This window comes from Ostrea edulis, chromosome 8 (genome assembly GCF_947568905.1).
Source record: "Ostrea edulis chromosome 8, xbOstEdul1.1, whole genome shotgun sequence".
NCBI classification, from domain to species: Eukaryota; Metazoa; Mollusca; class Bivalvia; order Ostreida; family Ostreidae; genus Ostrea; species Ostrea edulis.
In genome coordinates, this window is record NC_079171.1 from 61,261,479 (window position 1) to 61,333,567 (window position 72,089).

General features: G+C 35.7%; 2 protein-coding genes and 1 long non-coding RNA gene across 4 annotated transcripts; 2 read left to right on the forward strand and 1 right to left on the reverse strand.

Moving 5' to 3' along the window:
- Nucleotides 1-1,901: 1,901 nt before the first annotated feature.
- On the forward strand, nt 1,902-25,138 carry LOC125662520 (sodium-coupled monocarboxylate transporter 1-like). The gene is given in 16 exon segments (XM_048894772.2): nt 1,902-2,312; nt 2,777-2,845; nt 3,250-3,301; nt 4,405-4,472; nt 5,969-6,049; nt 6,247-6,320; nt 7,557-7,691; nt 9,487-9,622; nt 10,273-10,358; nt 12,955-13,067; nt 13,376-13,446; nt 19,008-19,094; nt 21,019-21,194; nt 22,022-22,121; nt 23,289-23,412; nt 23,900-25,138. Coding segments are annotated over 14 exon segments (1,587 nt in total). The 5' UTR covers nt 1,902-1,967; the 3' UTR covers nt 22,116-22,121; nt 23,289-23,412; nt 23,900-25,138.
- LOC125662673 (uncharacterized) lies at nt 14,307-17,562 on the reverse strand. Of its 2 annotated transcripts, XR_008797869.1 has the most exons (4): nt 17,188-17,562; nt 15,776-15,944; nt 15,304-15,484; nt 14,307-15,008 (listed from the first exon to the last, which is right to left on the reverse strand). It is a non-coding gene; the product is annotated as an uncharacterized LOC125662673 (long non-coding RNA). The 2 variants fall into 2 exon arrangements; XR_008797868.1 differs by having other exon boundaries at nt 14,307-15,484; nt 17,188-17,558.
- Nucleotides 25,139-29,181: 4,043 nt separating the features above from the next.
- Nucleotides 29,182-59,443, forward strand: LOC125662524 (sodium-coupled monocarboxylate transporter 1-like). The gene is made up of 17 exons (XM_048894776.2): nt 29,182-29,390; nt 29,714-30,079; nt 33,295-33,363; nt 33,838-33,889; nt 38,153-38,220; nt 39,319-39,399; nt 39,874-39,947; nt 40,105-40,245; nt 43,578-43,713; nt 43,978-44,057; nt 49,239-49,351; nt 49,721-49,791; nt 50,010-50,096; nt 53,936-54,111; nt 54,559-54,659; nt 57,191-57,315; nt 58,455-59,443. The coding sequence occupies exons 2-17, from the start codon at nt 29,735-29,737 to the stop codon at nt 58,698-58,700; spliced, it is 1,965 nt and encodes a 654-aa protein (XP_048750733.2). The 5' UTR covers nt 29,182-29,390; nt 29,714-29,734; the 3' UTR covers nt 58,701-59,443.
- The last annotated feature ends 12,646 nt before the right edge of the window (nt 59,444-72,089 follow it).

The following is a 72,089-nucleotide window of genomic DNA, read 5'->3' on the forward strand; positions in this document are numbered from 1 at the left end:
TGATACTTTTCTCATACAATCACAAGCAATAGTAGCAAATATAAAAGTATCTGCACTATCTTATAGCTACTAAAAATTTTCCGTAAAGGACAATATCAATACTGATTTTTTTTTTATATGTGTTGTTATGCCAGAAATTTGCAAAGGAAACAGTATGCGTGCGTATGAAAAGTGAATATAACTAATAGTCACCAAACTCCTATAAGGAGTACAAAAGAGTTAAAAATAAAACATGGACCCTGGACATATCAGAAGTGGGATGAGGTGTCTAGAAGGAGTGAGCATCCAATGTCAACCGGTCACACCAACGGTGAGCTCTATGTCTCGATCAGGTAAATGTATTAATCGGTAGTCATAATCAGTGTGCCAAGAACGGCCTAACAGTCGGTATAAAACAAGTCAAACAGCAATGATATATTGCATTGGCAAACTAGATCATTCATCGGATTTACAAAATGTATACAACGTGATAATAATGCAGCTTGATACATGTCTAAATGTGAATGATCAAACAGTTTATAAACAGAACCAAGTACAACACTTCCTTTTACAGAAACGTGTTTTTGTCTCACAAGATCATAGTCATAGCAATGTTTAAATTTGTCGTCACTCTAACAACGCTGTGAAATTTAAACAGAAGAATTATAATTACTATTTCAATATCTCACGGAAATAGGTTTTCGTTATTTCCATAAGGATGACAGGGACAGATCTTCAAAGCATAGTTTTTTTTTGAATGCCTGAATAGTCTTTGTATTTTTATTCTATAAGATAACGCATCAGATTTGCATATAACCAAATCAGGAGAATCGTGTCTGGAACGAGATCCAAGGTCAGTTTCTGACTGGAATTCAACTAGTAAGATTAATTAATTAATTGATTGTTTGTCTGCTTGTTTTACGTTTCGTTACGAATGTTTTACTCATATTGAGCGGTTAGCACCTGTAGGTGAAGCACCACAAATTTAGACATATGATATAACACTCAGGGCCGTGACAGTGAAAGTTCGTTAACATGCAATCGCTTGTTGCGAAACGGGACTTCCGCTTAAAGGTCATATCCGAAAGACCCATTCTTCTTGATTCTAAATACTGAACGGTTGGCGAAGTAACAATCAATACGTATGCTCAGGTCTTAATTTTGACGCGGTCATGGTACGAGTGGGGCTCGAACTCACGAACGTCCTAGCTACGAAACGAACACTTTATTACTGACCTACTGCGACAGGTACAACAGGTACGAATTATCCATATAAAACTGTATATATGCATAATATTGCACAATTACATGTGCCAGTGCATATTGACGGAATTTTAATGGCTGTTTTATTCCTGTGGTTACATAATGTGCTGTGGGTCACACACTATGCTACCTTTTATAACATTTTTAACAACAAAACAAAATTGACGAATGTGTGATATTCACTTACTAAGTTTACATTTTGTGTGCTCAATGCAAAAATTGTAGTCAGTGCTTGGACACACAGTATAAACGCCGATGGTGGTTATATATGCTATGCAAGAATGATTTTACAAGTCATACATTACGGAAAATAAATATATAGAGGAAGGAAGTCCCAGTGAGTGGTGTAAAGGCAAAGAGGACTACAGTTCATCCGAATACAGGTAATACTCAAAACACCACTGGAAATATAATGAAAATAAGAAATAGTGCATTTTCTCTAAAGTACTAAAAGGTTTCTAACACGAAATCAAAACTGAGATTGAATTCCTTATTTTCAGAGTTTGTGTTTTATTGTACCAAATCTGCGTAAGAAAGGTTAGACTATCAGAACACCGGACTACGTATTTACTTAATTCATGATTCGTAGTATCGCTATTTATAAGTAACACGTGTAAATGATTAATTACATAGCCAGAAATTTGTGAATATCTAAAAGTTCATTCATTACAACGTTATTCTAGCCACGTTCTAAAGTATTGCAGTAGAACTGATTAACGGACAACATGGCACAGTCAAAATCAGAATTCGATGTTTGGGACTGGCTGCTTTTCGGGGCAATGCTGGTCATTTCGGCAGGCATAGGGATTTTCTATGCCTTCATTGGCGGACGACAGGAAACAACCACAGAGTTCCTAATGGGGGGCCGGAGTATGCAGCTGATACCCATCACTATTTCCATGCTAGTCTCTTTCATGTCAGCCATCTCGATTCTCGGAATCCCCGCGGAGATGTACAGTCATGGGACTCAATATTTCTTGGATCTGTTCGGCTTCATCTTGGCAGCCATACTTTCTTCCCAGCTGTTTGTGCCTTTGCTGTATCCTCTTCAGCTGACCAGCTCGTTTGAGGTTAGTAGTGATTATGAAACATCTAAGTTTAAGAGATAATTTAGCAATTACATTCCTTTCAAGATTAAACAAAATAACGTAGTCCAGGAATTAAAAACTCACAACTATGTCAAGGACAAGTGCTTACAATGATTTTCCAGTCATAACTGAGCGACCAAGAAACAATGTGAAATCCGTGGTATCGAGGTTTGACTTTTTTGAACACGTACATTCAATTTCATGGGGAAACTATCAACGCTTGAGCAAATTCAGCTTATCTAGGGTCATTTGATTTCGTTGTTTTCCCTGAGTTCAGTTTCCCAGCTTCGATAAATCAATGAATACTCCCTATCATGAATAGAACTAGAATTTTAATTACTAGTTTTAATTTATCTATTTATTATATATAAGGGTCAATATTACACCACAGATTTGGCAAACATATACACACCAGCAGTAAACCTATGTATTTGTGTTGAATGCAGTACCTAGAGCTACGGTTCAACTCCAAGGCGGCGAAGCTGACGGGGACGATCATGCTGATCCTACAACAGGTAACTCTAATAGTTTACAGGGTCCTATTCATGTATTTTCATTTAGAGGACCTCTGAACTTACAGAAATATTACAGCTGGATTATAGAATTGCAGCAATTTCCCTTTGCTTATTATTGTGAAGATTGTCGAACTAGTATAGTAAACATATCCAAAATCTGATTTCAAATTACGAAGAAAAGAAAAACATGCATCACTGAAACAGTGTGGTTTACACAGTTACCCTCGTTCCTGAAGGTTCAATTTTAAATTAATCCTAAATTTCAGTAAAGCTTTTGGGTACAGAGAGACTTTTCAATTTCATTACTGTCGGTAGAATCAGTAATTTATCAATGAATTGTTTGCTAATCGAAAACTTCCATTTGATGAAATAATTGTAAAAATATAATCGTGCCCTTTGGTCAGGTGATCTACATGGGCGTGGCTTCCTACGCACCTTCGACTGCACTGGAGGCCGGTGAGTATTGCTACATTGTATATTGTTTTAACTCTATTAATAGGCACATATTTTTCTCAGGAATTACAATTTTTAATCTTACACATTAACTAAGCAACAAGCACATACCTAGTTATTCTATAAGTAGACGATGAAGTACACACGATAATGATACAAGGGAAATGGAGACCAAAGCAAAGCACAGCGCCCACAATGAACTTTTCAATGAGCATATTTCACTTGTAAATAGACCTTCGCCAATATATTTGTTTTAACATGCGCACACCCAACAGTGGCATAATAGTCATAATTTTGACGGCGATCGCTTACTAATAGAAGTAGAATGATCAAAGAAGCGAACTAGGGTATTAGTAGATGTAATCTCTACCATTTCAATGTTTTCCAGTTTTATTGAGAAATACACGTCTGTCGAAGAATCTGTGCTTTTCATTGGTATAGCTCACCCTCCATGTCTGATATTGCTGTGTCGTGGGTTTAAGGAAAAATTACGGCTTACAATTTATCTATAAATCAAACTATGAAGAACAAGAATGTGTTTTTACACTTTGTGATCCAGGGTGTCTCACAATAGATATATTAGAACAGATCTGTGACGTGATTATCGTAGAATACATACAGGGACAGGGTAGCATCAAATAACAGATTACTTTGCAAATCCCAAGAGTAAACATCCTCGTAGTCTAAAAGTATATTTTCAATTTTCCTTCCAGCAAAATATAAGAAAAATCTGTGTTTTGTATATTGGACGAACCTGCATGTAAAACCTGTAAAATTGTTTGACTCTGTGGAGTGGAATTTTCGTGATTTGGGAGGAATTGAACAAGCTTGTTAGTGTCTTGCTGTGGAAATTGTTTTTTGTTTTTGTTTGTTTTTTGCTTTGCTTTTGCTTTGCTTCATTGATGTCCATCAGAAGAAAATCGCCTGGTGTGTATTGTTATTTGACTTGCATGAACTATAAATGACTTACATGTGAATTGAGTTATGTATACTGAGATTGATTTACAGGTACGTTGACTAACTTGTTGACATTTCGATTAACGTATTTGTACTGTGATTGAGTTTCTTGTACTGTGGAGATGTTGAAGTTTTTGTTTTCTCGACAGTCACCGGGTTCCCGACCTGGGCCACTATCATCACCGTGGGAGTCGTATCGACCTTCTACACCTTTCTGGTAAGTCGGTGTTGACATAACACACCCTCCTGGTAAGTAACTCTCTGTTGACATACTACACTCTCCTGTAAGTCGGTGTTGACATAACACACCCTCCTGATAAGTATGAGTATGTTAACAGTATCTCTGTTTGATATCAACTAATTAACTACATCGTTGTCGACGGTTCTTGTAAAATAAGGGTCGATATTCTGCATCTTTCTGGTAGAGGCATGCTGACACTTGTATGCAGATGTTCTAAAATGTTTTGAAAAGTAAGCGTCTGTGAATATCCATAGCTTTTTGTTAAGTATGTGACAGGTGAAGATAACGAACATTAATCAATCTCATAACTCCTATAATGTAAAACTTATACGGTACCAATTTTGAAATACCAGATGCGAATTTCGACAAATAATGTCTCTTCAGTGATCCTATAAACAATACAACATAGTCAGTTGGGCAAAGACGGACCCCTGGATATACAAGAGGTTGGATCAGGTGAATGGGAGGAGTAAGTATCCTCTGTCGACCGGTCACACCCACCATGAGCCCTATCTCTTCATCAGGTAAACGGGGTTATTCGTAGTGAAAATCATTGTACCAAGGGAGGTCTAACAATTGGTATAAAACACAGCAGGCATCATTTGACCCAATGGTAGGTTGTATTGACAAACTAAATCGTTATAACGACCATAATATTTGCGGAATGCTGACTTGTAACGAGACTGTTGAAACCCCTGTACCTGCATCTGTCGACTTCTTATAACGTTCTGTTAAATCCCCCTCTGTTGACTTTCTATTACTTTCTGTTAAGTCCCCCTCTGTTGACTTTCTATAAATTTCTGGTAAGCATGCATCTGCTGACGTTATTTAACTTTCTGGTGAGTACTTCTCCATCGACCTTTGCTTATTTTCTAGTAAGTGAATTTTCGTCGAACCTTTATAATTGTTTTGTATTCCTGGTTCAAATGTTGACAAATCCACAGAAAATGATCTTTGTCAACTTTCCATACGTTATAAGAAAGGTGAAGATAGTGGATACCGATCGTAACAGACATTTCAATTCTACTTTGAAACTCTGGAATGAACCACGTGTTAGCTTTGTTCAAGGACATGTTTAACCACATGTTTGTTCTGTTTTGCGACAGAATAAATCAGTATTCAATCTGCTGTGGGTTTGTTCTTTTATAAGATAGAACAAAGCACGTGCTCGCTCTGTTATAAGGTAAAATGAATCACGTGATCGCTCTGTTGTAAGGTAAAATGAATCACGTCCTCTCTCTATTTTAGTTTGAAAGGACTTGCGTGTTTTCTCTGTTTTAGGGTGAAATAAATCACGTGCCCTCTTTCTGTTGTAGGGTGACATGAATCACATGCTCTCTGTTGTGGGGTGAAATGAATCACGTGCCCTCTGTTGTGGGGTTAAATGAATCACGTGCTCTCTGTTGCGGGATGAAATGAATCACGTGCTCTGTCTGTTGTAGGGTAAATGAATCATGTGCTCTCTGTTGTAGGGTGGCATGAAGGCGGTGGTGTGGACGGATGTGTTCCAGTCTATAGTAATGGTGGCTGGATTGTTGGCAATCGTCATTCAGGTCGTAATTTACTTGTGTATAATGTAAACGAGATAGAAAGAAATGAGAAGAAGGAAGAGAAAGAATGAAAGAAAAAAGAAAGTTTGAGAATATTGGCTTAGTAGAATACATGTTATACACACCAGCATAAAATCTGTGAAGATTATTGGTGAAATCAGAATGTGTATCTTAGAATGGCGTTTGATTTCTTTTGACAGGGAACTCTATCTGTGGGCGGTATTGACACTGTGTGGCGGACCAATAAGGCGTGTAAGAGAATATAGTTTTAAAAGTAAAATATCTACTTATTGTCCCAATATTACCTTTAGTGAGAAAACCATTCAGATATTGTAGTGAATGTAAGAAAATAGGTTTCATTGATGTTTTGGTAGTAATCTTGCTTTCTCACTATATAGATGACTAATGTTAACCTATCGCTATATAAATGTGACAATTGATATTACTTAATCCCTCTATAAATGTACTGATATCAATGTAAGAATTGATATTATCTAATCACTATGCAATTGTAATAGCTAATGTCATTTCATAAATATATGAATGCAATACTCAATGTTACTATCTCGTTATATAAATGTAGTAGGTAATGTTAGTATACTTTCATGCAAACGACTCGAATATGAATAGTCAAGAAGCATTAGAAAAAAACCCAAGATATTTCCCTCCGTAAATAGGAAACACGCTCTTCGGGATGATAGTGATTGATCGAATGTCAACATACGTCTTATTTCTGTTTTGATGCCAAAGAGGGCCGAGTAACATTGAAAATATTCACACCTCGAAAAACCATTGTCATAAATGATTGTTACTCGGCCACGCCTCAGTTGACAATGGCTTTTTCGGATAGAAAACTTTCAATGTTACCCCTAACTACATGAAATATTGTTCATATTATTAATTGTATCTCCTTACATAAAAGCTCATGTTGATATATTACCTTATATGATTGATTAAATATTGTTTAACGCCCCTCTCACTTATATTGAGACGTCAGCATTGCTGGTGAAGAGCTGTAAAATTTAGGCCTGTGCTCGGCGTTTACAGGGAGGGGTCTTTATCGTGAAAGGTGAAGATAAAGAACAGTGATCAATCTCATATCTCCTATAAGCAATACAAAATAGATGGTTGGGCAAACACGGATCCCTGGACACACCAGAGGTGGGATCAGGTACCTAGGTCACACCTGCTGTGATACCGTATCTCAATTGTTGCGGTCTCATCCGAAGGACCGCCATATTTAGTCGCCTCTTACGACAAGCAAGAGGTACTGAGGAACTATTCTAACCCGGATCCGCACGGGATTATATTGCCTTATCAATGTAATAATTGTCATCATTTTTCATTATACAAATTGATATTGATTTATCGCTATATAAATGTAATAGCTAATATCAATGTACTAGTAGATATCCAATTATCAGTCATCTAACTTGAATTAACGTTTGTACAAACGGATCCACGTTCACATCAAAAGAAGAGGGACACCTAAAGAAAATTTCACTTTCAGTTTCAACCCTGACCCCACCCAGCGTCATCCGTTTTGGTCCATAATTGGTATGATGGGATGGACAGCAACGTATGCGGTCAACCAGGCTAGTGTCCAGCGGTACTGTGCCCTTCCCTCTCTAGGAAAAGCCAAAACGTAAGTATTACAACATACATGCACTTCACGAACATCTATACGTGCAAGTGGGTGTTACTAAAACGCTAATAAAAACGGTACGGAACTGGAAACGGAAAATAGGCATATATGGTGAAGTCAAAATCAATAGGTTAACCATGAACAAGGGAAGCATAATTTATATTTCTTGTGAATTATAGACAGAAGGAAATATTGTACTTCCGGTGTTAGCAGAGGTGTCAGTGAGCAGTAACAAACATTGATAGATGGGTTTTTTAAAGCAAAAGGCTGATCTAATCCACCGTGTCACAACTGTATTTCTGTGAATTATGTCCTTCTAATAGCCTGGAAAAGATACTAAAACGATAACCAATAGTGTCAATTCCGAAACTTTCAATTTAATTTGGCCCTATGGTGGAGTAATCAAATCTGAAAGGTACATGCCGATGAAGGAAAACGTAAAGATAGCAAACGATTAACAATTTCATAACTCATATAAAGAATGCTAAATGAAGAGTAGGACAAACACGAACCCCTGAATATACCAGAGGCGAAATCAGGTGTCTACGAGGAATAAATATCCCCTGAAGATCGGTCAGACCCGCCCGCCGTGAGCCCTATGTATTGATCGTGTTTTATTTGCAAAGGTTATCGGATCTCAGACATTTGGGAAGCACGGAATCATTCTATTCTATGATATACATTTGTAAAAGTTACAATATTAGTATTGACAGACGCAAAATGATTTTGTTAATAGTAGTCCTGTATTCTGAAATGTCAATGTAAAACTTATACGGTATCAATTTTAATGCACCAGATATGCATTTTGACAAAACTCAGTGATGCTCAAGCTAAAATTTTGAAAATTCGAAATAACAATAAACTTGTACGAGCTGAAAGGAATATTCGAGTGCCAAAAACGGAGCCAAATTCGTCCAAGGATAGAGCCATGCATGAGGGAGATAATCCTTAATTTTGAAATGAATTGCTAAATTTTATCCCAGGAATTAAATATACATCCGTATTTTCAATCTAGTAACGAAGTACTTAGCTACTGGACTGTAGAGACCCTCGGGGACTAACAGTCCACCAACAGAGGCCTCGACCCAGGGGTCATGATGTAAAACTTATATGGTACTAATTGTGATGAATCAGATACCAGAAATTGATTCATCATTGAGATAAGAACGCATTCACCTATTTTCCGACGTAGAAAGAAATGATGTTGTCATTAAAGCCCTGTCAAAACAAACGTTCTAGACCGAGGGAATTGTTCCTAAATATGTTCGTTGATACGGTAATCACGTGATTTCAGTAATACTCATACATTTCTTCCGTAGGAGACGGATAGCTATTATAGTTAAAGTGGATAGATTACAGATGTCATGCCTCCCTTTAATGACAATGCCAGAAGTGAGATGATATGAATAGTGATAAAAGTCTTATAATATGGTCAACCATTTAAATGATAACTCTATGTACGGGATTGGTTGGTCCTATATTGTTCAAATTCCCGCTCGAGAATTTTTCAATCATTTTGAAACGCCATCTTTGTCAGTAAAGGACTGCAAATTCTTGGACAATGTTTGGCGCTTATAACCCTTGAACAAGGGGGGGGGGGGTCATTGTGTTACACTTACTGTGATACGGGACCTTTCTTTTTGAGGTCTCATCCAAAACACCGTCCCAATTAGACGGTTCTGGTGACAAACAAATGATACCGGGGAAACACAATGATAACTTTGATGATATGGATAATGACTGAGTGGTAAATTAACATTTCGTTGCAATTAACCATATTAAGTTAATGTTTCAGTGCAGTTCACCTGAACATAGTCGGGGTCCTCCTCCTCCTGTGTGTCACATGTGTAGCCGGTATAGTGGTGTTCGCTTATTACGTACAGAAAGGATGTGACCCCTACACAAACGATGACGTCAGCAATACTAACCAGGTAATATAGAATATGTCAAGAATTCAAGCCCAAGAACATCGAGTTTGTTAGAAATTCAGACCGAGCAATATCGAATATATTAACAATCTAAACCGGGTAACATCGAATCTCTTAGAAGTCCATATCAGGTAACCTCAAATGAAAGGCGAAGATAGCGAACAGTAATGAGTCTCATAACTCATATAAGTAATACAAAATAGAGAGTTGGACAAACACGGGCCCCTGAATATACAAGAGGCGGTATCAGATGCGTAGGGTGAGTAAGCACCCCCGTCGTCCGGCACATCCGCTGTAAGCCCTAAACCAGGTATAATAAAAAAAATGTGTCAGAACTTCAAAACAGGCAACAGCAAAATCAGGTGATATCGAATGTCAAAAATTTATACCGAGTACCATAAAAAATGTCAGCACTTAGAACGTGGTAAATAGTAAATATATCGGCTGTCGAAACCGAGTATAGCAAAAATGCCACATAATTTATCTCAGCGGAATGAATTTTCAGAAACAAAATGTAAATTTTAATTCTAACAATCTACAATAATGCACTTCGTTTTCATTTCAAAAGACATTTCTAGAGAAACTATGAGTAATATATGCATCGTATGAATTATTCTGGTTTCTTTTTTACTTGATTGACATTGTATTTACAGATCATTCCATTCTTTGTGACGGAGACACTGGGATATCCAGGAATCCCCGGTCTGTTTGTGGCCTGTCTGTTCAGTGGCGCTCTCAGGTCTGTATTTTGTCTTACCTAATTCCAAGAAAAGGTGATGCTAACGAACAATGGTCAGTCTCACAACTTCCACAAGGACTACAAAATCAGCAGTTGGACAAATACGATCCCCGGGACATACCAAAGGTGGGATGGGGTAGTATGAATTATCCTCCCCTGTTATCATTCAGATAACAAAATTACACAATGCTTTTATTTTGAACGACTCCAAAATTTCTTCATCAATTTCCATCGTTTTTTAATAATTTGATGCACTCTACTGGAAATGAAAGCATTTGCATTAAGAAACACGAATTATTAAATGTCATACATGTATTTTGCCAAGATTTCATACGTGAAAAAGTGAGTATGACTCTGTGTTTGATCATTCTCTCTGTCATCCCTTGGTTTCAGATTAAATTTTTAGATGCTTTTAGAGTTTCACTGAAAGTGGTGCCATTGTCTACAGCATGGGAACTGCTTTAAAGTAATAAAACCTTCATAGTCAAGACCACTAAGAAACGGTTTCCGAATGGTGTGTCCAGTAATGTTTGACTTTCATTAAACATCCCCACGACTTAAGCTTTACTCTCTATCTGTTTTCAAGTTCGCAGGGTGAAATATCAGCGTCATTTTGTCTCAACTTGTAAGAAGTTGTTTCCAGACAAAGTTTAGAATATCACCTGCCTTTTAGCAAGGAACTATGGTCTATAGAGTATGCAGGACCTATGAATGTCCCAGTTATTTAAATGTTCGTAAACTGCATTTCTGAAGACATTGTATGTATGATTGATAGTGTCTTGTTTAACGTCCCTCTAGAGATTTTTTTCCACTTATATGGAGAGGTCATCAATACCGTTGAAGCGCATCAAATTTAGGCCTATGATCGGCGGTTACGATGGTTCTTTAGCATACCACAACTAATGTAACATGGGACATCCATTTAAGGTCATCACCTAGGAACCGTGACATTCACACCTGATGCCGAGCGTTTGGCAATGGAACTGTCTACTTAGGTATATCACGGCCGGGATTTGAACCCTGACCTTTTGCATACGGGGCCAACGCTCTACCTCTATACCACCGCGGCGGCGCTTTACATGAATGAGTATGCAAGGTGAAGATAACGAACAATGATCAATCTCATAACTCCTACAAGCAATACAAAATAGATAGTTGGGCAAACAAGGACCCCTGGACACACCAGAGGAGGGATCAGGTGCCTAGGAGGAGTAAGCATCCCCTGTTGACCGGTCACACCCGCCGTGAGCCCCATATCCTGATCAGGTAAACGTATCATTATAAATCAAGTACGTTAATAGCCTTAACAGTTAACCTTCAACGGATTGTATTCAAAAAGTTTTATTAAAAAACAACCTTGGTTGTTTAACAAATCAAGATAACCGAGAAAGAAATCTCCAGCTTTTCAGGTAGTGCTTCGTGAAAAGTGAAGCGTTGCAGGTTATTAGCTCATGAGTTTAAAGATTAAAAAAGATATTTACATTTTACTTTTTTCTGTCTGAATTCCCAGCCTTTAAAATTAACTTGCCGCCTTGTTTGCTTAACTATCTATTTTGTATTACTTATAAGTGTAACTTATAGGAGTAACGCGAATTGATAACTGTTCGTTATCTTCACCTTTCATTCATGCGTTGATTGTTCAAAATTGCATTCATAAGGAAATAACTATCGTTGTGATTTGTAGAAATATCAACAGGAAAAACATTGGAAATGTAGATGTTTCAAAGAGTCAAAACGTTAATTTCTTTGCGTCACATATCACGGTTGAGATCAAAAAGACAAAAATCAAGGCCCTGGCTATTTCAAGTAACACGTGGTATCTGGATAATATATCTGTGGTTGTGATTAAGCATGTGATCTGTTACCCTTTAAAGCACAAACCAGGGAGTTTGACATAAACTTTAGGATTGATATTACTCTTGATTACTTTATGTGTCCGAGGAGAAGACAAATATTTCAACTTGGGAGTAAATGAACAGTTGTGTGTTTTTTGTTGTTGTTTTTTTTTTCAATGTTGTGAATGTTTTATGGAGATCTCTAGGATTTAATATCCTACCTTTGTTTGTTTTATCTTCTATGTTCCATAGTTGCGTGTTTGATTTGCATTATTCATGGGGTTTCTGAGATTGGTCGCTATTCGTTATTTTCACTTTTTCATCAGTGCGCGATTCTTTAGATAGAATAAATAAAATTCTCTAGCCACAAAATTTCATTTCAGTGGAAATAATGCATTTTTTAGTCACGAAAGAAAACAGACAGAAAAAGCATTTATAATTTGAATGCATGTATTAAATTGAAACGTATATATGTTTTAAAACAAAATAAATGTAACAGTTGGGGTTAGTGAGCTACTTGACGTTCAACCAGAATTTGTTGAAACTCTTAATGAATACATTGGTTGTTTTTTTTATATTAAAACGATGTTCCATAGTTTGAATGCTTTAAGATTCTAATTGAATCCATTGATTTTGATATTAACACGATATCCGCTTGTTGGAATGTTTTGGGATTCGATATGCATGCATCCATTTTTATATTTGCATGAATTGCTTGAATGCTTTGAATTTCTAAATACATGCATTGCTTTTGGTATCAGCACGATGTCCTCTTGTTTAAATGCTCTATCGGCGGTCACGTGGAAAGATATTTTGGAGCCATTCTTTGGAGAGAAAACAGAAACACAGAAAACCTGGATCACAAGAATATTAGGTATACAATGAGTGATGTGTTCAATACTGGGTATACAGTGAGAGATGCGTTGGAGTTTTTACGTATTTCAATTACTTATTTTAGTGAAAAAGAACATATACTAGAAAGTTATATCTTTTTAAACGAAGTGTTTAAAACGCATATATCATAATTGATAGCAATGATTTACAGACATTACTAATAAGTACTCTGTATTGTTCAACTTTTGAATACATTAATCCACATACCAATACAAAAACAGGTCAGCTAATAATGGAACACAATTTGTACCCATAAGAATTCCAATAGTTTACAATCATTACTTTTAGTTGTTATATATGGTGGAGCAGGTATCGGGATGGCGTTTATGACAATGAACTTAGGCGGGACCGTATTACAGGTACGTATTATAGTCTATCTACATTGAATACAGATCTCCTCTCAGGATTAATACCGCATCCCTAAACATAAATATCACTGTATGTTAGATAAACAATAACCAATGTTATTTACCACATTGTATCTTGTAAACGTAGTCAGTTCTAATTTGGAGTCGATCAAAATATATTGTTACCTTAGTATTTTACAAAATTTATTTAATCAGTGAAAAAAGTGAAGATGACAAACGGCGATGAATTCCACAAATCCTATGAAGACTAGAGAACATAAAATTAAAAGCAAGGGAAACACGGACCCCTGGACATATCAGAGGTAGGATAAGGTGTATAGGGACAATACCCCCATATTGACCGGTCACACCGTCCATGAGCCCCTCGGTCAAACGCAGTAATCTATTGTCACAATCAATATCTAAATGGCGGCCTAACTTTTGGTATAAATCACGTATGGCAACATTCAGCCAAATGACAATGCAATGTGCGAAATTCATAATTTAGACCAACTGTTGGAACCTGTTTAACCCTTTCTCTACCGGCACATTTTAGAAGTTTTTAAAGACTAAATGACAATATTTTTAAATCGAGTTACATATGCATGTATCACGATTTTAGGTAGGCATGTGATATATAATGTTGTTACGAATTGGACAGGGAACATTTTTTTCATAAAGTTTGTCATGTTATCACATGACCCCAAGGAGTTATACGGGGTCAAAGGTCATTTAAGTGCACATTTTTGCAATCTTTTTTCTCTGGAATATATATATATATTACGACCCCTCTCATTGGATTCGAGTCAAAAATAGGAAATTCTAAATGTATGAGCTGATATGTCTTTTAAAATACTACAAAAACATCACAATCAAATTAATCAATTTTATTGACAAACAAATATTTTTGGTTGCTAAGTAACAACACTCATGGTGTAATTTTGACCATAATTTGCCTTTCTACATCCATTCGACACAATTCAAACATAATTACATTGCATGATGATTAGTAAATGTCACATTATTTTAAAAATATAATCTTTGACTAGATCTTAATCATTTTAAAAGGTTTTTAACAAAAAATATAATGAAGAGAATTAAGGTCAAAGGTCATAAAATGAAAATTTCGTACTTCATATACATATTCATCATTTTCTAATAATATGACGTTTTGCCATTGTATCCCACTAAATAGTATAAATATTGCAACATTAAAACAAAGATCTTTCCTGTTAAAATCTAAAAAAATCAATTTTTTAATATTCAAATATATTTGGTTGCTAAGCAACAACACCATTATGATATCAAATTTTATGCGAAAATAATGCCCGTTTTTCCTCCCCAAGTTCATTGTACATGTATACGAATGCTCAAGTACTTACTTTCAGTCACTAAATTTAAATGTACTTGCATTATATTTAATAAAAAATGTTCTTCTTATATTCAACCTCTTAAAACATATTTCTAGACATAATTCTTGATACTAGGTTGTTCCGATAGGGGCATACGTCGACCAACATCTGTCTATCGACTGGAACTTCTCAGCAGACATGTATAAGATAATGCCCAAAAATCTGAAGAAAAAAAGAAAGATTGTTTATACTTAGCCCCAATATACTGATGTATTCTCAGAGCTTTCGAATACTCAATTGGCTCTGTAAATGTTTTCTATAATCAAGGCCCTCTGAAAATTATGCGTTTAATTACTTGTAAAATTTTATCTGGGGTAATTGTAATACACATTTAATAAATGTGTTAGATGCACAGCCAGATTAATTTTGGTAAAGGTAATCTTATAAAATGCATTTTATTATTCGTTTTAAACTGGAAATCACTGTCACAATATCGGTACTTTAAAACTAGTAATACCTGTACAGTTCCTCTTCAGTGAGAGGCTTCAAACTTCCTCGGGAAGCATATGACAATCCTTCCCCCTAGATATGACCATCTCAGCATAATGGTTGGTGGCAACACAGATGGAGAAAACCAAATCTTCTGTCAAAAACAGTTTCATAAAATCTGCAATTCTCTGAATAATCAGGTCCCATATCTGAAAATAAAAATGCAAATAAAATCAGTATTGGCCATCATACCTTATTTGTCAGCATTTAAAACACTTAGCATACCTTATAATTAGAAACAGAATAATGATTTTCCGTGTTTTGTCTCTTTTTGTATGCATGTTATATCTAGTAATGCAACGATAAACAGTAAAATGGTACATGTATATCAGTGTACCATAATGCCATGATTCCATTTGTGAATGTATTATCTGGATTCATTTGAATGTTAACTAAATGTATACGGATTTAACCCTATATTCAACCTCAAAGAGTCATACCAACTGCATGCCAGGTTGTCACTCCAAATGAAATGCCACAGTTCTTGGATCAGGTGTCCCTGTGTCCTCCACATCAACATACTTCCAATGCATGTCTGGATTTGCCAGTAGACTGTCACTAGTGGAAGATACCTGGAAGCTTCCCACTAAATATTGGGATGTCAATAACCTTTTTAAAGATGAAAAAATACAATTAAGAATTATTGGTTTGTGTTTTAAAGCAGAATATAAGCTTCATGATAGTAAGGGACAGTTTCGCACGAAAGTACTGATCATATTTATCTAAAGATAGAGATGTCCTATATTTGAAGTGCTATTTGGTAAGGGATTACATACATAGTTATTTCGGATTTCAAAGATTTCGGTTGAGAATCATTGAAGAGACATTATTTGTCGAAAAGCGCATCTGGTGCATCAAAATTGGTACCGTATAAGTTTTACATACATATGTTAGAAATCAAATGAATGGAATATTTCATTATACTTTGTGAGTGTAGCAGAGTGCGTTTTGAAAAAAAAAGCACACTATACATCATGGGGGTGTTAGCATTATGCCCAACATATACATGGGAGCAAATACTGAAGAATATACAGTGTCCAGCGAAAATATTGTGCCTCTGAGGGAAATTGAACGGCCCCAGATTTAAAGTAGAATTGAATTGGTTCTTCATTGTACACAGTGTCTAAATCCCCTGACATGGTACTCTGATGTGGTGTGGATTTAGTCGAAATTAGAGAAAATCTAAGTAAGAAGTGGGCACATGCCCATCAGCTCATAGCACACCAGCATGTATGGATCATATAATTAAATGCTTTTTCAATAGCCTGTCATAACCAGATTTTGATTGATGTTACCCCCCCCATCCCCCCCCCACGCACACACCTTTTGTCCCAAACACACATTTTGTTTTTATTTCTGTTACAATATGAAGAAAAACCTCAAATTACGGCAATAAATTCTATTATTTATTACGATAATACAATAATGCAATATATGCTTTCCTAACAGATTGTGTTTTCTTTGCAAAGAAAGATTATTTTTTTTATAAACATAGAACATCTTAGAAAATAGCCTCCACACCAATGGTCACGAATGCCCAGTCTGATTAAAACCATCCCACCCTTTTCTCATCGTACACTAAATCCACCCTCTTCTTACACTCGCGCGTCAGGTGAGGAGATACCAAAAAGGGGGGGGTCAGACTGATTAATGCCGGGCCAGGACAGATTAATAAACAATTGGGTGTTATATACTTGGTTTAGATATCATAAAATATAAATATTTTCTTTCATGAAACGACAAATTATGGCATCAAATCGCGGTTAATATATTAATCGTGCATTTTTCATAACATGACATAACCGCGAACGTTTTTTTCTTCTAGTCGGCCTATGTGGCTACATCAACTTACATGTTTATACTGAATGCATGATCGTTTGGGTCATCCTGCAACAGGATATCCAAGGTATCTTCAGACTTCTTCATCTGACATCAGGTCGTTTTCAAGATGTAAAATACAATACAAGCGTTTGTTGTGTTGTTGTTTTCGTTGAAACGGAAACACGTGTGTTGCCCGTGGACACTTTCAGAAAACCCCGCGGCCGCGATCCGGATCACGGGGGGAAAAGTATTATATATACAATATGCAGACTGGTCTTTTTATTTTCTTTGTTTGGCAGAAAAAATTATTTCTATACCGAATAAATATTACATAACGTTTATATCTGAATTTGAAGTATTTTTTTTTATTCACTCTACCGATGTAACATTCTCATTAGGTGTTTTATGAAGTTACAATACAAGTAGGTGGTGTAACTGTTATTTACCAATAATGGTTTTTATACTTCTTTTTTTTTAAAGCAGAGAATACCTGGTTGATTATTTCATACATATATGTATATTGTTTTAGTGTATCAAAAAGTATTCATATTACCAACAGAGGACAATACAAATAGTTTTCACTACTTTATTGTGCGATGCGCGTCGATCGCTTTCAGCACCGACGTTTTATCGCTAATTTTAAAGAAAACCGCGCAGCATGTCCCTATTTCATTTTATCGTAATATAAAAACTAACAAGAATTACAACACGAATAAGGGCCCATCAAAAAGAAAATTTCCTGTACTTTTACAGGCTGTATTTACGTTTCCCTATTTCCATATATAAATATTGGTAAAACGCCGATATGTTTAAACATTGAGAAATAAAATCGTAAGAAAACGTACATGTGCAAAAAATAGCTATTTTCTTATAACTTTGCCAGGCATTAGAAATAATTTTTATATGTTCTGAAAGCAGGGAATATATGCTTTTCAAAAATATAAAAAATAGTGCATTCATACGGGAGATTAAAAAAATCGTATCGAGTGGGAAAATGGCCTTGTGACAAAGCGTTGCGTCATATTTAGACGAAGCCATCTTTCGCTTTAAATGCTTTTATTAATTTAATAGCTTTATTTACTTAACTGATTTTTACATAGTTAAAAAATAGAGAAAATTTCCAAAAATATGATATATAGATCATATATCTTATGACCGTAGTTTGAAAGATTTAGAGGCACTCCTTTTGCACTGTCCCGTTTTTACGCGCCACCGGTCAAATTGACCGGTACGGTAGAGAAGGGGTTAATGTTAACTTATTTGTCGGTAGTCTGTCTCAATTCAAACATTGGTCATCAGAAGAGAATATGCTCTTGAGTATTGAATCAGTTTAGAGACTTAAACGTCAAATGCAGGTGAAAATTGAACATTGTTAAATATATATCGAAATTTAACGATGGAGAAGATATCGGCATTCAATTTGTCATACAATTAAGTTGTTAGTTTATTAGCAACAAGTTGATAAAGCAGGGGTTCCAACAGTGTCGTTTAAAGTCAGCATGTCGGAAATTCTATGGTCGTTATAACGATCTAGCTTGCCAATATAACCTACCATTAGGTCAAATGCTGTCTGGCATGTTTCATATCGATTGTTAGGCCGTTCTTGGTATATCGATTTTAACTACGGATAACTCTGTTTACCTGATTAAGGTATAGGGCTAACGGCGGGTGTGACCGGTCTACATGGGATGATAACTGTTCCTAGGCAACTGATCCCAACTCTGATGTGTCCAGGGGTCTGTGTTTGCCCAAAGCACTATTTTGTATTGCTTATAGGTGTTATGAGATTGGTCACTGTTCGTTATCTTCACCTTTCATCTATGTAAATGAAATATACAATATCTATTTCAGGCTTCCTTTAGCTTCACTGGCGCCGCCTCCGGTCCAATACTTGGAATATTCGCACTTGGAGCTTTCTTTCCGTGGGCTAACTGGATAGTCAGTATTGGCCTATCATCGATCAAAATGGCTGTATTGAATTTTATCATCACACATAAATTAAGGCAACGCGTTGGCGTGCTTATGCAAATTAAATAATCAAAATAGATAGCATGCTACAGAAACATGGTTTGTACATGACATTTAGTACGTAGTTTTAATTGTGACGTTATAAGGTATGACCATGCATCCTCTTCTACTTATTAGCCTCGATGCATATTCATACACTACTTTTATTGAAAACAATAATGTTACTAGAAGAGACAGAATTTATTGCACAATAACTCTATTTTCATGACGTTATCATCAGTTTATTTGCATGGTAGGTACACATACGGATTCCCAGATATCAAGAGTAATGCTTGCTAAAGTGCAGAAATCGATATCATTTACTAAAAACTTTGGATAAGGTGGTACCCGGGATTTGCACAGCGCTATCCCTTTCTTGCATGCTATTCCTTTTCAACTTTATCGTTTTACATTGTACCTAGTACAAATTCAATTTTCACATGTTGGATAATTTAGAAGACCGAAATCATTCAGGAATCTAATGTTAGCAATGATTCAATTAATAAGATTGAGTGTAAATGGTGGACCTAACATTACATTTGTTGGTTCTTTTTCGAATCCACCACATGCTTTGGAATTTCTGTATATGACACAATGAACATTACCAAGTGGTCAGAGAGGAAGTACATTCGGGGTCAAAGGTACAATGCCAATACATAGAACACACTGACAGTAACGTGCTGGAGGTGAGCAATTCGTGATGAAGTGGATAATGTTATAAAACTACCGGCAATGTAAATTACTTTACAGTCAACATCAATTCATTATATGTGTGTTTACTGTAATAACATCACTGTCAACACCAATTCATTATAAGTGTGTTTACTGTAATGACTTCACTGTCAACACCAATTCATTATATGTGTGTTTACTGTAATAACATCACTGTCAAAACCAATTCATTATAAGCGTGTTTACTATAATGACTTCACTGTCAACATCAATTCATATCAGCGTGTTTACTGTAATGACTTCACTGTCAACATCATTTCATTATATTTGTGTTTACTGTAATGACTTCACTGTCAACACCAATTCATTATAAGTGTGTTTACTGTAATGACTTCACTGTCAACACCAATTCATTATAAGCGTGTTTACTATAATGACTTTACTGTCAACATCAATTCATATCAGCGTGTTTACTGTAATGACTTCACTGTCAACATCAATTCATATCAGCGTGTTTACTGTAATGACTTCACTGTCAACACCAATTCATTATAAGTGTGTTTACTGTAATGACTTCACTGTCAACACCAATTCATTATAAGTGTGTTTACTATAATGACTTTACTGTCAACATCAATTCAATATAAGTGAGCGTGTTTTAATGCAATACATACTCAAACAAGTGGTCATCAATCTATTTATTTGTCTATCTATATATTTAGCAAATTATTTATGTGTCTATCAAAATATCTAGCAATCTTCCTTTCTATTCCAAAGCCTCCATTTACTGAAAATAAATTTTGGATATACCTTTAAGAGATACAGAACCCTCGCTGATAAGGCTCTGAAATCCTAGATATGACTTTAAGAGATACATAACCCTCGCTGATAAGGCTCCGAAACCCACCTACAGCTTGGGATACCACTACATGGATGAAAACATGTTTGGATGGGGCATAAAACGATACACAAACCAAAAAACATTACACTGTCGAAATACGTTTTTTTTATGCTTTATACATATCTGTATCAGCTGTGACATGTCTGTACCCTATACACATAAACCCATGGTTTAGAGTAAAGAAACAAGTTGAAATCCAATAAACAAAACAAAAAATATTTGACAAGCTTACAGACAATAATATATGCAATATAAGTCTATAATTTAATTTCTCTTTTACAGGGAGCTGTAGTCGGGAGTGTTTTCAGTTTGGCTCTTCCTTTCTGGATCAGTATTGGTGCCTACAGTGTAGTTGGAGCGCCTAATTCACTTCCGTTCCCGACAGAGAACTGTACAAAGGCCGATAACTCCACTCTGTTTGTAAATATGACGACTACAACACCACCTGTACCTCCAATGTATGTATACATTTACAACACATTATCATATAATACAATGTATGTTAAAATGTTTATCACGTCATCATATGATACAATGTATGTATCAATGTATAACACGTCATTCTATGATACAATGCATGCACAAATGTATATCACGTCATTATATGATACAATGTATGTATAAATTATATCATGACATCATATGATACAATGTATGTATAAATGTATATCATGACATTATAGGATACAATGTATGTATAAATGTATAACACAGCATTTCCTAATTCAGCCTACGGATTACTTCGTTGTCCTGATCAATATGTAGGGCTCATGACGGGTGTGACCGGGCGATAGGGGATGCTTACTCCTTCTAGACATCTGATCCTACCTCTGGTGTGTCCAGGGGTCCGTGTTTGCCCTACTATCTACATTGTATTGCTGATAGGAGTTATGAGATTGATCTCCGTTTGTTATCTTCACCTTTTCACATAGAAATCAATTTTTATTCAGAAAGACAAAAACGTAACATTGCTTCCTTTCCAGCGTCTGGATAGGTTTTATGACGCAAATATGAATGCCATAAGTTTAAAACACCTAGCTTTTTCTATCATTGAAATAGTAACTCACAATTTTCAAGAACAATTTACAACAACAAAATGACAACTAACATTACATTGAACTTAGGACATTAAAGTAGTATATTCTAATCGTTTCTCTATGTGTGAGTATTTACAAATAGGACATTTATATCATGTATTGTAATTGTTGATTAATACCCGGGTACTTTCAGTGTGGACTCTGATGTTATGTATTCTAATTTCTGTTTTATATCCGGGTTCTTACAGAGAGGGCCTTGACGTCCTATACACGATATCCTACTTGTGGTATCCATCCATAGGCACGGCGACTGTGGTAGTTGTTGGTTTCTTGTCAGTCTAGTCACAGGTCTGTGAACCATTATTCCAATTCAACAAAGCTCTCTTGTAATCTCATTTAACCACATACTTCTACAATGTCAATTAGCTGTTTATTCTAGTAATATCATTCCTCGCCTCTAGTAATGCCACTTTAACATGTACCCCGCAATCTTAATTAAAATCATACTCTAGTAATTATTATTAAACATGTACCCCAGTAATCTTAATTAAAAATCTACTCCAGTAATTATGATTAACCATGTACCCTAGTAATCGTAATTAAAAATCTACTCTAGTAATCATGTTTAAACATGTATCTCAGTAATCTTAATTCAAAATCTACTCCAGTAATTATGATTAACCATGTATCCCATTAAAGTCAATTAAAAATCTACTCTAGTAATCTTAATTAATATTGTACTCCGGTAATCTTGAGTAACCATGTACTCTAGTAATCTTAATTAACCATGTACTCTAGTAATCTTAATTAACCATGTACTCTAGTAATCTTGATTAACCATGTACTCTAGTAATCTTGATTAACCATGTACTCTAGTAATCTTAATTAACCATGTACTCTAGTAATCTTAATTAACCATGTACTCTAGTAATCTTAATTAACCATGTACTCTAGTAATCTTAATTAACCATGTACTCTAGTAATCTTAATTAACCATGTACTCTAGTAATCTTGAGTAATAATGTACTCTAGTAATCTTGAGTAAACATGTACTCTAGTAATCTTGAGTAAACATTTACTCTAGTAATCTTAATTAATCATGTACTCTAATAATTTTAATTAACCACGTACTCCAGTAATCTTAATTAAACATGTACTCCAGTAATCTTAATTAATCATGCACTCTAGTAATCTTAATTAACCATGTACTCTAGTAATATTGAGTAAGCATGTACTGTAGTAATCTTGAGTAAACATGTACTATAGTGATCTTGAGTAAACATTTAATCCAGTAATCTTGAGTAGTCATGTACTCCTGTAATCTTCGTTAATCATGTACTGTAGTAATCTTAATTAACTGTGTACTCTAGTAATTTTAATTAATAATATACTCCAATGATCTTAATTAACAAGTACTCTGTTAATCTTAATTAATCTTAATTAGTCTATGAAAGGCAAAGTTAATAGCAAGTATTTCGTGCTATTTGACGTGTTACTATATCAATATACATCTAGGTCTGACCCCCAAGGATGAGGTGGATAGCAAGTATTTGATTCCTCTGTTTGACGGATCTTCTGCTGCCTACCGGGACAGTTCAGACGACGTCTGCAGTGCTATATAGAATTCCAGGATCCAGAGGTTTGTAGAACGACAAGTAACCTTGAAAACTATTGTTTGTCTTACATTACAATCTCACAAAAATAAAACAAACACGACTACTAAATCAACACTACGCTACGCCCGACATGAGAAGCAAAAGTAGCTGTTCTGTCAGATATGGCCGAACAGGCTAGCTGAAGATCAGTGTTATATTTAAATGAAAACTTCACTTACAGCTGGAGTTGGCTCAAAAATGCCCGGATGGGAAGTTACCGATATACATACGCAGAAACAAAAGATTTATGTATCACTTTTCTGTACACGTGGTATGATTAGAAAGTACTATGACACCCTCATAACTGTACTTTGTCTCCTCCTATTCACGCACAGTCAAGTTTTTCTAAATGAATCGTCATTGTACTAAAATGACGAACACTAAACACACCACGTCCTATCTTAATTTGTACTCAACAAATCATCCATTGTTTGAAAATGATGTAGTAATAGGTAAATTTAATTGTTTCAGGACATTAAAGAAGAACAGGCTGTGGAATTCTCGGTGGATGCCGAAAAACCTGTCATAGTTCTGATAAAAGCCGATAGGCTCCGAGAGAATATGTATATCTCAGAACCAATCGGAGGGATTTCTTTCAAGTCTTTGCACACAGCTGAGATAGGGCATAATAACTCTGGATTCGAAAGCAATGAGGCACCGTCTTCTTATTCGAATACACAGGAGGATGAAGCACATATTACAAAGACAGAATCATAAGAGGATGGTTTATTACAGAATATATGTTCCCTTTTAAATTTTCGTCTGTGATAAATGATGATCCTTGGAAATACCATAGACCCCGACAACAGTAATAGTTAGATATCTCGTAACTGTTAGTGCACATGTAATACGCCATCCTTATGATTTAGTCCCTTGACCAGGTATCGATAGCAATGCCAACTCATATCAACCTATGTTCTATTGCAACGTTTTGATATCAACACACCATCATGACATGTTGTAATTTTCAAGTTGATTGGATCTATATAAGTTAAGCTGATCGGATCTATATAAGTAAAGTTTATCAGATCTATGTAAGTTAAACTGATTAGATCTATGTAAGTTAAGCTGATTAGATGTATGTAAGTTAAGCTGATTGGATCTACATAAGTTATGTTTATTAGATCTTTGTAAGTTAAGCTGATTGGATATATATAAGTTAAGCTGATTGGATCTATGTAAGTTAAGTTGATTAGATCTTTGTAAGTTAAGCTAATTTGATTTATACAAGTTAAGCTGATCGGATCAATGTGTGTTAAGCTGATTATATCTTTGTAAGTTAAACTGATTAGATCTAAGTAAGTTAAACTGATAGAGCTATGTAAGTTAAGCTGATCGGATCTATATAAGTTAAGCTGATTAGATCTATGTAAGTTAAGCTGATTAGATATATGTAAGTTAAGATGATTATATCTATGTAGGTTAAGTTGACTCAAAGAAAAAGCAATGGCTTAAAACAGATAGTTTAATGATCAATGCATGATATAGCGTTTTAGTTACCAGTAAAGATTGGATTCATGAGTTGAGTTTTGCTAGTGTTCAGATTGTTTTCTTCAAACCTTATTCTTCTCTGTGTAAAAACATGGTAAAAAAAAGTTTTGGAAAAGTAAAGATAACGAACAGTGATCAATCTCATGACTCCTATAAGGAATACAAAATAATTAGGCAAACACGGACTCATAGATATACCAGCGGTAGGATGAGGTACAATGGGGGGAATAAGCACCTCTCTCGACTGTGTACTTTCTTTATTACGTCAAAGACTTGAAACAATGGCGAGCCAATCAAAAATGAAGACAATACTATCGATATCTGTGTGTGTGCATTCATTGTTCTGCTAAAAGTAATGTGATATCTTGTCTGTGTTGCTGTATCAATGATGTCAACACAAGCAAAAGACCGTCGTCTATTCACCACTGAGCAATGAAGTTTCCGTGTAAATTCACCAATTGTAAGCGGGAATATGTATCAATCACGTTTCAAATCATGACGCTACCAGCAAATGTACCGGGTTTAAGTATGGAATTATCTACGTAGTATGCATACACACTTTGGTAACTCGTATTCTACCGTGAGCATTCTTGACGTTCAATCTTGGTTCGTCAGAAAACAATATGTGTGTCAAATTTTGATGTAAATTTAACCTCTGTCAGTCCCATTGTACTATATAACGTCGATGATGGGTTAAGTTGGAAACCTTTATAAAGTCTTCTACAGAAAATCCCATGACGTTTAATTATTTGAGAAATCATTCTAAGTTTAAATGCCCTACAATGACATCCTACTGTTAGTAGTGTACGTGGTTGCAGCAGCTATAAACCTTTTTTTTTTTGCAAGTGGAACTTGTTTGTCACATCAATCGGTTTATAGTGCAAAGATCAAAGTTCAAGCATTCATTTGCTTCACAGAGTGCTTGATTTCACAAAGCATTGCTTAAACACGGTATTCTTTAAGTTTCGCCAGTTGTGAGTGGATTTGCAGCTGGACAAACGAGAGGTAGGATCAGGTGCCGAGGAGAAATGAGCATCCTCTGTTGGCCATTCACACCCGCCGTGAGGCCTATGTCTTGATCAGGTAAACAGGATAATCTGTAGTAAAATCAGTGTGCCGCGAACGGCCTAACAGTCGGTATCAAACACTTTAGACAGCATGTAACCCAATGATAAGTTGTATTGTCAAGATATATCATTTTGACGAAAATAGAATTTGCGAAATGCTGATTTTAAACGATACTGCTGGAGCCCCTGTGATAAGAACTTGGTTGTCAGTAGCCCGTTCATCATACAGTTGAATTGTTGGTTTCCCGTTAATATTTATTTTCAAAAAAATATCCAAGTACAAAAAAGATGTGGTGAACTATACGGTGTGACTTATTTTGAGTTCACTGGGATATAGCGAATTGAAACATGGGTGAAAATTATTATTGTTAATAGATAAACCATTACTGATATATGTAAATGTCGAGTTGAAGGTTACAGCAAGATATTTTCTCTGATGTAGAAGTTTTTGAATGAACTCTACTTCATAAGAATATTTAAACTGGCATTTCATAAAGGAGGACAGTTCATGCCCTGGGAATTCCAACAGGATGTTTGAAGACCTGATCAGTAAATATAACGAAGTCATTATTAATGAGGTATTCCATCATATCTTTTTATCTTAACTTCATAGCACTTATGCCTGGAATCAGAGTGACGTTTTACAAAAGTAATTTTTGGATTAATAATCACTAGATATGAATATTTCCTTTTCCCATTTTTTTTTGACAAAGCAACTGTCTTTAATGTCAAAAAGCATAGTCTTTAATGCCAAAAAGAATAGTCTTTGATTTATCGTTAGGGATGATCGTTTAAACTGTTGAAAAGTCATGTCTTTTCATGCGATGGATTCGTGAAGTTTTGGGATTTTAAATTTACTAAAATTTCTTTACAATTTCTATATTAAATCCATATGTGATTTACACCATTTCTGTCATATGTTGTGGCACAGGACGTTTAACGTTTCTCCTCCATGGCTGTTGATATTTTCGAGAGGAGCAGACAAAGGGCTCGGGAGAACATTTACTGAATCCAGCAAATATGCAAGGGTTGTTATGAAGTTTAGGAATCCAGTATAGGTCAGGTAACTCATATATATCTATCTCATTGACTGCGATACCAGATGTATACTGGAGCATGGTTTTAAAGAATTTAAGTTGGTGAATATTAAAGTAACGCATCATTACACGTTCGTCTCCACTACTCCTTATATTATCAATATACTCCTCAAATTTTCTGGCCATTGATTTTTTAATCGGGTGGTAATACACAACTCCATTTTTTATCACGGGAGTGCTGCATTTTTGATCTAATATCCGCAATAATCATTTCAAATATTCTAAACTTCCAGACATTAGTGAGAGCCCATTTCTCTTTAATATATATTGTGACCCCTCCACCTTGTCTTTTGCGATCTCTGCGTGCAATGTGGTGCCCATATGCTTGTATTTCAGAATCCGTAATATTTGAATGCAAGGTGAATCTCATTTACTTGCAATGATTGCCAGCATATCGTAAATCCAATCCTTTAGCTAACTTATCGTTTGATCCAGTTTAAATTTAATCCACATGTATCCACATAGGTGAATTTTGTACCTTTGGGATATTTTTGTCATGTTTTCGTTATTACAAGAATCATAAATCCATTCAATATTTTCATTTCCAATAAATCTACATCTGTTATGCTATTATTCTCATAGTACATGTATGTATAGGTAACGGTAGGTTCAGGATTTAATGGAATGTCATTCGAAAGTAACATACACAAAAACATGAATAGCGGATTTGCTCCCACTTTGCCTCGGTGCTTCCTTGATCTTTGAATATTTTTTATGATAACACATACCATTGCAAACCATATCCATAAATACGATCACAGTCCAAATAAAATGGTTGTGAATTGCATAAAATTCAGAATATGATGAGATATGTTAACGGAACTCTTATTATGAAAGCCGTTTTCAATCCATTCATACATTCTTAATCCATTCACATATCGACTCGTAAGTAAAAGATAATTTACGATATTAGCTACGAAAACATAATCGTACATATCATATTTAACAGTAAGTAGGGAGAGTTAGAGGGAACTGACCCAGATTTATCTCACCGAGGCATAGGTGATACTTTTCTCATGCATTTTGTTATGAAAACGTGTTCTTGTCATTATATAACATTCATAGCGATGTTTGAATTTGTCGCTACGCTAACAACGCTGTGAAATTTAAACAGAAGAATGATAATTTCAATTTGAATAAGTTTTCTTTATTTTCATAAGGATGACAGGTAATGACTAACAAAGGATAGTTTTTTGAAATGACCGAGTTGTGTCATTCTATAAAATAACGCAACAGATTGGCACATAACGAATAAAATAATGATAAAAACCGTGTCAGTAACGAGGTCCAAGGTCAGCTTCTGACTGGAATCCAATGTAGAACTGGCAAGACTAACTAATTGATTGGTTGATTCTTTTAAATCCCGTTAAGAATTGTTCACTAATATTGAGATGTATCTACCTGTAAGCGACGTACCACAGATTTAGATATATGATTATCACTTTGGGGCCCGTTTTACAAAACAACTTACGACAAAGTCGCAAGTCTTAAATTTCATTACACAATTATTACTTTGAATGAATGAAGTAAAACTTTTCTAAGGCTTAATTTTCAACATTTTTGTTCAAAAAAATTTGCATTTGGAGTGAATGATCTTACAATAAACTGGTAAATTCCAGTATGTAAAGTTGGTCGTAAGTCGTAAGAAAAACGCACCCCAGTGTCGTAACAGTGAGGGATCTTTAACGATTCAACGCCAGACGCGACATGGAACCTTCATTTTTAAGGCCAAATTCGAAAGACCCGTGATTTTCACTTCTCACTACTGGGCGCTTGTCGAAGGAGCAATCACTCCCTGTGTTTGCGTCTTAGGTTTGATGCGACCGTGATAGGAGCAGTGGAACTCGAACTCACCACCTCCCGGTTACGACTCGTGCACTCTATTATTGACCTACCGGGACTAATACAAGAAGGCAGAGAAATGTCTACAAAACTGTAGCAATATATGCAAAATATTGAACAAGTACATGTGATGGTGCATACCGACGAGGTATTAATGGCTGTTTTATTCCTGTGATTACATAATGCGTTGTCTGTCACACACTTTCTACCTCTAAAGACCGTAAAAGGTCTTTAACAACAAAGCAAAATCGATAAACGTATGATATTCATTTACTAGATTTACATTTTGAGTGCACTGTGCCAAACTTCTAGTCAAGGCTTTGACCCACCGTGATCACGCCGATGGCTATGGTATTTGGTATATAAGAATGATTTTACAGGTTTTGGGGACATAAGTAGATTGAGGAGGGAAAACCCATATGGTGTTGTTAGAAAAGGAGAGGATTGTGGTTCATCAGGAGAAAGGTAATAAAAATAAATCACAGAAAGAAGTTTTTTTTGAAAAAACTCTGCGTTTCCCGTAAAGTAGCAAGAATTTTCTATCAAAAAAAGGAAATTGATATTCATTTTCTTGTTTTTAGAATTTGCGTTTTATTATACGGAATATGCGGGAGAAAATTTACGCGTATATGTGACTGTTTATTTGGATGCATGCCTTAATTTATGATTCGTAGGTTTGCTAGTTAAAAGTAACGAGTGTAGATCATAAATCACATAACTGGACTTCTGTAAACATCTAAAGGTTTATTCAATACATGTTATTCTATTCACTTTCTAAATCATTATAGCAGGACTGATCAACGGACAAAATGGCACAGTCAAAATCAGAATTCGATGTTTTGGACTGGCTGCTCTTCGGGGCAATGTTGGTCATATCGGCAGGCATCGGGATTTTCTATGCCTGCATTGGCGGGCGACAGGAAACAACCACAGAGTTCCTAATGGGAAGCCGGAGCATGCAGCTGATACCCGTCGCTATTTCCATCCTGGTCTCTATCTTATCAGCCATTTCCATTCTTGGAATCCCCGCTGAAATGTACACACACGGAACTCAGTATTTCATGAATATTTTCGGATTTGCCTTGGCAGCCATTATTGCTTCGCAGTTGTTTGTTCCTCTTCTGTACCCTCTTCAGCTGACCAGCTCATTTGAGGTTAGTGTTTGAGAAAAATATATGATATCGTTTAGTAATTACATTCCATGGCATTTTCGAGACAAAATAAAATAACATAGTCCAGGAACTAAAAGGCCATAAGTATGTCAAGGACAACGCAACTAGATTAAAGGTTTTCACAGTAAAATGCACACTAATTATTAGGTGAAATTTCACCTCAAATTCAGAATTATTATAAATCTGTCTCGGTTAAACACTGAATCAAAACTACCGAAATGTTGACAGTGACTGAGCTACCGTAAATTCTCCTCATGGTAATTTCCCGTGACGTCAGTTAACTATCGCGTCACATTTTATTTTGTCCAAAATCAAGAGGCCCTACTAGTGATCAAAAGTTCAGGTGCATGTGGGTAACCAGCTGTATTTTCATTGATACTTAGAAATAAACAACAACCTTTTACAGGAAAACTTTTAAGAGCCAATGCCTAATCAAACTGAGCATGCTATGATTTAACAAAATATCAACAGTCATCAGCGAATATAGCGGGTTTATCCACATTTCTATATCTACCAGACCGTTAATTTACAAGACAGAAATAGGTTCCCACACATTTCAAACACATATTATATCTACAATATATCTCAGAAAAAATCATATCGCTTTTTATAGCAAATGCATCCAACATTGTCACTGTTTCTCTAGTATGATATTTGTATGTACATAAGGGAAATTTTAAACGCATTATTCATTCAGATGAGAGGCGATTTCAGGGTCAGAATAAAATATGAATTTCACTGTGCATACTATATATTAAAAATGGAGAGTGAATTGATATAAAGGAATGATTGTGTGTATTAGTATTTGCACTAAAATGACGTAAATTGTTCCAGAGTGTTTATTTCCTCATTGCCACCAGTCTTGTGACCTAGATTATTCTATACCTCATGTTGTTTTAGTACAAAGATGACGCAATGGTTGCATCATTGTCTTTCAATGTTGATTTAGAAAATTCATTCCTAATACATTTATATGTAAACTGAAATTCTTATCATAAAAGAAGCTCTCGTTAGATACTCTTATATGATTTGGGGTGTGACCGGTCAACAGGGAATGTTTACTCCTCCTAGGCACCTGATCCCACCTCTGGTGTGTCCAGGGTCCGTGTTTGCCCAACTATCTATTTTGTATTGCTTATGGGAGTTATGAGATTGATCACTGCTCGTTATCTTCACCTTGCATACTGGGAACTAGGATTTTGAAATTACTATTTTTGTTTGTGTAGATTATGTTTGGATTTATTGTTCAACTACATTAAGTTAGTAGCTATTGTTACAATTGTCTTTCAATTATTAATTTTTGATAAATATTATCAATTGTTAAATTTTCTTGTGTTAGTGAATTCTGCTGCGATATATTAAGGGTAATTCTGACCCATAACATAATTATTTGACAATAGTTTAACAAGAAAATGTTTCACGTATACAGCTCATCACTTGATAACGGTAGTAAATAACGACAAAATATCATGAATCACTTCCTGCGATACGACTATAAGAACATGTACGTAGTGAGGTACTTTTTCATTGTGACGTCATATGGTGCGAAGTTCACAGAGGTATTATATCAGCACTTTGATTTTTTTTTTGATAACTTTACCTTAGCTGCGAAAGGTAAAACGATTTTTCAGTCATTGCTTAAAGACCATGACATACCGTGGTATATTTGTTTGATTATTATGAACTTCTGAATCTATTTCCTGATGACATTAGCACGGTTTGAGAAAATTCAGCTTTTTTACGACCAATTGATTTCGCTGTTTTTACAACTAGGTTAAGGGCTCCATAATAAAATGCACTATAAATATGGGGTATAATAACACTTCAAATGTACAGTGGCCATTACCCTTGTTACGGTTAAACACCGAAACAATACTACCTATATGCTGAATATGACGAAGCTACCGTAAATTTCCGTCATGGTGATTTCCCGTGACGCTAGTTGAATATCACGTAACATCTTATTTTTGGAAAACAGCAAGAGGCTGAACAAAAGGTCAGGTTCGTGCGGTTAACCAGCTGAATATTTATTGATATATCCAGAAAAAAAATCCTTCACATGAAAAGGAACAAATATATACCCAAATTAAACATGCTATAATTTAACAACATATCAACAGTCATCAGCGAATTACCGAGGTTGTCCACATTCCTATATATATACCCTTAATATACAGTACAGTCATAAATTGCTCCTTGCACTTTTCAAACGCCTAAATATATATTTTAAAAAATCCATATTGTTTAATATAGCAGATGAACCTGAACTTTGCCACTGTTTCTGTAGAATGAGATCATTTATGTACATAAGGTAATTTTTAAACGCATCGGTCATTCAGATTATGGGCGATTTCAAGTTCACAATATAATATAAATATCAACTTCGTGCATTTTATTGTAGTAATTAGGGCTATACGGACCGTGGATATCGGCTTGGATAGCTCAGTGGTTAGAGCACCTGACTAGTAATGCAGGGGTCCCGGGTTCGATTCCCTGTCCAGCCAAAGATTTTCTACTCTCTCCTATACATACTACATTTGGTGCCGTTGAGCACCCCTGGATTTGCAGGTTGTCCTGCCAGGGGCGAAAAGAACCTGGGTTGTGTGTGTCTTCGAGGGCAAAGACAACTTAAGGAGGGAGGAATGTAGTAATTAGGGTTATATGAACTGTGGATATCGGCCTGGATAGCTCAATGGTTAGAGCACCTGGCTAGTAATGCAGGGGTCCCGGGTTCGATTCCAGGTCCAGCCAAAGATTTTCTCCTCTCTCCTATATATACTACACTATATATTAAAGATTGAGAATGATTCAATATCATAAAGGAATGCTATATGATCATTTGACAAGAAATGGTTCATTGTATACAGCTTATCACTTGATAACGGTAGTAAATACCGAAAAAAGATTATGACACTTTCCCCCGCGATACAACTATCAGAACCTCAACGGGGTGACGTACTTTTTCATTGTGACGTCATTTGGTGCGAAGTGCACATAGATATATTTATAACAACACTTCGATTTTTCTCGAATAGCCTTAATTGAGCTGCACTCCTACTCCATATGAAGAAAAAACCCAGAAATGAATTTAGTTTTACAGTATTCATTTATAATACATGAGGGTCAACATTTGTCGACACATTTTGCTAATATGTAGACGCACTGCCAGTAAACATATGTATTTGTGTTGAATGCAGTACCTAGAGCTACGGTTCAACTCCAAGGCGGCGAAACTGACGGGGACGATTATGATGATTCTACACCAGGTAACTCTAGTAGTTTACAGGATCCTATCGTTCATGTATTTTCATTTAGAAGGCCTCTGAACTTACAGAAATCTTACAGCTGGATTCCAGAATGCAACAGTGTTCCTTTCTTTACCAGCATTGCTTACTTTTGCGACGATGTTCGAACTAGAATAGTAAACACACCCAATAAACGATTTCCAATTCAGAAGAAGAAGAAAATATGCCAAGGTGATGAAAGTTATAGGGTTACTGTGAAGACAGCACGTGTTTTCTGAAAAAGAATTATTGTCTAACACAGACAGACACATTGTGTACTGCACAGTTCCCCTTGTTCCCAAAGATTCAGCCTAGCTTTTTGTAAAGGTTTTGAGGTCAGCCATTCTTTAAGTCGTATTATTGTCGTAAGAATCAGCATTTATTCGTAGATTTATTGCTAATCAAAAACTTTCATTTAATATGCTGAAATAATAACAATTTATGTAATGTTGTCAGGTGATCTACATGGGCGTGGCTTCCTACGCACCTTCGACTGCATTAGAGGCCGGTGAGTCATTTCAAGTGTTGTAGTGCTTAGTGGTTTCAACTCCAATGATAAGCAAACTTTTGTTTCTTACAAACATTTCAATTTTTTCATATTTAAGTACGCAGTACAGTAAAGGTTCCAGTAAGGAGGCGTGGCCTAATCTATACAGGAACGTGTATTATGACATCACACAAAAACAACAAACCATCGCAACCCTTCAAAATACCATGCAAGTAAAGTAATTTCATAGCTCTAAAACGCACAGAAGTATAACACTGCAGAAAAACTTGCACAGTAAGCTTATATTTTGTCATTAAAGTAGTCTGACACCTTGAGAAATTTGATAGCGATCCACTCGTTATCACGACGTCATTGTGATAGTCATTTCATTTGCCGTAAGTGACGGATAAACTCTTGTTTCTTAGTTAAAAATACATCTTACTATTAAATGGAAAAAAAAGTTAGAAATATTTAAAGATTATCAATCAAAGAAAAATGTCTAATATATAACTGTCGTGGTGGTTTAGAGGTTGGAGCGTTCGCACCGCACGTGGAAGGCTGGGGTTCGAATCCCGGCCGCGACAGACCTAAGTCGTGAAAACAGGTAGTGCAAGTTCTATCGCCAAACGCTTGGTGGGAATGTCACGGGTCCTCGGAGATGACTTTCAAACAGGATAACCCTTGTGAACCATCACTGCTCAATGGTTGTAAACGGTGCGCAAAGGTCTAAATTTCAAGCCCTTCACCGACAATGGTTATGTCTCCATTTGATTGAAAAATTCTACAGAGAAACGTTCTGCAAGATACAATTAATCAATTTAATCTAATCTATACTTTTTCTTGAATATTTTCCATTTATCCTGTTGGAAAGCATTAACACTTTATTTATAGATAAGGAACAGCTGGGTGGGTCTTACACATCAATTTATTGCTAGGGCATACCCTCAATGCATCGTAATGAGAGGTGAAGATGACGAACAATGGTCAATCTCATAACTCCTATAAGCAATACAAAGTAGTGAGTTGGGCAAACACGGACCCCTGGACGAACAAGAGGTATGACCAGGTACCTTGGAGGAGTAAGTATCCCCTGTCAATCGGCCATACCTGTCGTGAACCCTCTATCTTGATCATGTGAACGGATTTATCCGTAGTCAAAATCTTTGTGCCAAGAACGGTTTAAAAATCGGTATGAAACACATCAGACAGCATTTAGCCATATAATTTGCAAAAATCCTGACTTTAAACGAGACTGTTAAAACCCCTGCATCATTAACTTGTTTGTCAGTAGCCTGCCTCGATTTAAAAACTGTCCATGCGCAGAACAAACTCTTGGATATCGAATCAGTTGAGATATATAAATACCATATGCAGTTGATAATGGAATATTACTACAAAAATATGGGAATTTTACGATGGTGAGGCTGAATTCGTCTTAAGCGAATCAATGAAACTTCAAGCTATTTGTACGATGCTACGGACCTGATGAAATGTTAGAAATAAATTATCTTTGTTAAACTAACATGCCGTTGATCGGTAGGAAATTAAACACTCAATGTAATGAAAGGTGAAGATAACGAACAGCGATAAATATCATGTCTCTCGTAAACGAAGCGATTTTGACAATTATAGATCCAGTTCTGTAGAACCCCGCAGGGTTTTTCATACATTACAAAGTTTGTTTAAAGCATTTTCGAATTAAAGTGTGAATTTCAACCTTATTACATACCCTTGTAACATTGAAATTTATTGATGACCTCAATATCAGAGGTTTATTTGCTAAACCCATGTGACATTGAATCACGTGATCAATCTTCACATAAAAGATGATCGTTTTGAATATGTATTTTAAGTCCATCATATTTTGATCCAATATCAACAAAGTTCCAAATTGTTCCATCCGTCCTACTGAATACTGTTTTTGAATTCCATTTCTTCGACAAAATTTTACATTGGTCACCTTAACTGTGTTGCGCATATATATGTACATATTAAAGGATTTTAAACTTATTAATTTTTCAGCAAAATTAATTCTTTTCATGCCTAAAACTAATTTACATCGAATAAGTGTTATCCATGGTAAATAAATTAGGCCCTTAAAACCCGACTTTAAAAAAATATCTAACACTACTTTTACAAGTTGATCGACGAAGATCGCATATGGCGTCACTGTACCCCGTGACCACCTATTTAATTAACTACGCTTTTTGAAATCTGGGCTTAGATTTAAGTCTGTATTGTGGCTAATTATCGCAATACTTCATCAAACAAACCATTACAATCAATTTCTATAAGCATAATAAGACAAACTGCATATAATTCTGTATACTTTGAAAACACGAGATGTGTACTTTAACTAATCAATAGACAACAACGGACCGTGAGAGTAGACGATGAAGAGCACGGGATAATTATACGATGAACATTACGACTGTTTAAACCAAAGTACAATGTTAACGATTAAATGTCTAATGCGTAAACAAACGAACTTAGACGGTATCAATTTTTATGCACCCGGTGCGCATTTTCGTATATGTGTATAAATACATGTTATCTCTACTACTCCAATTTTCAAGTTTCTTTTCGAAATTCACGCCTATTGAAGAGTTCGTTGTTCTTATCGCTATCGTCTCCTCCTTTGTCGGGAAGTTTTAGGGGAGATCCAGGAACTGGTTACGGATAATAATTCATCGATAAATCAAATCAGGGAAAACAAGAACATGTTTTTAATTACACTTTGTGATCCAGAGTGTTTCATCACCGTAGTCAAAGTAGAACAAATCAGTCACGTGACTATCGTACAAAACACACGTGGGGGAAAGAGCTCATCAAATAATGAATTTTTTGACAAAGTCTCTGAGTAAAGATTCTGGTAATCTAAAAGCATATTTTCTATTTTTCCGGACAAAATATGACAGAAATATGTGTGTGTGTTTTTATACTGGACGAGCCGAGCATGCCACCGTCACAAGCCAAGGGTTATTGATTTGTTACTTCGCACTTCCTCTTGATATCAGTGACTATTAAGAAGTTGGGATTATTCTGATTGGTTCCACAAAAGAGAGGGAACCAATGAGAATGCGGTTCTATTCATAACAACGGGAAGCGAGAGATTCAAATAAAAACACGTGTATTCATACCTACAGTTATGGTTATTTCAATCGTTTAAGCAATATTGTTTTAAGCAAAAAGGTTTCCAAACTTGACCTACTATAAATAAAAGTAATTAGTGGTGTACATATTACAATTACGCGTGATTTTGATAAACAGTATGATATCGCGTCATTTTTATCCATGTATACCATAACAAGATGCCGTGATTTCACTGGATGTTTTATTTATAGTGGATTGTGTAATGGTCTAATGAGCCCAACTTTTATATAGCGACTGGTGCCAAGGGTTAGTGCGAGGTAACGAATCAATAAACCTTGACTCGTGAAGATGCGAACATGCATGTTATTGTAAAACTTGTAATGCATAATGTAAAATTGTTTAACTTCACGGAGTGGAATTTTCGTGGTCTTGAGAAATTGGACTTGCCTATTAGAGTCTCACAATCTGACTAAAGTACAGACCTATATTATTATAATAATATAGGTCTTTACTTTAGTCAGATTGAGAGTCTCACCGTTGAAGATTTATATTCCAAATTACTGTCAGTGCTTTGATTCATTCATGTCCACTTACCTGTACTTTAATTGACTTACCTGTACTTTAATTGACTTACCTGTACTGTAATTGACTTACCTGTACTGTAATTGACTTACCTGTACTGTAATTGATTTACCTGTACTGTGACCGATTTACTTTACTGTGATTGATTTACCTGTACTGTGATTTACTTACCTGTAATGTGGTTTACTGACCTGTACTGTCATTGTCTTACCTGTACAGGGATTGACTTACCTGTACTGATTGACGTACATGTACTGTCATTGACTTAACTGTACTATTAGTGACTTACCCGTACTGTGATTGACTTACCTGTACAGTGATTGACTTACCTGTACTGATTGACTTATTTTTATTGTGATTGACTTAACTGTACTATTATTGACTTACATGTACTGTCATTGACTTATCTGTTTGTTTTCAACTTACCTGTACTTTGACTGACTTACATGTACTGTAATTCACTTATATGTACTACGATTGGCTTTTCTACTAGTACTTTGATTTATTTACCGGTTTTGTGATTGGCTTACTGATATATTGATTAACTTATCTGTACTGTGAATGTTTTTCCTGAACTATGACGATATAAAATGTTCATTGTTTCCATAGTCACCGGATTCCCAACCTGGGCCACAATCATCTCAGTGGGGGTTGTATCGACCTTCTACACCTTTCTAGTAAGTATGTCTGTGTCTGCACGCTACCCTGGTAAACATGTGTCTGTTGACTTTCTATGTGAGATATTAAATAGTTTGTATATATCCTTTTTACTTAAGGTCAGAAGATTCATTTTCTTAAGATATATAAAGTACGTTTATGCAGACTTTCCACAACTTTCTTGTAAAATTAGTCTATGCCGAGCTTTCACAACTATCTTGTAAAATAAGTCTTTGTCAACCTTTTACAGCTTTATGATAAAGGCATGCAAGCGCGTGTTTTCACACTTTCTAGAACTTTTTGTTAAGCCCCCCCCCCCCCCTCTGTTCACATTCTATAACGTTTCGTCAATTAAGTCTGTCGACATTCTATAGTTATCTGGTAAATTCACCTTTTTGACTTTCTCGTATTTATGTGAAGTCTTTTTCTGTTCATGTTGTATAACTTTCTGGTCCCCCTATCTATCTTTCATTGCATTCTGGTAAGTAAATTTGTGTCAATTGTTCATACTTCTTTGTAAATTTGTTGCAAATGTTGACAAATGCAGGGAAAGTAATGTACATGCATGTCAACTTTCCACACTTTACAAGATTCTAACCCATATTTCACATGTTTTACTTTGAAACTCTGTTGTGGATGGAATGAACGACATGTTCGCTTTGCTTTAGGATAAAATAAACCATATATTTGTTCTGTTATGCAATAGAATAACTCACATAGTTGATCTAATGTACCAAGTGTTTGTTCTTTTGTAGGATAGAACAAACTTCTTGTTCACTCTGCTGTAGGGTGAAATGAATCACGTGTTCTCTCTATTGCATGGTGAAAGGAATCACCTGTTATATCTGTTGTGGGGTTAAATGAATCACGTGGTCTCTCTGTTGTGGGGTTAAATGAATCACGTGCTCTGGTCTGTTGTAGGGTGAAATGAATCACGTGCTCTCTGTTGTGGGGTTAAATGAATCACGTGCTCTGTCTGTTGTAGGGTTAAATGAATCACGTGCTATGTCTGTTGTAGGGTGAAATGAATCAAGTGCTCTTTCTATGTTGTAGGGTGAAATGAATCACGTGATCTGTCTGTTGCAGGTGGAATGAATCACATGCTATCTCTGTTGTAGGGTGGAATGAAGGCGGTGGTGTGGACGGATGTCTTCCAGTCTATAATAATGGTGGCTGGACTGTTGGCAATTGTCATTCAGGTTTAACTTTGATATCTAATATGAATTAAAATCTTAGAAACTATATTGTATAAATAAGAATGTATATATGATAATGACTAATTTCAATTTCAATCTTTTGACAGGGAACTATATCTGTGGGTAGTATCGACACAGTGTCAGAATTACTATTTTTCATTTCAATCTTATGAAAGGGAACTCTATATGTGGGCAGTATCGACACAGTGTCATAATGACTATTTTTGATTTCAATCTTTTGAAAGGGAACTCTATCTGTTGGCAGTATCGACACAGTGTCAGAATGACTACTTTTGATTTCAATCTGTTGATAGGGAACTCTATCTGTTGGCAGTATAAACACAGTGTCATCCGAAGGACCACCTCATAGTGTGACAATGACTACTTTTGATTTCAATCGTTTGACAGGGAACTCTATCTCTGGGCGGTATCTGCACAGTGTGTGAATGACTACTTTTGATTTCAATCTTTTGACAGGGAACTCTATCTGTGGGCGGTATCGACACAGTGTGGAGAATCAATGATGAGTGGAAGAGGATAGAGTTTTTCGAGTAAAACATTCACGTTTTACCTTAATAGTACTATTAAATTATCCTTCAAATGCTGCAATGACTTTTTAAAAATGAAGTTTCATTCATACGTTTTTGTAATAATGCTAATTTATCGCTATATGAATATAACAGTTAATGTTAATATTTTCTTTTTCAGTTTTGACCCTAACCCCACCAAGCGACACTCATCCTGGTCCCTAATAATAGGAGGGATGGTGGGATGGACATCGATGTACGGAGTCAACCAGGCCAGTGTCCAGCGATTCTCTACCCTTCCCTCTCTAAGAAAAGCCAAAACGTAAGTAATATAAGATACATGTTCTTCAAGAACACCTATACCTGCAATTGAGCGTTAGTAAAACGCTGAACGAAAACTGGAACGGGAAACGGAAAATATGTAAGTATGACAAAGTCAACGTTGAGGATGGGATTTGGAAACAAAATTGTTGATTCGATCCGTCAAGTGACAACTGAGAGTATGTGCCTATGATAAACTAGATAAAGGTATAAGTCCCCATTTAATTACAAACACTAACGAAGAGCATTACTTCCGAAATTCACATTTGTTTTAGCCCTATGTTGAACCAATTAAATTCCAAAGTTACCTCGCAGATACATGCAGATATTGATTCATCATTCAACTAAGAAAGCATTTAACTATTCGTGTAAGGATTAAAAGTACGATCCAAACAAATATTCTAGACTGAGGGAATTGTTCCTATGTATGGAAACACGGCGATACAGCTCCTCAGTAAGGGAGTGATAGCTAAAGGTTTTTCAACAGATATCATGCCTGATACGACATACATAATGTTTAAAGTCTTAGATTATGATGAACCATTTAAATGGTAACTATATGTACTGGAATCGTTGGTGGTAAACTGTTTAACGTTCCGCTATAGAATCTTTCAATCATATGGAGACGTCGTCATTGCCAGTGAAAGCGTGTGAATCAATGCCAATGCTCAGCGCTTACGGTCTTTGAACATGTAGGGATCTTTATCATATCATATACCTAGTAGTGTATCAGTCCTGATAGGCTAGGGTGAAACAGCTGCAAGTCGGTAGGACTGTCTCGCCCTAAGGGCTGAGATATCTCTGTCTCGGCCCGTTGTCAAGGGGCTGTCTCGCCCTCAAATTTCAAATGGCTATTTCTTCTTTATTTTTTTAAAATCTAACATAACTACATGAAAAAAATGATGTTAGACACAATTTTTATCAAATATAATACTTTCTTCTACGACAAAATTTAATTTAAGCAGAAAAATTAAATAAAATCGTTTTCAAAAACAGCGCTAAATTGTAGCGAGTATCTAAGCAAAGGGGGGTAACCCAAGTAACAATTGTTTATTTAGAACAATAACACGTTTAACTTCATTTCAAAACAATCAACGTTCTAGGCGACAGAAAACAATAGGAGGATTATGGAGGGTGATACTGAAGCATTTTCAGAAATTCCCGGTCCTAATGGAGATAAAATGTTAATTTACAGCAATTTTGATGTAGAAAACTGTTTTAAAACGATTTCTGAAATCTAAAATCCCGAGGATTTGCCAATAAAAGGAGAAAAGTAGAACCATTATCTTCCGACGTATTTCAACGACTTATAGATGCTAAACAGATGGGAAACGGTAAAAAAAAACTTACTTCAGTATAAGGTAACATTCCTTAAGCAAAGAAATAGCAGTATCAGATCTGTAAACATTCCCGTTCATACGATGACGCCACGTAAACAAAGTTCTACAACTCTTACAAATTATATGAAAACGGGCGAGTTTGGTAAATCCGAAAAAATAAATAAAAATAATTCACAGCTTATTTCCAATTTTAGTATGCAAGGTGAAGATAACGAACAGTGATCAATCTCATAACTCCTACAAGCAATACAAAATAGATAGTTGGGCAAACACGGACCCCTGGACACACCAGAGGTGGGATTAGGTGCCTAGGAGGAGTAAGCATCCCCTGTCGACCGGTCACACCCGCCATGTGCCCCATATCCCGATCAGGTAAACGGAGTTATCCGCAGTCAAAATCAGTGTGCCAAGAACGGCTTAACAATCGGTATGAAACACGTCAGACAGCATTTGGCCCAATGCGAGGTTGTATTGACGAACCAGATCGTTATAACGACCATAGAATTTGCGAAATGCTGACTTCAATCGAGACTGTTCAAATCCCTGTACTATCAATTTGTTTGTCAGTAGCTTACCTCGATTTAAAAACTGACTATACCCAGAACAAGCTCTTGCATATCGAATCAGTTGAGATATATAAACACCATATGCAGGTGATAATGGAATATTGCTACATAAATGTGGGAAGTTGACGATGGAGAAGCTGAAATCAACCCGTTTGTCATACAGTTGAGTTGTCAGTTTGCCGTTAATGTCTACTTTTAGTATCAATTAGCAAGCACCTAGGAGCTGCTTAATAGAATATACATGTACATGAACAACACAACGGTAGATATGACGAGTTTCTCAGCCAAGCAGTTCAGTTAATTCTAGACCACATGAGGGGATGTGGACCCATAATTAATCAGCAACAAAACCCAGATTTTAGCATATTTCACAATACCATTAGTACTGGAAACGTAACCATTAAAGTAAACTCACTGAAGGAATGAAATAGTTAAATATCGTTGTACAGTATACCATGTATTTATGTTTGGGTCAATACCCCCCCCCCCCTCCAATTTAAAAAAAATGTTTATCAACTTGTTGTGATTTAGGTATATGATATAAGCAATATCACACTTTAATGTTAATCTCAGACCTGGGATTGCCCCTCGAGTGATCTCGGGGCCAATCCCTGATCCGAGATCAACATTAGAGTGTGATATTCTATATGTGCCACACCTGCGGCGACAAGTGCCCTAGTTTTTTTTTCGGTGTCATCCGAAGGACCACCCCATTTTGTCGCCTCTTACAAGAAACAAGAGGTACTGAGGACCTATTCTAACCAGGATCAGGGAATGTACGGAAATATGTTAAACAATGTCAATGAAAGATGTGATGAGAAGAATAATGATAGAATATTAGATAAACATTTCTTTATATTTATATTACAAATGGCATTTTTCTCCATGAACCAACCATTTTCAACACACGGTACAATCCGTTCATATTGACTACAAACGACTGAGATAGCGTAATGGTTTGAAAAAATGCAAAATCTGTTACAAAGATCTCACAAAGTCACACCTTGTATTAAGCTCGTAGACTTCCGTGGATTATCATCCCAATTTTGTGGTCTCCTAACTCCAAAATACAGTGCACTGTGCAATGGTGATAAAAGGCGGAATAAGACGAAGTGTGACGTCATGTCTATGTTTTGACGTATGTCACAATACGACTGTGGCATAGGTGGGTCTTAGAATTTCGTTTTATGCAAAAATATTTCCTTTATACAAGCAGTGTAAACAAATGGTGATTCAGTAAATGAATATGAATATAGAAATGAACATCACTCTTGAGCTTTTCATAGTCAATATGAACGGATTTGGATTTGAGACAAATTCTGCCTCAAATCCAAATCTGTACATATTGACCACGAATAGCTCAAAAGTTATGTTCATTTTCTTAAGTAATTAACCTCAGTCTGTATATGTTAAACAACATGTTTCAGTGCCGTCCTCTTGAACATAATCGGGCTCATCTTCCTGATGTGTATTGCGTGTGTAGCCGGTATAGTGGTGTTCGCTTATTACGCACAAAAAGGGTGTGATCCCTACACAAACGATGACGTCAGCAATTCTAACCAGGTAATATAAAATATGGTAATATATCTAACCATGTAATATAGAATATGTCCAGAATTCTAACCAGGTAATATAGAATATGTCAGCAATTCTAACCAGGTAATAAAAGATATGTCAATAATTCTAACCAGATAATATGAAATATGTCAACAATTCTAACCAAGTAATATCAAATATAGCAGACGTTTAGTCCAGGAATAATGCATGCATTGTATGTTTTATTTATTTTATTTTATTTGTTTTGTTATTTTGGATTTTACTTAACAGATCATTCCATTCTTTGTGATGGAGACATATCCTGGAATTCCGGGTCTATTTGTGGCCTGTCTGTTCAGCGGCGCTCTCAGGTCTGTATGCCCCATCTTAGTTAGAAATAATGAATCTCATAAATCCGATAAGCAATAGAAAATTATGAGTTAGGCAAACATGGACCTCTGGACATACCAAAGGTGGAATCAGCTACCTAGGAGGAATGAGCATCCCCTGTCATCCTTCAGCTAGCAAAACTACACATTGACTTTTGATTTAAACGTCCCTATGATAACCGAATCAATTTTCATTGTTCTTCAATCATTTGACGTCTCCGTATGAGCGAACTATTCTCAATAGGGACGTTGAACAATATTCAATCAATCAATCAATCACTCATTTGATGCACTTGACTTTAAAGTGTTCGCTTTTCAAAGTACACATATCAATGTCACACGTGTGTCTTGCCAACTTGAATTCGTGAAGGAGGGGTATTTCAGTTTGTGTTTGTCATGCCATGGTTTCTGATTAAATTATCAGATGCCTTTGTAACTTCATATGAAGGGCCCTCATTAATTATGGACTCGTCAATGCTTTTTTAAAGTAATAACATCATCATAGTCAAGGCCAGTAAGTCAAATGTTATGAGAAACAGCTTTCAAATGGTATATCAAATAATGATATACAATCATCATAAGAACTTCATATTAAGATTGTTCATGATTTAAGGATGATTCCCAATTTGTTTGCGAGTTCGAAAGGTGAAATATCAGGGAAATTGTGTCTTCACTTAGAAGGTAACCTCTCTGTATAAGAAACTTGATCTATAGAGTTATTGGGTTCTAATGATGACCCTTGTATTTTGAGTTCGAAGGTAAAGGTTAGTAGACTATATTTCATTGGGTGAAATGCTGTCTGACATGTTTCATACCGATTGTAAGGCCGTTCTTGACAGACTGATTTTGACTACGGATAACTCCATTCACCCGATCAAGATATATGACGCACTGCAGATGTGACGAGTCCACATGGGATGGTACTTCTTCTCGGCACCTGATCCACCTCTGGTATATCCAGGGATCTGTGTTTTCCCAACTCTTCATTTTGTATTGTTTTTAGAAGTTATGAGATCGCTGTTCGTTATCGTCACCTTTCTTAAGTAGTGGCATGTATATATCTCATTATACATCAAATAGTGCATGAACCTAGACCACCAAACGTCAATAGGGAGTCTTCAAAAATTTAAATGAAACAACCATGATTGCTTAATGAAAGGTGAAGATAACGAACAGTGATCAATCTCACAACTCCTATAAGCAAAACAAAATTAGAGAGTTGGGCAAACACAGACCCCTGGATATACCAGAGGTGAGATCAGGTGCCTGGAAGGAGTAAACATCCCCTGTCGACCGGTCACACCCGCCGTGAGCCCTATACCATGATCAGGTAAACAGAGTTATCCGAAGTCAAAATCAGTTATGTCAAGAACGGCAGTAAGTCAATATAATGCCATTTCAACTTAATTGATAGATTAGCATCCCCGCCCGCGTCTCAAAAATTGGCCCGCTCCATTTTTAGCTCTTCTGAGCCAAAGGCTCAAAGAGCTAATGCTATGGCCATTTGTGCGGTGTGCGGTGTGCGTAAACTTTTTAGAAAAAGGGCTATAACTCAAGAACCCCTTGGCCAAATTTGTTACAGAGTATCATTGGCCCAAGGGCTTTCATACATACTAAATAGAGGGATATGACCCTTTAACAAGGGGAGATAATCAGGAAAATACAAAAAAAATAGTGGTTGCTAAAAAATCTTCTTCTCAAGAACCACAGAGCAGATTATCACCAAACTTACACATAAGGATGAAGATATGTTGTAGATTAAAAATTGTTCAAGGCATTACCCTGGGGCAAATGACGTGGTCTCAAGGTCACTTCAAAGTTGACCTAAATTTAAAATTTTTTTAAATTCCTTAACTCTTAGATATTTTAGTCATTATAAGGACTAGGATCATCAAATTTTGACAGTTGATGCATCTTAGGACCTTGTTTCAAGTTGTCTCAAAAGTAGGTCACGGTGACCTACTTTTTGAATTTTGCAGGTATTTATTTTAAAAATAATTTTGATGCATATCTTGGACACTTTGAAGCCTATGATCATTAAAACTTGTCAGTTGGTGGATCATGGGACCTTGAAATGCGTCAACTGAAAAATAGGTCACCGTGACCTACTTTCTGAATTTTATGGCTTATCATTTATAGATATATTTTAAGTTGTTATTTCAAATACCGAGAGGTTTAGAATCATCAAATCTTGTAAGTTGATGCATCTTGAGGCCTTGAAACATATTTATAAAAAAAGTAGGTCACAGTGACCTACTTTTTGAATTTTGCAGATATTCAAATTTCACATTTTCAATTTTAGATGCATATTTTGGGCACTGTAAAACCTATACCGAGAGGTTTAGAATCATCAAATCTTGTAAGTTGATGCATCTTGAGGTCTTGAAACATATTTATAAAAAAGTAGGTCATAGTGACCTACTTTTTGAATTTTGCAGATATTCAAATTTCACATTTTCAATTTTAGATGCATATTTTGGGCACTGTAAAACCTAGGATCATCAAACTTTGTCAGTTGATGCGTCTTCAGTCTTCGGTTTGTGTCGACCAAAAAGTAGGTCACCGTGACCTACTTTTGGTATTTGACAGCTAAATTACTATATTTCAGATACTATTTGACCTACAGTCATCAAACTTTGTCAGTTGATGCGTCTTGCATGTTCAAAGGGTGTTGACCAAAAAGTAGGTCACCTTGACCTACTTTTGGAATTGGACGGCTATATTTATATAATTCAGATACTATTTGACCTACAGTCATCAAACTTTGTTAGTTGTTGGGTCTTGCATGTTTGAAGGGTGTTGACGAAAAAGTAGGTCACCTTGACCTACTTTTGGAATTTGACGGCTATATTTAAGATACTATTTGACTTACAGTCATCAAACTTTGTCAGTTGATGGGTCTTGCATGTTCGGAGTTCGCTGACCAAAAAGTAGGTCACCATGACCTACGATTGGAATTTGACAGCTATATTTCAATATTCAGATACTAATTGGCTTAAAATCATCAAACTTTGTCAGTTGATATTTCTTGGGTTCTCAAAATGTGTAAACCAAAAAGTAGATCACATTGACCTACTTTTTTTGAATTCTTAGGATTTAACTAAAGATATAGAATACTAAGAGGCTAAGAATAGAAATGGTGGGGTTGTACAATTTATCAGAAAAGCGATTCTAGGCCCTTGGGCCTCTTGTTTTTATTTTGCGAAACTTGCGATTTCCGGAATATTTTCATGTCCGACTCCGGTATTTACACTTCTTGTTTACAATTCCGGTATAGGAACGTGAAAAGCCACGGGAAGAACATAGATCTATATGGTTTTCTTAATTTCTCGCGTTCTTACAGACGTAAATATTGAAGAAGTTATGTATATATCTGTCATATCCTTAAATTAAAGCTTAACCTGGAATTAATGTATGAAAATAGCATAGTTAGATATCCATCTGCCATTAAATGATGCAGATCTGTTGAAAATAAAACTAGTTTGTCTTTAATATTTTTCTCAGAAAATAAAAATAAAAAAATAAAATCCCCCCACCCGCCCCATACTTTTTGCTGACCCTGGATGATTATCTACTAATTAAGTTGAATTGGCCTAACTGAGGAATGAAATGTTCAGAATTTCAGTTAGCGTTTCACTAAAATTAAAGCGTTGTGGGTCATTTCTTCATGTATTTTCAAAGAAAAAAGCTTGCTTATATATTTTCATTTCACTTTTTTCGTTCAAAATTTCTAACCTTTAAAATAGACTTAGTATATCTAGCTAAATTCATGAGTGAATTGTTTAATGCTGCAACGTGTTTATGAGGAAATGGCTACCATTGTAATTTGTAGAGATATCAAATGCAAAAACTTTGGAGATGTAAATATTTCAAAGATTATTTAATTTTTAACAACTTTATATGACGAATGTTTTTGGTTTCAGTCAAAATGTCATATTCTTAGGATAATATGTCATTTTAGCGATCAAAAAAGACGAAAACCTATTTCCTTGCTAATTATAATTAACACGTGGTATCTGAATAATATGTCTTTGGTTGTGATTAAGTATGCGAATTGTTACCCTTTAAAACACAAACCAGGGAGTAAACTTTAAGATTGATATTAATCTTGATTACTTCGAAGGAGATAAATAATTTAACTTGGCGTTGAATAAAGTGTGCTGTCCGTTTGTTTCATGTAGAAATTTAGAATGTAGTTTCTTACTTTTGTTGATATTTTGTGTGTCTAGGGGTCCGTGTCTGTGCTATTCTTAATGTTGTATTCTTTATGGGAACTGTTCGTTATCTTCACGTTTTCATCAGCAAGCCATTCTCCAGACAAAAGTCACAAAATCTCTAGACACAAAACCGTCATTTTATAGGCAGATAATTCATTTTCAAGACATGAGAGAAAACAGACAGAAAAACATTTATAATTTCAATGTATATTTCTAAAGATAATATACATATATGTTTGTTTTAAAAACAAAATCGATATAAAAATGGGGTGAGTAAAATGCTGTGTACATTGCTGAAATTCTTTAAAATTTTGAATATATGTATTGATTTTGTAAATACCATAATGTCACTTAGTTTTATTCAAAGCATCCATTTACATTTGTATTTTGTTATTAGCCCAATGTCCTTTGAAAATATAAATGCATACATGATTTCCCCTAGTTTGGAGGCCTTGAAACCCTCAATACATACATGATTTCCCCTAGTTTGGAGGCCTTGAAACCCCTCAATACATACATGATTTCCCCTAGTTTGGAGGCCTTGAAACTCCTCAATACATACATGATTTCCCCTAGTTTGGAGGCCTTGAAACCCTCAATACATATACATGATTTCCCCTAGTTTGTAGGTCTTGAACCCCTCAATACATATACATGACTTCCCCTAGTTTGGAGGCCTTGAACCCCTCAATACATATACATGACTTCCCCTAGTTTGGAGGCCTTGAAACCCTCAATACATACATGATTTCCGCTAGTTTGGAGGCCTTTAAACCCTCAATACATACATGATGTAACCTAGTTTGGAGGCCTTGAAACCCTCAATACATACATGATTTCCCCTAGTTTGAAGGCCTTGAAACCCTCAATACATGCATGCATTGCACGATGTTCACCTGTTTGAATGATTTGATATTCTAAACACATGTATTGTTATTGAAATCAGCACGATGTCCTCCTGTTTGAATGCTCTCTCGGCGGTCACGTGGAAAGATATTTTGGAGCCATTCTTTGGAGAGAAAACAGAGGCACAGAAGACCTGGATCACACGCATTCTGGGTATACAGTGAGAGTGCAAGTTCTTCCTCATTTCAATTGATGGATGTAAATAAGAACAGACCCAAGGATACTGATCTTGTGAAGTCACTTCAAATCACGTTCTTATTCTTTAGATTTGATTGATTATATATTGTTTAACGTCCCTCTTGAGACTTTTTTTTCATTTAAATGGAGACGTCTTATTCTTTTAAAGTATAAAAACTGCATATGACAAAATTGATAGTTGATAAACATTATTTCTAGTTGTTTTAATGCGATGGCACTTTTGGAATAAATTCTGCCTCATAACAAATCGAAAACAGGTCAGCTAATAATGGAAAACAATTTGCACCTATAAGAATTCCAATAGTTTACAATCATTACTTTTAGTCGCTATATATGGTGGGGCGGCTATCGGGATGGCGTTTATGACTATGAACTTAGGTGGGACCGTATTACAGGTACGTGTTATAGTGTATTTACATTGAATACAGATCAACTTTCAGGATTCATCCTTGGACGAATTTGGATCCAGTTTTTGACACTCTAGTTTTTCTTTTAGCTATTACAGGTTTATTGTTATTTCGAACTTCCAAAATTTCGGCTTGAACATACATAGTTAGGCTTTTAATTTGCCATCGATGCCTATGTTCAATGAAATATGCAATATATATTTCAGGCTTCCATTAGCTTTACGGGCGCCGTCTCTGGTCCACTCCTCGGGATATTCGTACTTGGAGCTTTCTTTCCATGGGCTAACTGGATAGTCAGTATCATTCTATAAAAATGTTCCTGTTGAATTTCGGCATCACACGCCAATGTATACCACAAGTTGACATGCCTATGCAAACTAAATAATCATTTGACTATGATGTCAAAACTTGAGGTCATGCATCATTTTCTATATGAAAGGTGGAGATAACGAACAGTGATCAATCTCATAACTTCTATAAGCAATACAAAATAGATAGTTGGGCCGATCCCTGTGGGGTCAGGTGCCTAGGAGGAGGAATCATCTATACATGAACACAAATGAAGGAGTTTTGGTGCAAAGTCATGAACTACATTTTATTGGTAATAATATTGACTCGAGAAGAAGCAGAATTTATTGCACGATAATTTTATTTACTTGAAGTTGTCATCAGTTAACCTGGGTGGTACAAATAATGTACATATGTTTAGTGTGTACAAATAATGTGCATATGTTTAGTGTGTACAAATAATGTACATATGTTTAGTGTGTACAAATAATGTACATATGTTTAGTGTAAAGCTTGAGAAGGTGCACAGACCGATGAAAGATGAAGATAACGAAGAATGATTACACTCAAAACTCCTATATAGGATACAAATTAGAGAATTGGACAAACAGAAATCCCTGGATTCGGAACCCTCGACATACCAGAAGTGACAAGAGGTACATAGGAGCAGTAAGCATCCCCTGTGAACCGTTCACACTACGCAGCTATGTTAAGGCTTCCCAGACTTTTGAAATGCATTGCATTGCGAGGGCGGTTTTGATTTGAACTTGTAATTTATATATTTATATACAGAAAATTTATATAGAAGATTCTCTTTGCTATATATTAACATATTTGATATGATATCACATGACTTTGTTGATCACGTGATGTTCATTTATACTTGTTTAAAGTGTTTGACATAAATTGCTTCAGCGCAGCTTATTAAACAATCATTTTTAACTTTTTGTTTTATAAATAAACTCACCGTATCCTTATGTACCCGAAATATGCTTAGGAAAATGGTAGAATTACTTGCGTACAAAATACATGTATGCAAGGTGAAGATAAGTATTTCATGAAGAGTCCAACTTACCTACACACGTACTGATACATTTGAGGGTAATCTGTATTCAAACAAAGCCATCACGCATTTTTCAAGCAAGATTCAGGTAGAGAACAAACTCCTCTTACAATTTCCGTGAAAGATCTCAAATGAATCCTCTTTAATTGCCTGCCCTAGAGTCTTTTATAAACATATCATAAATTCTACTTCTAATCACTGGTATAAAACAGAGTACATTTCAAAAGTATATTTTTCGAAAGCACTTAGTACATGCTAATTTCAATCAAGTAATTAACAAATTATTCTAAAGCTTCAGGCATATAAGATTTTAAAATACAATTCAGACACGTGAATTTTACGATACCGTTCTGACATCTTAGAGGCAGCTTGAAAGAAGGTCTAAAGCATAACAGCTCAAGTATGCGGTGATGTGACGTCATTTTCCATTATGACGTCATATATTGGTAGATTGGAGAAGTAAGGGCACAAAGTGCACTGTGGTATTCAATGGGAAACCTTAACCTCCCGCGTAACACTCGTTGTGAGCCCTATATCTCGACCGGGCAAATGGAATAATCTGTAGTCAAAATATATGTGCCAAGAACAACCCAACACGTCAGACAGCATTTGACTCAAAGATATGTTGTATTTGCAAACTAGATCACTAGCAACCAAGTGGTACTGAGTTCGATTCTCGATCCTCGATCCTAGGTATCTAAATAAAACGTTCAACATAATCAGCAGATATGTTGTACGCCAAGCCTGCGGTATTTAAAATATTTTTTTTAGATACGACCTAAAGAGATGTAAACACCAAGCATGAACATCCATCATAAACATTAACAGGTATTGCGTCTAAATAAGACGTTCAACATAAACAGGAACTGTTTTCTCGCCAAGCTTCCGGAATTTTAGATGCGATTTTAGATATGATTTAAACCGATAAAGATTCCTGGCTGAAAAGGCTTTGAAATTTGGAATAAGAAGTAAAACTAAACTTTTGATATTTGTTATATATTTTCGATCAACGCTAACATAAAAATTAGCCTGTCAATTTAGTTCCGCCCCCCTGGGGCGTCATAAGATTTTGTGAAATAAATTATACATTTAGATTAATGCTGATAGAAATATACCATTTGGTGGAGTCCAAAGGGTATTGTAAAAAAGTTTGTTAAACATAAAATATTTCAAAAGTCAAAGTGGTATACAAATAATCAATAATATGTTTCCAAATATTGAATCCAAGGGAAATAACTCTAATTTCATTAAATCCTTTTTTCAAGTTCATTATGCCACAGATTGTCTGGATTTTGTACAGACATTGTGAATAGGTTTTTTTTTAAAGAAACAGCTACATAAAATCATCAGGAATACTAGTATATCATCTAAACCAGTTTTTGTGAAATTTTGATAATGCCGTCGAAATAAATAATCTTGACTTTGATATGTTATTTTCTATATGCAAGGTGAAGATAACGAACAGTGATCAATCTCATAACTCCTATAAGCAATACAAAATAGATAGTTGGGCAAACACAGACCCCTGGACACACCAGAGGTATATGTATGTCTTGCATCTTAAACAGTGTAATGATATATATATTTCAATTGATAATTTATTAGTTTTAACTCTAATAAATTGAAATAAGTAAATTGTTTAAGATTCAGATAATAATGTGAGTACGGGGTTACGTTAAGGTAATTCCAACCCTCTAGAATTACTGGTTCAATCTTATATTCGATTGTTTATTCTTTTGATAATATATCTTAGTGCCAAATAAAAATGACAAAATAAGGATGTTGCGGTGCTGATAACATTTTTATCAATTAGCATAATATACCTGTTATCTATGTCCGAAAACTGCAATTGTCCTTAAATAACATTATAAAAAAACTTCATAAAAACTGGTTCAAACGATTTTATAGTAGAACAAGGGTTAGGGTTATTTCAAAAATTAAAGATTGTCTCCCTCATGCATAGCTCTGATCCTTAGACAAATTTGATTCTAGTTTTTAGCACTTTGTTTTTCCTTTTAGTTCTTACAAGTTTATAGTTATTTTGGATTTCCAAAATTCGGCTTGAGCATCACTGAAGAGACATTATTTGACGAAATGCGTATCTGGTGGATCATAATTGGTTTTACATTTAAACACAGTTTCATGAAACTGTTTCTTTAAAAAATATATACAAATTCTTTGTGAAAAAGAACGAAAATCGGTTGCATAATAATCATTCTATGAAAACTTAGTTATTAGTCCTTAGATTCAATATTTTGAAGCACACTGATTTGACTGCGGATAACTCCGTTTACCTGATCAGGATATGGGGCTCACGGCGGGTGTGACCGGTCAACAGGGGATGCTTACTCCTCCTAGGCACCTGATCCCACCTCTGGTGTGTCCAGGGGTCCGTGTTTGCCCAACTATCTATTTTGTATTGCTTGTAGGAGTTATGAGATTGATCACTGTTCGTTATCTTCACCTTGCATGTAATTCTTTATTCATATTTTACTTAGACTTTTGAAATATTTCATGGTTAACCAGATATTTTACAATAACTATTCAAAAAGACTGCAACAAAATGTATCTTCCTGTCCTGTATAAATATTATCAAATCATTTTCTTTGCAAAATCATATGACGTAACAGAAGGGTAGAAATATCTTAACATAACAAAACATGTTTTAGAGTTTAACAAAGCTGAATACACAAACATTATAATACAAGTTCAAGAATATGCCACATATATGATGAGATAATTACACATATAATATAAAACATTCACTCCTTTCGTTTACAGGGAGCTGTAGTTGGAAGTGTTTTCGGTTTGGCACTTCCGTTCTGGATCAGTATTGGTGCCTATAGTGTAGTTGGAGCGCCTGATTCCCTTCCGCTCCCGATACAAAACTGCACAAAGGCCGATAACTCCACTATGTTTGTAAAAATGACGAGTACCACAACACCTGTACCACCAATGTATGTATAAATTTACAACACATTATCATATCAAACATTGATATAACACAGCATATGATAGCTCGCTCCAATGGTGAGTCACATGATTTGATATTGTTTTTGAATTCCAGACAAGTTTTTCCATACCTTTGTACATTTTGTTATTTCTTACTTTGAAAGGGAAAAAATTAAACCGAAAACAAAAACCATCGCAGCCAATATGGCAACACAATGCACTGTTTAGATGGACTGCATTAAGTTTCCCGCGTTATGTATTGCAATTTATCACGGGTCCCCGCTCTTCTCAACTGTCTTATCGTAAATCATATCATAATAATACAATAGTGGTTACTTTAAAGTAGGAAGTTCATGACATGAAATATAATTATTGTTTTATATCCGGGTACTTTCAGTATGGACTTTCATTTTATGTATTCTAATTTCTGTTTTATATCCGGGTTCTTACAGAGAGGGCCTTGACGTCCTGTACACAATATCCTACGTGTGGTATCCGGCCATAGGGGCGGCGACTGTGGTATTTGTTGGTTTGCTTGTCAGTCTAGTCACAGGTCTGTATTCAGGTGAAGACAACGAACCTTGATCAATCTCATAGCTCCTATAAGCAATACAAAATAGGGAGTTAGGAAACATGGACGGACACACACACCAATCCAATACAACAATGTACTCTTGTAATCTCATTTAACCTTGTAATCCAATAACGTCAGTAAGCTCTGTACTCCAATAATCCCAATTAAAATCCACTTAACGTCAGTAATCTCTGACTGTAGTAACCTCAATTAAAACCCACTCATTGTTAGTAATCTCTAATTCCCCCGTAATCTCAATTAAAATTAATCTATTACGTCATTATTTTGTTCAAACGCACCATTATTTTTAAGGATTGAAGCATTCAGAAAGTTTATCAAACAATCAAGTCTTCCAGGAGTTTGTTAGAATCTCCATGGGCACGAATTGTGCTCCTTTCTTAGCTCACCTGTTTCAATATTCATAGGAAGCAGAATTTATTCAAAAACTTTTACGCGAGAAGAAAAAATTATCCTTGGACGAATCTGACTCCAGTTTTTGGCACTCTAGTTTTTCGTTTAGCTCTTACAAGTTTATTGTTATTTCGAATTTCCAAAATTTTGGCTTGAGCACCACTGAAGATACATTATTTGTCAAAATGCGCATCTGATGCATCAAAATTAGTATCGTATAAGATTTGCATTCATATGTCGATTCGATGTATCCCTATGATCTCGAAATAAAAGACACCACAGAGTGGTCCAATTATGCTTCATACTTAGATATTTTATTGAAAGAAGACATTAACGGCAAATTGACAACTCAACTGTATGACAAACGGGATGATTTCAGCTTTTTCATCGTCAACTTCCCATATTTATGTAGCAATATTTCATTATCACTTGCATAGGTTGTTTATATCTCTCAGCTGATTCGATACGCAAAAGCTTGTTCTGCGTATGATTAGTTTTTTAATCGAGGCAAACTACTAACAAACAAGTTGATGGTACAGGGATTTCAACAGTCTCAATTAAAGTCAGAATTTCGAAAATTCTATGGTCGTTATAACGATCTAGTTCGTCAATACAACCGATCATTTCATCAAATGAAGTCTGATATGTTTCATACCGATTGCTAGGCCATTCTCGACACACTGATTTTGACTACGGATAATTCCGTTTACCTTATCAAGATATAGGACTCGCGGCGGGTGTGACCGGTCAACAGGGGAGATGCTTACTCCTCCTAGGCACCTGATCCCACCTCTGGTGTGTCCAGAGTCTGTTTTTGGCCCAACTATATATTGTGTATTGGTTATAGGAGTTATGAGATTGATCAATGTTCGTTATTTTCAACTTTTTTATGTAGAAATGTTTCTAACGTGAAAAAACGGAAAATCTAAGATGTGATTTATACACATGTACTAAATGCATATATTTAAGTTTTTATTCACGTTTACATTTAATTGCGGATAGCGTTGTAGCCGAGGGGCTGTACACAAATACCAATGATTTTGGTTGGTTTGGAAAGAGGACGGAGATAAAAACCCGTCACATAGCTCTGGACACTTGTTCAAATATTTCCCATAGTACTTAACAATACATCGGTCAGGAAGTTTCTTGTTTTCATATGCTTCGATACACTTTTTGAAAACTCATGTGATTGAGTTTATTATTATATTTAGATGTATCCTTTGTATAGCTAAGCCATTTCCCATGTTCATCCTCACACACAGCTATTTGAGAATGGTCCCCTATTCACAAATTCTGATCCTTCAGTCCACCATGTAATGCAAAATGTAGCCATGTGAGGTACAATGTTGTGTACAGAAGCTTTTTTCCCTTTAAGACCTCGGCTCTGTTATTTTTAAGGAATAGAACGCTACTTGTACAATAACCATTACATAATTACATAACCGTGTACTTCAGAATGACAATGCCAGTAAACTCTGTAATTCCGTAATCTCAAATAATCATATGCTCCAACAGTGTGTGTTAATGGTAATATACTCCAGTTAACCATGTCATCATCATGTACTCCAATAATGTAAGCAAACTCTGCACTCCAGTTATCTAAATTAACCATCTACTCCATATATGTTTAAAAGAAAGGTGAAGATAACGACCAGCTATCAATCTCATAACTGCTATAAGTAATTCAAAATAGAGAATAAAACACAGAACACTAGATTCATAGAAAAGGCATGATACTAAAACAGAGAGCAATAGATTTATAGAAAAGGCATGTAATCATACTAAAATTGAGGTGTTTTTTTAAAAGTTAATCATATACTCCAGTAAGCTCAGTTAACCATTCGTTTATGTAATATTGATTATTCGAGATCGTTTGAGATCTTGAGTCAATTTCAGTTATCGATATTGACAATGGACACTACAGTAATGAAGGAACAATGGATAATGCCTTTCTAGACTAAATATATCTTCAGAATTTGTCGTTAATAAATGTAAGACGTTTTGCCTATGAAAGGTAAAATTAACAACAGGAATTTCATCCAATTTGTTGTTTTACTATATTAAGATATCCTTGTTCGTTATTTTCATCTTTCATTTAGGTCTGACCCCCAAGGATGAGGTGGACAGTAGGTATTTGATTCCTCTGTTTGACCGGATCTTCTGCTGCCTACCAGTACAGTTAAGACGATGTCTGCAGTGCTATATAGAATTCAAGGATCCAGAGGTTTGTAGAGTAACATTGAGAAGCCATGTCTGTACTTATATTAGAATAAAGAAACACATGTCCACTTGCTGGATTCACTATTTGGGTTCCTTTTTAGATTATTGGTCTTGATACCTTGTCGAAATAAACACGCCTAGTAAATCATTATAACAATAAGTGCCGGACCTAAGAAGCAGAAGTCACTGATCTTTCATATATGACCAATACAAACAAACATTTCGTGTAATCCGATGACGTCATTGTGAATGTCATATCAGTCAAAATTCCTGGCATATCACCTTAAACTGGAGATGACTGAAAACATTATCGGATAGAACTTTACCAACATTAATACACACAAACATATGTATACCATTAGTTAGTTATTTTATCTGCAAATTTTGATGGTAATTTCTTAGTGATCACTTAGGGGTATAATGCCCTGCCACCCCTCTAAACCATTAGAGTAAAAAACTAATCACGTGTCCTTCGCTACTTGTATCATAATTCAAGAAAGATATCATAAAAATGTCTCTACTTCCAAAAAATTTACTTCAACTCATTTATAACATCGAATTTTCTTGTGAGCAACTTTATAAATTGAATTGGGAATATTTTAGATGCGACCTTAAAAACCGATATCCCACACTGCTATTGCCCTTAATGTACATTTACAATGATCAGAGAGTACTACATGTATAATGTACATTTACAATGATCAGAGAGTACTACATGTATAATGTACATTTACAATGATCAGAGAGTACTACAATTTACATTTACAATGATCAGAGAGAACTATAATGTACATTTACAATCATCAGAGAGTATTATAATGTACATTTACAATGATCAGAGTGTACTATAATGTACATTTACAATCATCAGAGAGTATTATAATGTACATTTACAATGATCAGAGTGTACAATAATGTACATTTACAATGATCAGAGAGTAATATTGCATATCAATTATTGTGCGCTGTCTCCTCTTAATCACGAGCACAGGCAACATTTCTGAATGATTGTTAATCGTACTAAGATTCCTCATCACCGATTTTGACCACCGCTAAACATAGCACATTCCATTTTAGTTTGTACTCAATAAACCATTCATTGTTTGAAATTGACGTAGTAATGAGTAATTCTATTTGTTTCAGGACATTAAAGCAGAACAGGATGTGGAATTCTCGGTAAATGTCGACAAACCTGTCATAGTTCCGATGAAGTCCGATAAGTTCCGTGAGAATAAGTATCTCTCAGAAACAATCGAGGAAATTTCTTTTAAGTCTTTGTACACAGCCGAGAACGGGTATAATAACTCTGGATTCGAGAGCAAGGAGACATCCCTTTCGTATTCAAATATACAGAGTGATGAAACACAGATTCCAAAGACGGAATTATAAGAAATAGGTGTTTGCTTTTAAGTCTTCGCCTGTGATAAATGATGATCCTTGGAAATGCCATAAATCTGAACAACAGTAATAGTTAGATGTCTTGTAATTATTAGTATACATGCATTTGGTAATCTTTATGATAAAGTCCCCCCAACCTGAGATGACTCTGTGGCTTCATCCTGATCTTGAGTCAATTGTGACGTAATTCATCACAATCTTACTTATCCTAATTGTAGTGTTCATGTTCTTGTTAATAGAAAAAACTTGATAGCAATATCAAATGTCCTTACAAAAGTAAAATGTTTTGCAACGTTTTGATATATTATCATACCATTGTCATATTTTGTAATTGTCAAATGGATTAGATGAATGTAAGTTCTTTTGACTCACAGAAACCTCTGTCAGCAATGACTTAATGCAGGTACATTAATGATTAATGTGTGATACAGTGTTTTGTAATTACCAGTAAAAATGCGGTTTATGAGTCTAGTTCTGTCAGTGTTCATATAAAATATTTGTTTCTCCAAACGCTATCTATATACAGGTAAACTTCGATATCTCGAACCCGTTAGGACCGAAGAAAAACTTCGAGATATCAGAGGGTTTGAGAAATCGAAGTTACTCAATTTTACACCAATACTGCTTAATGTTTTATGTTGCATGTTTTATTTGACAGGAAAATAAACACACTGTTTAAAAGCGGTAAAAGTTTTAGTGATTTGTTTTAATACGTTTGCATTTGCACGTATATTGTATATTTATTACTTTATTTGATACTGCAATACTTACATTTTACGAACTTCGGTCGTTTATCATAGCGATATTTCTGATACCCTGATTTGTGTTACGTTTTGTAAATGATAAACCAATCACTGTAATAATGACAAAGACGGAAAAGGGCAATATCGCTGCCTTGGATTCTGTGTCTTTTTCGACTTATGTTATAGCTTGGACCTTTGTTTCCATTGTATGAACTTTAAGATTCATTTTTATACCACTGTCAGATAATAAACTATACCAGGTCCTTCGTTACATGTAGATTGCTCATCAGATACTGAATATTTTGAATTTTGGTGTTGGTGCATCAAAATTGGTACCGTATAAGTTTTACATTATGACCCCTGGGTCGAGACCTCTGCTGGTGGACTGTTAGTCCCCGAGGGTCTCTACAGCCCAGTAGCTAAGTAATTCGTTATTAGCTTGAAAATACGGATGTATATTTAATTGCTGTCATAAAATTTAGAAATTCATTTCAAAATTAAGGATTATCTCCCTCATGCATAGCTCTTATCCTTGGACGAATTTAGCTCCACTTGTCTGGCACGCTGTTTTTGGCTATATATAGATCTAAAACTTCATAGTTATTTCGGATTTCAAACATTTCGGTTGAGCGTCAAAGAAGAGACATTATTTGTCGAAATACGCATCTGGTGCATCAAAATTGGTACCGTATAAGTTTTACATTATAATAAACAATAAGGTCTTTCATTGTTTAATTCTTGATTTCTATATAACTTTGATGTGTTTAGTGTTTACTTTGATCTGCAATAGCATGTGTAAACGTGTATTACGACAACATCAAATTCCTATTTCAGTCCACGTCCCCAAGCTGCTTGTTGAATTATCGTGTCATCTTGCGTATACGTGTGTATTTGATGATCACTTCAAAACACCTAATCTGATTAGAGAAAGCCCCCAAATCAACAGTTTGGGGCTAATATGGCGTGATTATCGGCAATGATTCCATAAAGCCCGTCCTAGAACTAACAGGAACGTCCAAAAGACCGTAAAATTAGCATAACGGGATGATTGTATACTTCAGGTGTGAAATTAAGGAAGCGATGAACTCCTTGGACTTCGAGATAACGCATATGTTTTAACACTTGGAACAATAAATCTACTTCGAGATAAGCCAGGTATTCGAGATTTCCGTGTTCGAGATACCGTGTTTTTTTTTAATCATGAATATAATAAAACTGGCTGGGACCGTCGACTCACTTCGAGACACCCGTGGTATTCGACATAATTATCGGTGTTCGAGATACCGAAGTTTACCTGCAGTTTCATTTCCCTGTGTAAGTTCATGGCGATAAACTAAAGTTATATACACTGTACTTTCGTTATTGCGTCAAGGTCTGGGAAATGATGAGCCAATCGAGGACATACAATGTAGATAGCAATTTCTTTAAAAGAAAAATACAGTGTCATTATCGCAATATCTGCGCGTCCTGTCCTTCTAAAATATAAGCTTATGCAAGGTGAAGATAACGAACAGTGATCAATCTCATAGCTCCTATAAGCAATACAAAATAGATAGTTGGGCAAACACGGACCCCTGGACACACCAGAGGTATATGTATGTCTCGCATCTTAAACAGTGTGATGATCTATATATTCAAGCAACAGCATGCCAATGAGCAGTTGGAAACTCATATTTGTAACAATCACGCCTCACATCATGACGCTACAACCAAATATGTCGGGTTCAAGTAGGTAGTTGTTTACCTAACGTTCATGTACGCGTTGGTAAACTCAAATTTTGCAGCTCGCATTATTAACGTTGAATCTTGGTTTGACGGAAAGCAGGATATGCGTCCAATCTTGCCGTCGATTTAACTGTTGTAACGCTAACTGCGATCTGTGACATCGATGATTGGGTTTGAATTGTCAACCTTAGTTGAGTCTTCTTCCGAGAATCCCTCGACCTTTCAATATTTTAGAAACTATACGACGATTAATTATCCCCACAATTTTTATTTCAATTGCTTACATTACCGTCACCACGACAGCTGTAAATTTACTTCAAAGAAGGCGTTGACGTATATGACCGGTTGACGGTGTGTTGTTACAATTAAGCGACCAGGTATTGGGCTACTATTTATGGACCTCGCTTTGCAGCGTACATGTAACAAGTAGCTTATCCTGCAAGGGTGAACGTTAAAACGTCTATCTCCTTCGCATTGAATAACACCCCCTTTGCATCATTCCAAATGTTTGTTTTCGCAAATTATTGATTAAACGTATGATTGTTTAACTTTCTATTTGTCCAGCTGTAAGTTCAATGGCCACCAACAACAGGGTTGTTTTACGATGATAAAACTGGTTTTACTTTTTCATGACTTTTGGAAAATTTCATGTGATGCTACTGGCACCGTGAAAACAATGAGTTTTGAAAAAAAGTAACTTCTTTATGTTTAAACGTTTCTAAAATAAAAATCCCGTATTTGTGGAAGATGACAGAAAACAAGCTTTTGATGATATTGTAAAGTGCTATCATTTTTCTTCATCCGCTGCATGAAAGGTGAAGATAATGACCAATGATCAATGCTATAACTCCCATAAGCAATACAAAATAGATAGTTGGGCAAACATTGACCCCTGGATACACCATAGGTGGGATCAGGTACCTAGGAGGAGTAAGCATCCGTGATTCATATATGAAGCAGAAGTGGATGACTCTGTGGTGTCCTTTGTTTCGAGCTCACAGGGATATGCAAGGTAAAGATAACGAACAGTGATCAATCTCATAACTCCTACAAGCAATACAAAATAGATAGTTGGGCAAACACGCACCAGAGGTGGGATCAGGTGCCTAGGAGGAGTAAGCATTCCCTGTTGACCGGTCACACCATATCAAATCGACATATCAATGACAGTCATTATTGTTAATAGACAAAACGTCATCGATATATGTAAATGTCGAATTGAAGGCCACAGCGAGAGATGCCTTTTGTCATTATTTTTTTCTCGGAAAATAATTAAAACATAAAATCCTACCACCCGCCCCATATTTTTGTGACCCCGGATCATAATCTACTAATTAAGTTGAATTAGCCTTAGTATACAAATTTAGGGTGAAAGGCGAAGATAGTATCTGTCTCTGTATATAAGATTCCTGATATAAGCTACCCACCATGAACGAGGTTAAAGCCAATATCAAAGCTATTTACTCATAAGATAGTAAGTAGATAGTGTATACAGACTGACAAGCGGGGCAGTACTAGACGGAAGGTCGATTTAACAGGGAGGCGTGTTGAATTTGCAGGTGAAACAAAACGATCTATACGGATTCTGACATCACACTGTCATTAATATCGTATTTATGCAATCAATGAAATATATCTCATCATTTTGATCCCAATTTCATATTATTGGGTGAATTTGGTAGATCGATGCATTCCATTTGAAATATCAAAACTAATGATCGCGTTTTTTAAATAGCATATAACTCTATCTTGTCAATTGTTTTAACCTGTCAAAGTATCTCATTAACAGCAAACTTCTCGTGTGACCCCGACATCAAAATGCTGCACCCCCGGCGCAGTGCCCAGGTCGTCCTGCTGTGTGACCTCTGTGAAACTGTCCCCCTACAGAGTCACTGTGAAGTTTGTAATATAAATCTCTGTGTTAACTGTGTGGTGAAACATCTCTCGGATTCCTCTAAAGGACATAGTGTCGAGCCATATTTAAGTAGGAAGTCTACTCCGTACTATTCAAACTGTCCTGATCATGCCGATAAACAATGTAAACATTATTGTAAGAAATGTGACATTCCTGTCTGTACCATATGCGTCTCCTCGGGTAAGCACAAATGTCACAAGTTATCAGATCTTCTGGAAATGTTCAGCTTTAAAACTCAAAGTTTACAAACAGATTTGGAAGAACTAGAAGCCAGAATTTATCCCCGATATGAGGAAATGGCGTCTGATATCCAAACTGAGAAAACTTAATTAGATACGAAATACGCGAATCTGACCACAACTGCTGACCAACACGGAGAAATATTACACCGGGAGATCACCACCATTGTCAACCGACGGAAATCCGACATTGAGGAGATGAAAAACAAGCACCTATCTACCCTCAATGAAAATACAGAAGAAATCACAAAGATAATTACTGAACTCAAACGGATCATTTCCAACTTCAAATCAATACTAAAATCAAATAACGAATCCTTAACCTCTACTTACAAATCTAGGAATTCCGAATTTGGAACATTACCGCCTAAAGTCCAAGTTACATTACCAAGTTTTTCTGTTCAGAAAATAAACAAAGATCAGCTCAATGAAATGTTTGGTTCTCTGTCGCCATTATCCATTAACACAGAACATGGCGACACAATGAAGTCAGCAGAAGCTGTATCGTCCCCTCCAGTCAAACAATTGCTTGTTGTACCGCGACTCACCGCCACCATTGACACTGGGTATGGTAAATACGGATTATACAGTGTTAGCTGTCTCAGTGAAGAAAAATTCTGGATATGTGGGTATAACAAAACCATGAAACTCTTGAACCCCCATGGTAAACTACTGACATCAATACAAACCAAGTCAGGGAATTGGCCATGGGACATTACGGTGACACGGGGCGGAGATCTTGTTTATACCGACTATAAAAATAAAACTGTAAACTAAAAAGATAAAGACTGTGATCACACTACAGGGGTGGACACCTCGCAATATCTGCAGTACTACCTCTGATGATCTCCTGGTCACCATGATTAGGGATGATAGAAAACAAACCAAAGTCGTGCGTTACTCTGGCTCCACAAAGACACAAACCATTCAATTTGATGATGAAGGTCGTCCTCTCTATTCTTCTGGTGGTATTATCTATAAATACATCAGTGAGAACAGGAAACTGGATATATGTGTGTCTGACCGTACAGCTAGTGCAGTAGTGGTGGTCAATCAGTCAGGAATCTTCCGATTTAGATACACTGGTCATCCCTTTAATACCAAGAAATCATTTGACCCAGTCGGCATTACTACAGACAGCCAGAGTCACATCCTGACAGCCGACTTTAACAATGACCGTATCCACATCCTAGATCAGGACGGACTGTTCCTCATTTACACTCATAATTGTCATATAGTCACCCCATATGGTTTATGTGTGGACATCAGAGACAACCTCCTTGTGACTGAACGTGGTACTGCTAAAGTGACGAAAATCCAATGTCTATAAGCACAGTGTTAATTACACATCTCAAAACAGTGTTAATTACACCTCTAAAGAGATTCATATCTACAGCAGCTTGTGAATTACAGCAATTTGTTAAACACATCTACTTAGCTTATAACCACAGGGGCGTGTCTATTACAACCCCGTGTCTGTGATGTGTAATTAACATGTACTTGTGTTTGTGTGTTTAAATGATTGGTTATCTGTCTCTCACTGCTGTTTAGTAATATCTGTATCAATATTTGTATTTGATTTTAAGCTTAACGTCCGAAAACAATTTTAACTATTGTCAAGGGAAGATGGACGCAGGCTCATCAGACATATCCATACAGTGTGTATTGAACGGTCTAGAGTTAACATGGATAACCTAGTCTGTATCTCATGTGATACATCCAGCACTCCCATGTCAGCCGTAACAGTTTCTGACGAGCCTAGTGAAGTTGTCCCAATTTCAATCAATGATTGTGGACCAGGGGCGCCTTTTACAAAATAAACTTACGACTTACGACCAAATTTACATCCTGGAATTTTCCAGTTTATTGTAAGATCATTCACTCCAAATGCAATTTTTTTTAAATGTTGAAAATCAAGCCTCAAAAAAAGTTTTACTTCCTTCACTCAAAGCAATAACAGTGTAATACAATTTAAGACTTGCGACTTTGTCATAAGTTGTTTGTAAAATGGGCCCCAGATTACAGATGAAGGTGTCTCTGGAGAGAAATGTAAACATCAAACAATTGTGTGGTGTCAATAAACGTATGCCTACCAAGAACAAACATGTGCACATTAGACAAATTCATCAGTGTGTATCTAAACAATCAATTGTATAAGTATTCAATTGTATTTAATTTAGACTTGCTCTAGTCTCTATGTTTAATAATCATTGTTCTCTTTAATACTTTATGTTTGGTGACATTAAGTATGGTAGAGAGCAGTTATTTAGACTTCTGAAACACAGACAAATTTGAACGAAATGATAAAGTAATAAAAACATATAGACTTGAGCAAGTCTACATTTAATTATGTATTATTGAATTTCCTTTTCTCCAGATTTTCTGATATTAGAGAGGATTTCCTTTCCTCTGGTATGTTTATTTGTTGTTTCCCTTGGGTGGCGGAAAATCCAATGTTTATTGGATTTTGGTGGCCTGTTGTTTGTTGCCACCTCATTTTTCATCCTAGTGATTATAATTATCACAATATACCTTAACATGTAACTTTGGGATATCGTAAACCAAGTATGTGTACAATTTAATAAGAAAGTAGGATCTCCCTAATTGTTTATCTTGAAATCTTCTTGTCATTAATAAATGACAGTTTTACAACTACAATAATTACTTGTTTGTTGAGATGAGAATTAACCAGCTGTGGGAAACATGTTTTAACTTTTAGATTTATCATATAGAAGGCATAAAGTGATATTGTTGTAAATAATGTTTTATGCATTTGTATGTAATAATGCACCGGTACATTATTTTTGCTGGTTTTGTGACATAACAATGCACGCACACTAGTACATATGTGACGTTAGATTATCTCTTGACGTTATAAATTACTGTATGACGTTATCAGTATATTGTTATTATTGTTAGACGCTTCACGTCTTTTAAGCGAATCATAAGAAAAGAATTACAGCAGTTAGTTACAATCAAAGTTTGTTTTTTTTTAATTTGAAATATGTAGAGTCACGAGAACAGTTACCAAAAAAACTTAGTTTATTATCAATTTGCACACTTAACTGCCGATCAATGAAGAATATAGCATGTGTACTGTGTGACTACATTAAATTATAACCCCTGGGGTGAGGCCTCTGTTGGTGGACTGTTAGTCCCCGAGGGTCTCTACAGCCCAGTAGCTAAGTACTTCGTTACTAGCTTGAAAATACGGATGTATATTTAATTGTTCTGATAAAATTTAGAAATTCATTTCAAAATTAAGGATTATCTCCCTCATGTATAACTCTTATCCTTGGACGACTATGAATCCACTTTTCGGCACTCTTTTTTCCCCTAAAATAGCTCTTAAAGTTTATTTTTATTTCGAATTTCAAAACATTTGGTTGAGCATCACCGAAGATACATTATTTGTCGAAATGTGCATATGGTGCATCAAATTTGGTACCGTATAAGTTTTACATGAAATAACCTGGGGCCCGTTTTACAAAACAACTTACGACAAAGTCGCAAGTCTTAAATTGTAGTACACAGTTATTAGTTTAAATGAGGGAATTGAAATGTTTCTGAAACTTAATTTTCAATATTATGTTTTCACTATTTTACAATGGAGTGAATCACCTTTCAATAAACGGGAGAATCCCAGTACGTAAAATTGGTCGTAAGTCGTAAGTTATTTTGTAAAATGCACCCCTGGATATCATGACATTGACAGAACCATGAATAGGTACTGATCTGGACAGTGGCGTAATCAGTGAAACTCTACCTCACGGTTACAGCATTGCACATGTACCAAGATTAGGAAAGGTGGTGGCGTTTCCGTCATCTATGATAAAGGACTTGACGTGAAACATCATCTTGACACAGACTCAATTACCCACTTTGAATATATCGAATGTACTGTTAGAAACAAATGCATGGCTTTCCGACTTTTCGTTATATACCGTCCACCACCATTAAAAAGCAACGAGCTTCGCACATCCGTCTTTTTCGAGGAATGGTCAAGGCTCCTAGATCGGCTCGCAGTACTACCCGAAAATCTAGTTATGGGGGGTGACCTAAACCTTCACTTAGACAATATGGAAGATGGTGACACCAAGACATTTATAGTTCTCTGGATGTGCATGGATTATCTCAAAATGTCAGCGGATCAACACATTTTCGAGGGCATACAATGGATGTATTTATTACGCGAGAAAGTGGATAGTTTCTGCATTCTCCACTGGCTGTAGAGGACCAATTATTATTTGATTGCAAATGAAATCCGCCTGGTGAGCATTTTGCAAAACGCTGTAAAATCAATCTCACGAAACCACAGAGGACGCGAAAAACTGTTGCATTTCGGAGATATAACAGAATCGTTTTGAGAGATCTTAATTGCGACTTGCGATCGTCACTATGCGATGTGGACGGTAGAGCTAATGCATATGACTCAGATATTCGTAAAATCATTGACAAGCACACATCTTTGATCACAAAGGAAAGTATCCTGCGGCCAAACAGTACTTGGTAAATTGATGGATTATGCATTTCCAAGAAAGAGCGTCAGAGGGCAGAGAGACGCTTAGCGCTGTCAAAACTCACCATTCACAGGAAATGTTTTTAGAAAGATGTCACCGATTCAACAATTTGCTGATTGACCAAAGAAATCAATACTATCGAAGCAAGGTCGCACGCCATAGTAACGACCCTAAGCGACTGTTCGCTCTCACGAAAAACTTCCTGGGTGACTTAAACGAATGTATATTGCCAAAATCTGATAGCGATGTAGTGCTTGCAAACAGATTTTGCGACTTCTTTCACGAAAAGATTGATACCATAAGGAATTACTTACCGAAAAATCGTGATCCTAGCGCCACATATAATGCAGATGTTAAATTTAATGACCAGACTCTTAGTATTCTTGCACGGGCTACCGATGACGAAATTCGACAAATCGTTATGAATTGTACCTGTGAAATCGTGCGAACTTGACCCATTACCAACTAATTGTGCGAAGGAGTGCATAGACACTATGCTGCCTCGAGTTGTATCTATAGTGAACAGATCGTTAGAGGATGCGGTTGTCCCATTAAATTTCAAATAAGCAGTGGTGAGACCACTCCTTAAGAATCCAAACCTAGATAAAGAGATATTTGAAAATTATAGACCCGTGTCCAACCTATTTTTCATTTCAAAAGTTCTTGAAAAGATAGTTGGTGTACGTCTTGAAAAGAACTGAATTCGAACTTCTTGCATGACCCAAAGCAATCAGCCTATCGCACAAGACATTCAAACAAAACCGCATTACTAAGAGTCCATTGTGATATCGCTGCAGCTCTCGACAACAACTAGAATGCTGTTCTTGTCATGCTTGATCATTCGGCAGCATTTGACGTGATTGATCACCCGATACTTATGCGTCGACTGAAAGATACACTGGGTATATTCGTGGATCAAGTCATATCTCAGCGACAGGAATATGTGTGTTCCAATCGGGGATGCTAAGTCAGACAAAAAGCTACGACAATCGGCGTGCCTCAGGGTTCGGTATTGGGACGGAGATAGTATTGCATGTTCACAAAACTCATTGGTGAATTATGCCGGAGACGCAATATGTCTTACCATTGTTACACCGACGACACTCAAGTCTATATATTGATCAAACCACTTGATAACTGAAATGATTTCAACATGAGACTTGAAGCTTGTTTGCCTGATATTAGCTAACGGGTATCATCAAACATGTTGAAATTGAATCAAAACTGAACTCATCGTTTTTACACCCAGAAACAGAGTTCTTGGTATCTCTGACATCAGTTCCAGTAGTTGAGAACCTGGGAGCTTACTTTGATCAATCCCTCAGTATGGATCAACATGTGACTAACATGACAAGGTTCTGTTTCTACCAAATAAGGAATATTAGAAGGATAAGACACATTTTTGACAAAACAACCTGCAAAGCACTAATGCATGCTCTGGTGACATCAAGACTCGACTATGCCCATGCTTTGCTACTTGGCTTACCAAACACATACAAAGCAGTCCACAAAATGAGACCAACCTACCTTAGTGGGATTATTGCCCTCCATGAAATTTACTTTCAGGAAATGGGATGCTTCTAAATGTTCCACAAATAAGAACAGACTCACGGACACTACTCCGCGCCAAAACTGTGGAATACCTTACCACTCGGACTACGCCAAGCCAAATCTCTGGACATTTTTAAGCGAAATCTAAAGACTCATTTTTAAAATATTGCTTTTAATATCTAGCTAACAGACAATTCTAGTTTATTTACAAATTGTTTTTAAAGTGTATTACAGTCATATGCATGTTCTTTATGTAGGAGATCGTTGTTTTTACTTTGAATTGTATGTTTTATATGTAAAGCGCTTTAGACATTTTTGATTGATTAGGGTGCTACATAAGTCTTAGTATTGTACTGTATTGTATTGTATTGTATTGTATTGCATTGTATTGTATTGTATTGCATTATATTGTATTGTATTGCATTGTATTGTATTGTATTGCATTGTATTGTGAGGCGTTTTGTCACTATGAGAATTTCCATCTCAATTTCAACTGGTAATGTTCATGTTTCTAAGAATCATACACAGAATAATAACACAGTAATGAAGACATAAACAATGTGTGCTGATTTTAAACTTTTACACTTGCCCACTGCAATATCACATATGATGTTATTTTATGAAACACACAAATAGATCGCATATAAAAATGGTGAAAAAAAATGATACTCAATAGAACAGATGAAACTTACTATTTACTTAAACATGCCTCTCTCTATTTCTCTATTCTCCCTTTCTCACTATCTCTCTACACACACACATGATTGTAATTATATATGACTTGTTCTATCCATGTACTGTATTATGTTTACAAAACCAATACAAAAAGTTGTGCTGACATTATTCATTTTCTGTTGTCCATACCTTCATTTAAAAAATATGGAATCCTGAATTGGTGTTGCTTGAACATGATACTGTTGTCTACGAAATGCTGATCGAGGTATTTTCTACTGCTCAAAGATTTGAAATTACATCAACAATTTTTTATCAAGATAGTATCAAAGGTTAATCATTATATCAACATATTTATCACAGATTTAAAAATCATATCAAATTATTTATCAAAGATCAAAACATTATATCAACGTATTTATCAAATGTTTATCAAAGATTAAAACATTATATCAATGTATTTATCAAAGATTTTTAAAAACTCGCATCAACGTATTTATGAAACGAATTTTTTTAAAAATCGTATCGACGTATTTATCAAAGATTTAAAAACTTAATTTATGAAAACTAAAACAAAAAAATAATCGCATCAATGGATTTATCAATGAATCAAAAATCACATCAACGTGTTTATAAACAAAATCACATTAACATTTTTTATAAAAAGTAAAATAAAAATTAATCACATCGACTTGTTTATCAAATATTAAAAAAATAATAAAGGATCATTTATCAAGGATTGAAATATCATATCAACGTATTTATAACAGATAAAAAAATCACATCAAGGTATTTATTAAAAATAAATAAAAAAAAAATCACATCAACGTATTTATCTTTCACAATCACATCGACGTATTGCTCAAAGATTTTTAAAAATCGCGTTAACTTGTATACAGAATATTTAAGACAATCACAGCCATGCAATTACAAAGTCATATCGACATACCCGTATTTATCAAAGATTTTAAAAAGTGACATCAATGTATTTATAAGACCCCCCCCCCCCTAAAAAAAAGGATAATAAAAGCACATCTACGTATTTAAAAAAAAAAGATTTGAAAAATCACATCAACGTATTAAATATAAACTATCAAAGATATACACAACAAGCAACGGATTGATGATTTGGCAAATTTCGAATATTCATTTTTGACATCTGTTAAATCAATCCTCGTGCTTAAGAACAATGGCTAATTACACTACTAATTACTCATTCCACGCATGAATCTCGGCAATATGTCACATCCGAGGCATCAATCTAGCCGCCGATCAGGCGTGCATTATTTTTTTGTTTTTGAATTATGCAATGATAGATTTCAACAGCAAAATCAGTATTTGAAAATATGTTAATAGAGATTTCAATAATTTAGTTTCGCCCAGTTCATTTAACCGCGGGTCGGTGTAAAATAGGGTCCCTTGAATTCTCCCCGGAGAGAGATCTATCGGATTATTCTCGGATAATTTATAGTACTGTGGATTCACATTGCCCTGATTCTTTTAACAAGCGTCCAGGAATCGTAAATCTGGAAATTGTATCAACATTTTTATGACAATCTGGATTTTTACGGAATGGTAGAACAATGATTTGGTTGTTCCCAAGAAATATTCAGAAAAATCCGATTGATTATTCATAAGGTAAGTCACTTTTTTGGGTTGCTTTTTTATTTCAGCTCATACAAAGAACGATTAATACAATCAACCGGTAGAAGACTTACTGTTGAACACTGTACCTGAAGGGATGAGTACAATTCTCAGTGAAAGTATATCCCATGGTTTCGCCACTTTTTGTGTGCATCAATTTTTTTTCATGGATCTGTCAAAGATCTATACGTTTATTCTCCATGCCCATTTTGCTTGATTTTGAAGTCAGCAAAAAGTACTGAAGATTAAAATCAAAAGGCAAACCCCGTCATGTGTACCTAATGTCGATATTTTGATGTACACTGTACATTTTGTGCGTACTTAGTTATAGCCTAATGACTCATAGATCGCTAATCGCGAGAACATGAATT

Excerpts from the sequence above, each read along its gene's own strand:
- LOC125662524 (XM_048894776.2), top strand. The coding sequence starts at position 29,735 with ATGGCACAGTCAAAATCAGAATTCGATGTTTTGGACTGGCTGCTCTTC. Across the intron at positions 30,080-33,294 it reads AGCTGACCAGCTCATTTGAG|TACCTAGAGCTACGGTTCAA; the intron begins GTTAGTGTTTGA and ends TGTTGAATGCAG. Across the intron at positions 43,714-43,977 it reads ACGTCAGCAATTCTAACCAG|ATCATTCCATTCTTTGTGAT; the intron begins GTAATATAAAAT and ends TTTACTTAACAG.